At 45.0% G+C, this 72089-nt stretch overlaps 2 protein-coding genes across 2 annotated transcripts; both read left to right on the top strand.

The window, feature by feature from the left end:
* The first annotated feature begins 24491 nt into the window (after positions 1-24491).
* LOC125537562 (YLP motif-containing protein 1-like) lies at positions 24492-29400 on the top strand. The gene is made up of 5 exons (XM_048700880.1): positions 24492-24752; positions 24975-25628; positions 25997-26615; positions 26768-28109; positions 28958-29400. Exons 2-5 carry the CDS (start codon positions 25010-25012, stop codon positions 28985-28987), a joined length of 2610 nt encoding a protein of 869 aa, XP_048556837.1. The 5' UTR covers positions 24492-24752; positions 24975-25009; the 3' UTR covers positions 28988-29400.
* Positions 29401-30770: 1370 nt separating this feature from the next.
* Positions 30771-36567, top strand: LOC125537564 (glutamyl-tRNA(Gln) amidotransferase subunit B, chloroplastic/mitochondrial). The gene is made up of 9 exons (XM_048700881.1): positions 30771-30925; positions 31575-32249; positions 32943-33152; positions 34345-34485; positions 34575-34778; positions 34875-35072; positions 35524-35592; positions 35845-35961; positions 36059-36567. The coding sequence occupies exons 2-9, from the start codon at positions 31626-31628 to the stop codon at positions 36134-36136; spliced, it is 1641 nt and encodes a 546-aa protein (XP_048556838.1). The 5' UTR covers positions 30771-30925; positions 31575-31625; the 3' UTR covers positions 36137-36567.
* Positions 36568-72089: the final 35522 nt, after the last annotated feature.

The following is a 72089-nucleotide window of genomic DNA, read 5'->3' on the forward strand; positions in this document are numbered from 1 at the left end:
AGTTGCAAACACTCCGGTAGGGAAGAGTAACAAGGAAGAACAAATTCGGAAAGCACTCCAGTTGAAAAGAGATATGAAACTTGATAAGATGAGAGAACTTAAGCAGAGGGCACAATACTCCGGTTAAAAGGTTAAGCATGAAAAGATCACGATCTTCATAATTCGAGATGATGACTGAAAATAGCAACATCACAATGCCTCCGGAAGAAAAGAGAGAATGAAATGGAATGAACGGAGGAGAAAAACAATATTTTTTATCCCGAATGAGCTTGAAAGCATCTTAGGAGAAGGGTCGAACGGAGTTGTTGAAAAAAATACAACAATGAAAAGAGTAAGCTTGCTGTGGGCTTATGGAAAACATCCCAAAACTGAGTTGAAATTCTGCTACTGACGGAAACGATAGATTGGATTGATATCAACAAGGAGACGAGAAGCTTATATCACCGGGAGGATAGATGAAGAACTTGGATCATTTATAAGCACCATTAATAGCAACAATCCTTAGGGAAGGTTTTAGGTGAAAAATAACCCAAGAAAACTCCAATGACGAGATTGATGGATTTAAAATAACCCATTCCTGATAACTTGTGAGTCATGAAACACGAAGGAAAATTATCAAGAGTGACATAACACCACCTCAAAAAGATAAAATAGGAAGAACTGCACTTAGAAATGGAAGATGAAGAATGTTTGAGCTCATCTGAAAAGAATCTTGATGAACGCTTCGAGAAGGAATTAGCTCTTTTATGAACCATCATGTAGATCCTCCATGAAGAACTTTGGTAAGAAAAGAATGATCAAACGAAATGAAGGATGAAAAGAATAAAGTTGAAACCTTGCAATGATTAGATGGATCTTTGCGACAATATAATTGAGAGAGCTTGGAACTCCGGAAACAAAAGGTGACCAACTTAGCACCGACAAATTGATAGCATGAATGAACTCCGGAAGAAAGGATTAACATATGGATGAAACAAGAATAAGAATTACATTATGCGTATCCTTCACCAATTAAATTGATGACAAGCAACGGATTTGGCATACAACTTATTCCCGTAGAAAAGATTAAGAGAGAAATAAATCAAACTTGAGAAGGTCTTCAACGAACCACCGGTAGGATTTGGAACAATGAATAAATTGATATGATAACCAAGGAAGAGAACTCTTGAACGAACCACCGTTAGAATTGAAAATGAACGAAGAAAACGAACACATCAGCAGGAGGAATTGGAAAATGAGCGAAGATACTTGAGAGAATTTAGATACAAGAGAACGAAGAGATCATGAACTGATTAGAGGATATTTGATTGATGCACCGGTAAGATTTGGAGAACAAAAGTTGAAAGCTGAGAATGAATAAAGCTGAATTGGTGGCCTTCGGAGAATCAAACTGAAAAGAATCTTGAATTTCTCCGGATAGGTGGAAAGAATTCTCAAAATCGAAAATAATTATGAGAGGATGGCATCAAGCTAGCACCATGAATCTTGAAGAGAATGGAGCAAGATATGAAGGGAAAACTCTTCTTCGGTCTTCGCATGTTGAGAATGACAAAGAGAAAGAACACCATGAATTGTTGAGATACTCCGGGAAGAAAATTTGAAAAGTTGAACCAACGATGAAAGAATTTGAAAGATCTTGGAGAAAGACATATGACTGATGACAATTCATACTTACGTCATACTTTGAAAGGAATTCGAAAATAACTCCGGAAAAATTAGAAGAGTCAGGTAAGATCTTGGGAAAAGACCTATGGGTTAGGGCCCACTCAAAAAAACACCTTTGGAATGATTTTGAAGAGAGATCGCACTGGTTGAATTAAATGGATTGAATGAGATAACAACCTCGAAATAACTTGAATGGATCGAGAATGTAACCGTGAGTCTTCTGAGATATCTTCACCACTCCGGAACAATTGAATAACGAGAGGTGAATGATTAAGAATTGCACCGGCATGAGAAAGCATTTGAAACGAGGAAAAGATATGATCGACAAAGCTTGAATTGAATCCACCGGAGAAGAAAGAGAACGAAGAATGATGAACTTGAAGCTCCGTTAGTATCTTCCTGAGAATCACCGGATAAGAATATTGACGGAAAAGAATGGAGAGACTTCACATCAATAAGATGGATACTTGATTAAGAAATCTGAGCCCTTAAAGAAAAAGGGTGGGTGGGTGGGAAAAACAAAGGCAATTTGGGGGCGGATAAAACTAACAACTTGGGAAAACCGAGAGGTGATCTTACGGATGTTGAAATGATCGGATCCACTTGAAGAGAAAACACACTGGTTGAAAAGGATTGACATGACAGACTCGATGATCAAGAAGGATTGGTATTCACATAGGAACATGAGAAAACCGCTTAGGAAAGGTATGGAATCAACATTTGACTTCAAAGCAACTCGAATACCACAACTGAAAAAAACAAAGGATTGGCTTAGAAAATAAGCCGGAACAAACATATGATAGAGATTTTGTCCAAAGTTTTCGTGGTGGGGCCTACACGGGCTCGATCTTACAGCACCATCATGTACAAGGCAGTGCACATGACATACGAAGCGTCCCCGAGTCGGCATAGCCAAGGACTCTTTAAGACACAATGAGACCACTGTAAAACCAACCGTGAATAGGCGGACCACTAGACGTCGAACCCCAATTTCATATCATACATCTGTCGGAAAGATATCCTAGGAGCTACTTGAATTCCCACTTATAAACTCCTGAAATTTTCCGGTTATGCAATTAGGTGTTGGGGATACAGGGGAAGCATAATATCTCACCCAAAATTAGCAAATCCTACATCCAGCTGTATCGATCCTTCAACACATAACCAAGAAACCTTCGGAAATCATTTACCTCAACCTTCGAAAAGCGTCCGTTATACGAGTTATGGCAATACTCCCGAACTCCCGCCCCAGTACTGGGTGGCGTCGAGGTTATCTCACCAACAACTGCATAAAAGAGATTTTCGATGTTGGCGAAACTAAACTCATGTATTCCAGAACTACAACGATAAAATTGTGACGACCACACCTCGGAGCTCAACTCCCCGGGACACTGCCACAACCCCTAAATTTCAGGAGGCACCAAGAACAATGTTCTCATCACAAAACCATCAGAACGATTCCAAGATACCCGTGTGATCCTAAATTTTTTTAGTGAAATTTGAGAAGAGAAGAGTCAAAAATTTACGTCAGGATGCCTCACCAGAGCGATGAAGGGACTGAGGAGTAAAAGAATCCTACTCTCCGATATATATAATCCTAAATGACTCAAAACATTTTGCTAGACTCAACAACGCCAGCGATTCGATCAAGCAGGGGGCTCCTAAAGTCGGGGAAGGCTCTGATACCAACTTGTCACGCCCTCGATGCGGCTATATCTCCCACGTGTCGAAGCACGACTTAGAGGCATAACCGCATTGAAAGCAATGTCGCAAGTGAGGTAATCTTCACACAACCCATGTAATACATAAGGGAAAGAGATACATAGTTGGCTTATAATCGCCACTTCACACAATTACATGAAATAAAGCATTACATCATCCAGATACAATCAAGGTCCGACTACGGAACCAAAATAAAATAAGACTACCCCAAATGCTACACAGATCCCCGATCGTCCCGACTGGGCTCCACTACTGATCAACTAAAACAAAACAACACAAAGGACAAGATCTTCATCGAGCTCCTCCTTGAGCTTGGTTGCGTCATCTGCACGGTTCAACGACACCTGCAAACTGGTTTTGGAAGTATCTTTGAGCCACGGGGACTCAGCAATCTCACACCCTCGTGATCAAGACTATTTAAGCTTATAGGTAGGGTAAAAGGTGTGAGGTGGAGCTGCAGCAAGCGACTAGCATATATGGTGGCTAACATACGCAAAAGAGAGCGAGAAGAGAAGGCAAAGCACGGTCGAACAACTATGATCAAGAAGTGATCCTAGAACAACCTACGTCAAGCATTACTCCAACACCGTGTTCAATTCCCGGACTCCGCTGAGAAGAGACCATCACGGTAACACATGCGGTTGGTGCATTTTAATTAAGGTCAACTTCAGGTTTTCTACAACCGGACATTAACAAATTCCCATCTGCCCATAACCGCGGGCAACGGCTTTCAAAAGTTCAAATCCCTGCAGGGGTGTCCCAACTTAGCCCATCACAAGCTCTCACGGTCAACGAAGGATATTCCTTCTCCCAAGACACCGATCAGACTCGGAATCCCGGTTACAAGACATTCTCGACAATGGTAAAACAAGACCAGCAAAGCACCCGATGTGCCGACAAATCCCGATAGGAGCTGCACATATCTCGTTCTCAGGGCACACCGGATGAGACTAGCTACGAGTAAAACCACCCTCAAGTTTCCCCGAGGTGGCGCTGCAAGCAGCTCAGTTCGGACCAACACTCAGAGGAGCACTGGCCCGGGGGGGTTAAAATAAAGATGACCGTTGAGCTGGCCGACCCAAGGGAAAGAAAAGGCTAGGTGGAAAATGGTAAAACCAATGTTGGGCCTTGCTGGAGGAGTTTTATTCAAGGCGAACTATCAAGGGGTTCCCATTATAACCCAACTGTGTAAGGAACGCAAAATCAAGGAACATAACACCGATATGACGGAAACTAGGGCGGCAAGAGTGGAACAAAACACCAGGCATAAGGCCGAGCCTTCCACCCTTTACCAAGTATATAGATGCATTAATTAAATAAGATATATTGTGATATCCCAACAAATAAACATGTTCCAACAAGGAACAACTCCACTATTCACCTGCAACTAGCAATGCTATAAGAGGGGCTGAGCAAAGCGGTAACATAGCCAAACAACAGTTTGCTAGGACAAGGTGGGTTAGAGGCTTTGCTTAGCAATATGGGAGGCATGATAAGCAAGTGGTAGGTATCGCAGCATAGGCATAGCAAAAGAGCGAGCATCTAGCAAGCAAAAATAGAAGTGATTTCGAGGGTATGGTCATCTTGCCTGAAATCCCGCAAGGAAGAAGAGCAAGTCCATGAAGAAGACAAACGGACGTATTCGAATGGATCCTCACAAATCCGGAACAGAACCGAAGCTCACGAGATAGGCAACCCGGGAAGAAGCAAACAACATCATGAACAAACATCACATGAACATGGCATGATGCACAAACAAGTATGATGCATGTCCAGTTTAAAGAGGCATGGCATGGCAAAGTGCACAAACAACCCTACAAATTAAGTGGAGCTCAATATGCAACTCCATTGCATATTGACAAAACACCACATTCAAGTTATTTAGTTCGATCTCGTTTATGTACCCAACAATATTAAGTGTTGTTAAACATGTCAAGAGGGTGAAGCAAATGAAAACTACCTATCTAGGCAAGTTTAAAAGAGGCCGGAACAACAAAACAACAAGTCCGGAAACTCCTCATATGCATATATTAGGTTTGGTACTGTTCTGCCCTAAACCATATTTTATAGTTGTTAAACATGCAAAGTGAGGCCACCATGTTAAACTAGGAATTTTTCTACCCCATTTACATATAAAGATTATTTAAAACCGAGCTACGGTTAATTAGTTATGAATTAAATCATTTTAGCATGGCATAGGAACAAATTTAACCAAACATCATTTTAAACATTTCAAACATGCATGAAAGTTGAATATCATGAATCTAGATGCAAATCTAAGCATTTTTCAAATTTGGAGTTTTTACATATGATGCATAGATCATGAGTTATAATATGCATGAAGACTAGGGACTAAACTGTAAACTGGCAGTTTCCTAGATAAATGGAAAAATCGCTATGCAGAAAAAAAATACAAGTCCCGGACCGAATCTTAGGTGGCCCAACAGTGCAGGGGAGCTCGGGCTGCTCACATTGGGCCCAGAGGAGAAGATGGGCCGGCTGGGCTGGCAGATCTGGCTGGAGAGGCCTGGGCCTCAGCGCTGGAGAGGAGGCAGCCCAGGCGCGCGCTGGGCCTTGGCACTGGCGGGTCAATGCAAGGCAGCTGTGGCGTTCGTTTGGCCGGATCGAGCAGGCGAAGCAGAGGGGAGCGCTGACGATGCTCGCGCGGTCAACGGACATTGAACGAGGCAGCTTCCTCCTCTGCTCGAAGCAGAGGCTGGACAGGCGCTGCGCGATGGGGCTTGGGCGCAACTCCGGTGACGCGGTGCTCTCTGGCAAGGGTAGCAAGATGGCGGCGGCGACGGCGAACTGGGATGGCCGGGATCCTAGGCGGCGGGGATTTGGCGCATGGCGCTCGATCGGCAGCAGCGGATGTACTCCTGTGGGCATGTACATGTAATCAAGAGAGTTTCAGAGAGGAGAGATAGAGAGAAGAAAACGAGAAAAACGGAGGGAAGAACAGGCGCAGTTGGCTGGCCAGAGCTTTGCCAGAGGCGTGCGGGCACGGCGGCGCTAGATCTGCTGCTGCTTGCGACGGCACCCGAGGCAAGCCCCTCGAGCACGAGCAGGAGGGAGGAGTAGTGGCGCTCGATCGAGCTTTGAGGCTAGCGAGGCGTTCGTCTCCTAGAACGCGACGAGGAGGAGGCGGCGCATGTGGTCGAATGCAACAGGAAGAGGCCTAGCTCCATGGGGCTTGAGGACGCTGCTTGAGAGGTGGAGTGATGGATCGGTGGTGGTTGGCCGATGGGGATCTAGGAGGATCCCAAGGAAGAAAAGACCAGAGGAGCAGCGACGGCTAGGAGGATCCCTAGAAATTAGGGATTGGTCTGAAATTAGACTAGGGGTGGACTATATATATACATCACGGATTAGGTTAGGGGCTATCTCGACCCTACGATCGCAATCAGATGATCGGGGATAAAATAGCTAGGGAGTCCAATTAACAAAACGGAGATGTTTTGTAGATGTTTGGGGATGATCCGGATCCAACGGTGACAACTGCCCGGGTCGGGTCCGGGACAGCTTTCGGACGTGCGCGCGAGGAAGTCCGCGGGCTGACGAGAGAGCTTCAGCTAGGCCTGGCGGTAGGTAGTGGACTGTGCAGAAGGCCTCAGGCTGAGAGAAGAGAAGAGAGAGGCCCGGCGACTGTTTTCGGAGACCGAAAACGTCCGATGATAGACCGACTATAATGTCGCTATAGTTATCCGTTGGGGCATCAAACGAACTCCGAACGCGATGAAACTTGGCAGGCGGCCTACCTACAACATAATAAGACCACGCGCCAACTTTCAACCCAATCCGAGAACATTTTCCGGCCACTTCTAAAATACTATTTCGGACATGTCGCGGGCGCGTGCAAGTGTGTCTAGGCTCAGAACGGACAATGGACGGAACGAGGAGACCGGGACGGATGCAAGTTTTCGAAAACATGCAGATGCAATGCGGATGATGACATGGCAAAATGCAACACGCAAGAAAATGACAAGGAAACAACAGTGAATAACTGGAAGACACCTGGCGCATCGGTCTCGGGGCGTCATAGAAACGATGCGGAATAGTTTCGCAACTCACGCCACCTGGAACACCACAGCGTAATGGTGTGTCCGAACATCGTAACCGCACTTTATTAGATATGGTGTGATCTATGATGTCTCTTACTGATTTACCGCTATAATTTTGGGGTTATGCTTTAGATACAGCTGCATTCACGTTAAATAGGGCACCACCGAAATTGTAAATGCATCTAGTGCCCGTAGTGATTTTGGTGTATTGAAGACTTATAGGTTAAGGGATTAATGCGTTCATGAGTTTACACAGGTCTATAAGTCTATGAGGAGTTTGATATTTACAGAGAAAGTCGACCCCTAAAAATGAATGTCTTCAACTAAAGACTTTGGATTTTTGAAGACTTTCTGAAGACTTTGAAGTGAAGAAATTGGTGTGACCGTCAAGACTTGATATTCATACGAGGAACATGAAGCGTGAATACTTTTGTTTTCGTGGTTTCATTTTCTCTTTCTTGAGTCATAGGAAACACCGTACTGTTAAAGGGGGTCGAGGTAAAACTAAGGAAAAGTTTTCAAGTGATGCTCATCTCAAAATCCTACACCTACCATTCCATTCGAGTGAAGCCATTGGAAATCTCATACAGTTCAGTCAATTTCTTCAATGACAGAGACGAAGTTCTTCTGGTCTCTGAGGAATTTGTTCTGACTGAGAAGTTAGGAATTCGCTAGTGCGGATTTCCTACAAGTGAGGAACATGATAGCCCTGAGGAATTTGATAGCCAAATTTCCGACCATTGTTGTGCTACGCACCAGCTGTCCCAAAATATCTACCCACCTAATGGTCATATCATTGAAGGGCATTGATGTCTTGTCATGTCGGGCTGCTCCCTAGGCTATAAATAGCTACCCCTATAACCAATAGCTGGTTGGCTGCTCCGCGAGAAACTGACACTTGTCATTGAGAGCATTCCATCCTCCGAGGACTTTGAACGAAAATCATCAAGTGAGGAAAAACCCCAAACCCCAAACCAAACACCTACAAACCCAAAGTGATTGAGCATCACTGAAGAGATTGTTCCTGTGTGGAACCGATGCTTGTTACCTTTGAGGATTGTGCATCCTCCAGACGATTAGGCGTCATGATCTAGAGCATCCAAGAGGAAATTGTGGATCAGCGGGTGACCAAGTTTGTGAAGGTTTGGAAGTCACTTGAAGACTTACCACGAGTGATTGGACGAGGTATGTGTGACATTAGTTCAAGGAGAATACGGTGAGGACTGTGTGTCCTCAGGTTTAAATACCTAGCCGCTCTAACAAGACGTACAACTGTCACAGCAGTTCGAACTGGTCTACCAAATCATCGTCTTCACCAAGCTTACTGGTTCTATTTCCTCAACCCCTTCATTTCCTCATTACTGTGTTATGTGCTTGTTCATATCTGTTTGAAGGCTTTGACTGAAGACTTCCTCAATTTCCTCAGTTCAATTTCTTCAGTCTGTTTGTCTTCATCCTGTTTTATCCTGTGCTTACAATGTCTGTACTATGTGCTAATTTCCTTTCATCATGATATCCATGTTTATGTTATGTCATGTATGCATCTGAGTACTTATTACGCTGCAAGTAGTTCTTCGCTCAGGAATTTCCTCACCCTGAAATTCCTCAGCGAAGAAGTTATAAAAATCGCCTATTCACCCCCCCCCCTCTAGTCGACTTAACGCACTTTCAGAAATCTGTCGAGACGACACCTTATGAACTGTGGTTTGGCAAGAAACCCAAGTTGTCGTTTCTTAAAGTTTGGGGTTGCGATGCTTATGTGAGAAAGCTTCAACCTAATAAGCTCAAACCCAAATCGGAGAAATGTGTCTTCATAGGATACCCAAAGGAGACTGTTGGGTACACCTTCTATCACAGATCCGAAGGCAAGATATTCGTTGCTAAGAATGGATCCTTTCTAGAGAAGGAGTTTCTCTCGAAAGAATTGAGTGGGAGGAAAGTAGAACTTGATGAGGTAACTGTACATGCGCCCTTATTGGAAAGTAGTTCATCACAGAAATCAGTCCCAGTGACTCCTACACCAGTAAGTGAGGAAGCTAATGATGAATGATCATGAAACTTCAGATCAAGTTACTACCGAACCTCATAGGTCAACCAGAGTACATTCCGCACCAGAGTGGTACGGTAATCCTATTCTGGAAGTCATGTTACTAGACCATGACGAACCTACAAACTATGAGGAAGCGATGATGAGCCCAGATTCCGTGAAATGGCTTAAGGCCATGAAATCTGAGATGGGATCCATGTATGAGAACAAAGTATGGACTTTGATTGACTTGCCCGATGATCGATGAGCCATTCAGAATAAATGGATCTTCAAGAGGAAGACGAACACTGATAGTAGTGTTACTATCTACAAAGCTCGAATTGTCGCAAAAGGTTTTTGACAAGTTCAAGGTGTTGACTACGATGAGATTTTCTCACTCGTATCGATGCTTAAAAGTCTGTCCGAATCATGTTAGCACTTGTCGCATTTTATGAAATCTGGCAAATGGATACTACATTACTTAATGGATTTATTAAAGAAGAGTTGTATATGATGCAACCAGAAGGTTTTGTCAATCCTAAAGGTGCTAACAAATTGTGCAAGATCCAACGATCCATCTATGGACTGGTGCAAGCATCTCGGAGTTGGAATATACGCTTTGATGAGTTGATCAAAGCATATAGTTTTATACAGACTTTTGGAGAAGCCTGTATTTACAAGAAAGTGAGTGGGAGCTCTGTAGCATTTCTTATATTATATGTGGATGACATATTGTTTATCAGAAATGATACTGAATTTCTGGATAGCATAAAAGGATACTTGAATAAGAATTTTCAATGAAAGACCTCGGTGAAGCTGCTTACATATTAGGCATCAAGATCTATAGAGATAGATCAAGACGCTTGATAAATTTTTTCAATGAGTACATACCTTGACAAGTTTTCGAAGTATTTCAAAATGTAACAGTCAAAGAAGGAGTTCTTGCCTGTGTTGCAAGGTGTGAAGTTGAGTAAAGACTCAAAACCCGACCACGGCAGAAAATAAAAAGAGAATGAAAAGTCATTCCCTATGCCTCAGTCCTAGGTTCTATAAAGTATGCTATGCTGTGTACCAGACCTATTGTATACCTTAGCATGATTTTGGCAAGGGAGTACAATAGTGATCTAGGAGTAGATCACTGGACAACGTTCAAAATTATCCTTAGAGGACTAAGGAAATATTTCTCGGTTATGGAGGTGATAAAAGACTTCATTGTAAAGAGTTACGTTGATGCAAGATTTTGACACCGATCTAGATAACTCTAAGTCTCGATCTAGATACATATTGAAAGTGGGAGAAATTAGCTAGAGTAGCTCCGTGCAGAGTATTGTAGACATAGAAATTTGCAAAAATACATACGGATCTGAATGTTGCAGACCCGTAGACTAAACTTCTCTCGCAGGCAAAACATGATCACTCTTTGGGTGTTAATCACATAGCAATGTGAACTAGATTATTGACTCTAGTAGACCCTTTGGGTATTAGTCGCATGAAGATGTGAACTAATCACATAAAGATGTGAACTATTGGTGTGAAATCACATGACGATGTGAACTAGATTATTGACTCTAGTGCAAGTGGGAGACTGAAGGAAATATGCCCTAGAGACAATAATAAAGTTGTTATTTATATTTCTTTATATCATGATAAATGTTTATTATTCATGCTAGAATTGTATTAACCAGAAACTTAGTACATGTGTGAATACATAGACAAACAAAGTGTCCCTAGTATGCCTCTACTTGACTAGCTCGTTAATCAAAGATGGTTAAGTTTCCTAGCCATAGACATGCGTTGTCATTTGATGAACGGGATCACATCATTAGGAGAATGATGTGATGGACAAGACCCATCAGTTAGCTTAGCATGTTGATCGTTCAGTTTTATTGCTATTGCTTTCTTCATGACTTATACGTGTTCCTCTAACTATGAGATTATGCAACTCCTGAATACCGGAGGAACACCTTGTGTGCTATCAAACGTCACAATGTAACTAGGTGATTATAAAGATGCTCTACAGGTGTCTCCTATGGTGTTGTTGAGTTGGCATAGATCGAGATTAGGATTTGTCACTCCATGTATCGGAGAGGTATCTCTCGGTCCTCTCGGTAATGCACATCACTATGAGCCTTGCAAGCAATGTGACTAATGAGTTAGTCACAGGATGTTGCATTACGGAACAAGTAAAGAGACTTTCCGGTAACGAGATTGAACTAGGTATGATGATACCGACGATCGAATCTCGGGCAAGTAACATACCGATGACAAAGGGAACAATGTATGTTGTTATGCGGTTTGACCGATAAAGATCTTCATAGAATATGTAGGAACCAATATGAGCATCCAGGTTCCGCTATTGGTTATTGACCAGAGATGTGTCTCGGTCATGTCTACATAGTTCTCGAACCCGTAGGGTCCGCACGCTTAACGTTCGATGACGATTTGTATTATGAGTTATGTGATTTGATGTACTGAAGGTTGTTTGGAGTCCCGGATGAGATCACATACACAAGGAGGAGTCTCGAAATGGTCGAGACATAAATATTGATATATTGGACCATGTTATTCGGACACTGGAAGTGTTCCGGATAGTTTCGGATAAAACCGAGTGCCGGAAGGGTTATCGGAACCCCCCGGGGAAGTAATGGGCCTTAGTGGGCCTTAGGGGAGAGAGAGGGCAGCAGCTAGGAGGTGGAGCCCCCCCCCCCCAAGGGGAGTCCGAATAGGACTAAGGGAGGGGGCGCGGCCCCTCTTTCCCTCTCCCTCTCCTTCCTTCTTCTCCTACTTGGACTAGGAAAAGGGGGAGCCGATTCCTACTTGGAGTAGGACTCCCCCCTTGGGCGCCCCCCCCTAGGGCCGGCCGGCCTCATCCTCCCCTCCTTTATATACGGGGGAGGGGGGCACCCCATAGACACACAAGTTGATCTTTAGCCGTGTGCAGTGCCCCCCCTCCATAGTTTTACACCTCGGTAATATTATCGTAGTGCTTAGGTGAAGCCCCGCGTCGGTAACTTCATCATCACCATCACCACGCCGTCGTGCAGATCGCGGAGGTGCCATACGTTCGGTACTTGGATCGGTTGGATCGCGAAGACGTTTGACTACATCAGCAGCGTTACTAAACGCTTCCGCTTTAGGTCTACAAGGGTACGTAGACACACTCTCCCCTCTCGTTGCTATGCATCTCCTAGATAGATCGTGCGTGATCGTAGGTAAATTTTTTGAAATACTGTGTTCCCCCAACAGTCTTGGGTTTCTTCACGGGGGTGGCAACTGTCTTGCTGTTCTTCTTGAAGTTCCCTTGCCTTTCTTGAAACTAGTGGTCTTTCTAACCATCAACACTTGATGCTCCTTCTTGATTTATACCTCTGCGGCCTTAAGCATCATGAAGAGCTCAGGAATCGTTTTCTCCATCCCTTACATATTATAGTTCATCACAAAGCCCTTATAGCTTAGTGGCAGTGACTGGAGAACTCTATCAATGACCGTGTCATCTGGAAGATTAACTCCCAACTGAGTCAAGCGGTTGTGAAACACATACATTCTAAGTATATGCTCACTAACAGAACTGTTCTCCTCCATCTTGTAGCTAAAGAACTTGTCGGAGATGTCATACCTCTCAACCCGGGCATGAGCTTGAAATACCAATTTCAACTCCTGGAACATCTCATATGCTCCGTGGTGCTCAAAACATCTTTGGAGCCCCGGTTCTAAGCCGTAAAGCATGGCACACTGAACTATCAAGTAGTCATCAAAATGTGTGTGCCAGATGTTCACAACATCCACAGACAACACTGGAGGGGGTGCTGCACCTAGCGGTGCATCAAGGACATAAGCCTTCTATGCAGCAATGAGGATAATCCTAAAGTTACGGACCCAGTCCGCATAGTTGCTTCCATCGTCTTTCAACTTAGTTTTCTTTAGGAACGCATTAAAATTCATGGGGACTACAATGCGGGCCATTGATCTACAACACAAATTTTGCAAAGACAATTAAGACTAAGTTCATGATAATTAGTTCAGTTAATCAAATTACTAATGAACTCCCACTTAAATCAACATCCCTCAAGTTGTCTAAGTAATACATGATCCAAATCAACTAACCCATGTCCGATCATCACATGAGATGGGGTAGTCATCAATGGTGAACATTGATACGTCTCCAACGCATCCATAATTTTTTATGGTTCCATGCTATTATATTATCTGTTTTTGGATGTTTTATATGCATTAATATGCTATTTTATATTATTTTTGGGACTAACTTATTAACCCAGAGCCCAGTGCCAGTTTCTGTTTTTCCTTGTTTTTGAGTTTCGCATAAAAGGAAGATCAAATGGAATCCAAACGGAATATAACTTTACGATGATTTTTCTTGGACCAGAAGACACACGTAGGACTTGAGAACCAAGTCAGATGAGTCCCGAGGCGGCGGCAAGGATGCAGGGCGCCCCCTGCCTTGTGGGTCCCTCGGAGCTCCTCTAACCCTATTCTTCGGTCTATAAATTCCCAAATATTCCAAAACCCTCAGAAGCATCCATGAAAATACTTTTCCGCTGCTGCAACCTTCTGTTCCCGTGAGATCCCATCCTGGAGCCTTTTCCGGCGATTTGTCGGAGGGGGATTCGATCACGAAGGGCATCTACATCAACCCTATTGCCCTTCTGATGAAGCGTGAGTAGTTTACCTCAGACCTACGGGTACATAGCTAGTAGCTAGATGGCCTCTTCTCTCTCTATGTTCTTCAATACCATGTTCTCCTCGATGTTCTTGGAGTTCTATCCGATGTAATCTTCTTTTGAGGTGTGTTTTTCGAGATCCAGTGAATTGTGGATTTATGATCATATTATCTATGAATATTATTTGAATCTCCTCTGAATTATTATATGCATAATTTGATATCTTTGTATTTCTCTTTGAATTATCGGTTTGGTTTGGCCAACAAGATTTGTATTTCTTGCAATGGGAGAGGTGCTTAGTTTTGGGTTCAATCTTGCGTGATTTCACCCAGTGACAAAGTAAGGGTCGTGAGACACGTATTCTATTATTGCCACCAAGGATAAAAATATGGGGTTTTAATCATATTGCTTGAGTTTATCCCTCTACATCATGTCATCTTACTTAGGCATTACTCCGTTCTTTATGAACTTAATACTCTAGATGCATGCTGGATAGCGGTTGATGTGTGGAGTAATAGTAGTAGATGCAGGCAGGAGTCGGTCTACTTGACACAGACGTGGTGCCTACATGCATAATCATTGCCTTGGATATCATCATAACTTTGCGCTTTTCTATGAATTGCTCAACAGTAATTTGTTCACCCACCGTAATATTTGCCTTCAAGAGAGAAGCCTCTAGTGAAACCTATGGCCCCCGGGTCTATTTTCCATCATATATTTTCATATCTATAAACCAAAAAACCCAAAAATACCTCGCTGTAATTTATTTACTTTTATTTAGTTTTACGTTTTAGTAATATTTTATACCTATCTCTATCAGATCTCACCTTTGCAATTGACCATGAAGGGACTGACAACCCCTTTATTGCGTTGGGTGCAAGTGTTTGATTGTTTGTGCAGGTGCATAGATTGGAGACTTGCTTGTACCTCCTACTGGATTGATACCTTGGTTCTCTAACTGAGGGAAATACTTATCTCTACTTTACTGCATCACCCTTTTCTCTTCAAGGGAAAAACCAACACAAGCTCAAGAAGTAGCAAACATCTCCATGTTGATCATATCTACTATATGACTCATGTTTGACCTTTTCGATCTCCTGTGTTCCGAGGCATGTCTGTACATGCTAGGCTCGTCAAGTTTAACCCAAGTATTATGCATGTGTAAAACTGGCTTACACCCGTTGTATGCAAACTTAGAGTCTATCACACCCGATCATCACGAGGTGCTTAGAAACAACAAACTTTTGCAATGGTGCATACTTAGGGAGAACACAATTTCTTAAAATTAAGTGAAGGGATCATCTTATAATGCTACTGTCGTCCTAAGAAAACTAAGATGCATAAAAAGATAAACATCACATGCAATTAATATGTGACATGATATGGCCATTATCATCTCGTGCCTTTGATCTCCATACCCAAAGCACCGGCATGATCTCCATCGTCATTGGCATTGAAACCATGATCTCCATCATCGTGTCATCACTTGGCTGTCTCACCAACTATTGCTTCTACAACTATTGCTAATGCATAGCAATAAAGTAAAGCAATTACATGGCGATTAATAAATTAAAGACAACCCTATGGCTCCTGCCGGTTGCCGAACTCATCGACATGCAAGTCCTGAACCTATTACAAAACATGATCATATCATACATCAATATATATCACATCATGTTTTTGGCCATACCACATCACAACATGCCCTGCAAAAACAAGTTAGATGTCCTCTACTTTGTTGTTGCAAATTTTACGTGGCTGCTATGGGCAACTGTTCTTACTTACACAAAGCCACAACAGTGATAATCAAGTTTCCTTTTAACCTTATACAAGGACTGCCTTCGTCAAATTATATTCAACTAAAGTAGGAGAGACAAACACCCGCTAGCCACCTTATGCAAAACAAGTTGCATGTCAGTCGGTGGAACCGGTCTCATGTGTGAGGACATGTAAAGTTGGCCCAAGCCGCTTCATCCCACAATACCGCCGAATCCAAATAAGACAAGAGAGGTAAGCAATTTGAGCATCAACGACCACAACTGTTTGGGTTCTACTCGTGCATATACATCTACGCATAGACCTAGCTCATGATGCCACTGTTTGGGAATGAAGCATGAAAATCAAAAAAAATCCTACGAACACCCAGGATCTATTTAGGAGAAGAATAGCAATGAGAGGGGAGAGTGTGTATACGTACCCTCGTAGACGGTTAAGTGGAAGCATATATCAACGGTTGACGTAGTCGTATTCGTCACGATCCAACCACAATCCAAACAGATAAAGTCCCGACCGAACGACACCTCCGCGTTCAGCATACGTACGGCTCGATGACGTATCCTCCTTCTTGATCCAGCAAGCGAGGGAGGAGAAGTATATGAGATCACCGGCAGCACGACAACGTGACGGTGATGGTGGTGGAGTGATTCCGGCAGGGCTACGCCGAGCGCTACCAAAACAATGAAGACGGAGGAGTTACGAAGTAACAGGGGAGAGAGGAGGCCAAGGGCTTGTATGTCCTCCTGGGGGCGACCCTCCCCTCTATATATATATAGGTGGAGGGCGCGGTGGCCAGCCCTCCAAGCCCTTGGGGCGCACCAAGGGGGAGGAGTTGGACTCCTAGTCCAATTTCCTCCTTTTCCATACACAGGTGGACTTTCCACCTCTCCCAAGCCACATGGGCCTTGAGGGACTTATGCGCCTGGCCCAATAAGGCCATGGCACCTCCCCTCAGCCCATGCTGGCCCTTGGGACATGGTGTAACCCTTGGTGGACTTCCGAACTCCTCCTAAAGTTTTCGGAACCTTCTGGAGGCTTCCCAGTACAATACTGAAAAAACTGAAACTTTTTTCAGAACCCTGAAAGCAACTTTCCATATATAAATCTTTACCTTCAGACCATTCCGGAGCTCCTTGTGACGTCGGGATCTCATCTGGGACCCCGAACAACATTCAGTCACCAACATACATATCCCAATATTACTCTAGCATCACTGAACATTAAGCGTGCGGACCCTACGGGTTCGAGAATCATGTAGACATGACCGGGACACCTCTCCGGTCAATAACCAATAGCAGAACCTGGATGCCCATATTGGTTCCTACATATTACACGAAGATCTTTTATCGTTTGAACCATGATGTCAAGGATTTCGTTAATCTCGTAAGCAATTCCCTTTGTCCGGCAATATGTTACTTGCCCGAGATTCGATCGTCGGTATCTCCATACCTAGTTCAATCTCATTACTGACAAGTCTATTTACTCGTTGCGTAATACAATATCACATGACTAACTCATTAGCCACATTTCTTGCAAGCTCTTTATGATGTTGTATTACCGAGAGAGCCTAGAGATATCTCTCTGTCACACGGAGTGACAAATCCCAGTCTTGATCCATGCCAACCCAACAGACACCTTCGGAGATACCTGTAGAGCATCTTTATGATCACCCAGTTACGAAGTGACATTTGATAGAACACAAGGAATGGTATCCAGGAGTTGTATGATCTCATGGTCTTAGGAATAGATACTTGACATGACGAAAGCTACAATAATTGCTTGCAAGCTCTTTACGATGTTGTATTACCGAGAGAGCCCAGAGATATCTCTCTGTCACACGGAGTGACAAATCCCAGTCTCGATCCATGCCAACCCAACAAACACCTTCGGAGATACCTGTAGAGCATCTTTATAATCACCTAGTTACGAAGTGACATTTGATAGCACACAAGGAATGGTATCCAGGAGTTGTATGATCTCATGGTCTTAGGAATAGATACTTGACATGAAGAAAGCTACAATAATGAACTCAAGTGATACGTTCGAATGTTAATCTTACGGTTGGGTCTTGTCCATCACATCATTATCCTAATGATGTGTGATCCTGTTATCAAATGACAACTCATGTCTATGGTTAGGAAACCTTAACCATCTTTGATCAACGAGCTAGTCTAGTAGCGGCTCACTAGGGACATAGTATTTGTTTATGTATTCACACATGTATTTAAGTTTTCGGTCAATACAATTCTATAATAAACCTTTATCATGAACAAAGAAATATGATAATAACCAATTTATTATTGCCTCTAGGGCATATTTCCAACACAAACACACAAGATCCACAAGGTAAATGGACAATAAAAGGGAACAAGAGACAAGGTGGAGTTTATCCCGAATCTAAGACGAGATGAGGTCTTGATGATTCACTTGGGGAATTCTTCTCCCTAAGGAGGCCTTGATGATTCACTTGTGAATCCTTCTCCCTTGGGAGGCCTTGGCAACCATAGATGGTTCATCTCCCATAGGAGGAATCCCACAAGGGGAGATACATGAGATAAGCTCTAATGTGTGGTTCTAATCTTAGCTATCCCTAAAAAGGAGGTGGGAGAGAGGTATTTATAGGCTACTCCACGAAGGGGTAAGTGAGGGGGCAAAGTGGGGAAGTTACATGGCCACTAGGCCTATTATGCACGCGGGCAGCCGGGTGATCCGAAAGGAGGCTCGGACGATTCGCAAGATGCCCGGATGATCTGGCTCTAGGGCTAGCTTTCGGTTGTCTTCGGCTGCCATAGCCGGATGATCTAGGAGGGTGTGCAGATGATCTGATCAATGCTCGGGTGTCCGGACGTCCGGCTTGGGTCTAATAGCCACTCCGTCTTCTTCTCCTTTCTTCCACCATCTCTTCCACACTTCCCTCGCGGGATGGTGTAGGCGTACACATGCGCTCACACTCCTCCTCGTCGGTGGTGAAGCTCCGGTAATACATATATGCATACACACGAGAGGGGTGTCAAGTAGTATACCATCCTCGAAGGGGTCAAGTGAACATGTGCTGAGAAGATGATTCACCTTTATGTATGTAAAGTAGGTGTTACACGTGTGACTTGCCAAACAGACTCTTGACATGGTGATGTCCTCAGGATGCTCCGCGTCACGTAGTCTCTCTCTCTCTCTCTCTCAGACACACATACACGTGCGTTTTTATGGTATATTTTCAGCGTGGGTACTGCAAAGATGCTTTTGGATTTGAAACACTAGTGGAGCCATAATACAAATTTATAGTGCAAACACAATTACACAAAGGTAAATGCTCGACATTGGCTGACCTATTGCAGCGTCTGATCGATCTCCAACGCACGCACAACATCTCTCTCGTGGGCCCTGCCCAGGACAGGCCATTGTATTTTCCTTATCACACTTCGCTCGGCTCAACATATGTTCTTCTTATTTGCAATTTTCTCCCCAAATCAGTACATGCACATGACTCATTTCTGTCACAGCCCCAGTTTAATGCTTGTAATTAGTGGCATCGCATCCATGCATCTTATTTAAATTCCTGAAACTTGAATTGAGGATTGTTGAAGAATCAAAACTTTAATAAAAAGAAGGGCAAAGAACCCTGGAAATCTCATTCTTTGTTTCCAAGATGTCCTTTTTGCAATGTTTGAGAATTTTGGCAAGAACTATATATCAAACCAAAATTTAGGAACATTTTTAAGGAATTATTTTTAGGACTCTGAATTTAAATCAATAAGTATTTGACTTTTGGATTATATTCAATTTATATAGAATATATTTCAAAAGGCCGTGAAATTATTTATGTGCCTTTGGAATAGTCCATAATGGCAACATACAAATATTCAGAAGGTTTTGCCCTGCTTTGATTTACTTGTGAATTTGAATCAGTGGCAAAATGATTAAATAAAAGGAAAACAACACAGATAATAAAACAGAGCAGTTTTTACCTGGCCTCACCTGTGAAGCCCACCAGAGAGGCCAGCTCACCTACGCGGCCCGCTACTGTACCGGCCCAGCCCACCTCCACCTCCCTTGTCGTCTTCCTCCCCAGGCCAGTAGGCAGGGCATGTGACCGCCGTGCGCGCACACGCGCGCGCCACCTCCACCCTGCTCGCCTGCCCCCTCTTCGCCCTAGACGCCTCCCGCGATGCCACGCACTTCCCCTCGACCCCCTTCATCTCTCCCCTCTCTCCCAGGACCCCTTTCCCCTCCTCTGCTCTCTTCCCGATGGAGCTCGTCGACGCCGCTCGCCGTTGCCGTGGCCACCGAGCCCCCCTCGCCTAGCTAGTATGCCTAGAAGCTCCTCCACTTCACGCTACGCCTCTCCACAGAATGAAGCCAGCCGGAGCGCCCCGTAACGCCGCCATCACCGTCATCCCCTTCTTCGGCCGCCGAAGATCTGCCTCGTTGTTCCGGCGTCCTCCGGCCTCCTACGACCCCTCTGAGACGCGTGTTGCAACCTCTGTGAGCTCCACTGTCGTTTGCCCGTCCTCCCCATGCCTCTCGATCACCGTAGCCGCCGTTTCGACCGAAGCCGAAGCTCACCGCCGCCCAGCCATGTTGCCGCCGTGGCCACCGTCACCTAGAGCCGCAACCGAGCGCGCCACCGTGCTCAGCACGTTCCCAGGAGTCGACCGCGACCACTCGCGGCTCCTCCGTTCCTTGCAACGTCGATTCGCTCGACTCCCGAACGCCGGCCGCCGCGCTTGTCGCCGCTGCCATCGCTTCGCTCCACCTCCAGCCGCCTCGATGCCACCACCTGACGCCCTCATCGCGCTGCACCCGTAGAGCCCAGCCGCGCATGCTCTCATCACCGGAATCGCCCGGACAAGGAGCGCCACCGCGTCCTGCTTAGCACCGGTGACTAATCGCCAGTTAGGTGACATGGCGGGCTCATTAGCACTAATCCCCGCCAGCTGGACCAGCCCTAGACACTGACAACGGGCCCCAAATGGGGTCAAACTGCAAGTCAACGCGGGATTAACCCTAGTCTCACTGACCGATGGGTCCCGCTGGTCAGTTTTGACCCTGGCTGGCCCGTTGACTCGCTGACGCAGTGCTGCCATCATGCTGACGCAATTAATCTTTTCCCGGGTTTAAATAATTCAGGAAATAGCAAAACTTCTAAAAATCATAGGATTTAAACCGTAACTCCAAATGAAATAATTTATACATGAAAAATTATCAGAAAAATCCAAAGAATCTGAATATGGTATTTTCATGCATGTTTGAACAAGTTAACCTCACTGAATAGGACAATTCATGATTATGGAATAAATGGTAATTGGTTTTGGAGTTGGAATTTGCTATAGGTTTGAATTCCACTTCAATGAATATGACTAACTGTTGCACTAGGTCAATTTAGTACCTTAATATGACATGTCATTCATATGTATGTGCATTGCATTGATTGTGGTTCCTTTTGTGTTTGTCGGTGGTTGTTCCCCCTGAGTAGACGTGGTTCCGATGATGAGAACGATGACACCGATGAAGTGTGTTCCTCTTCAGAAGTGTCAGGCATGCAAAACCCCCTTGTTCATTCCGATACAATCCCACTCTCTCGCTCCTGCTCTCTTTTACTGCATTAGGACAACAACGTTTCAACTGTTACATGTTGCGGTAGCTGAACCCCTTTCCTCTGCATGACATGTCATTGTCATAGTAAATAGATGAAACCCACTAGCATGAGTAGGAGTTGTTTGAGCCCTGATGTGCCTACTCATTCATGTTTGTTTGTCATGCCTGCTACTGCTTAGAGTTGAGTCAGGTCTGATTCATCAGGGATGAACTGGAATGTGGTGAACATGTCCTACTGTTGAGAGCTAGGTGTGTGAACACGATTTGGTAAAGGTAGCGGTGAGAGGCCATGTAGGAGTACATGGTGGGTTGTCTCATTGCATCCGTCCTTAGGAACTGAGTTCCGTGTTTGTGATCCATGAACAACTACTACCACGCATTGGAATGCTTAAGTGCCCCTCTCGACTTATTTAATCAACCTGATCTCTGTCCAGGAGTTGCAACTAGTTTCTGGTGTTTGTAGGTAGTGTTAGTAGTCTACCAAGTGGCACCCGGTACAGGTGGGCTTGGGACAAACTAGGCACAGTGGCCCGGTGTACCAAGTGGCACCCGGATGGTGGGCTTGGGAACCCTGTACACATCGTTTGGGGCCGTGAGCGACACCCCGGCCGGATCTCCTTGCAGATGGAACCCGAATAGGCGATAAACCTGGACTAGAGACTTGTTGGTTAGTCAGGTCGTGGCCGACTCCCTCGCCAGGCTTCCGCTTGAAGGTTGCCGAGATACACGACGTGTACATGGTGGTAAGTGGCGAGAGCGTGTGTGAAGAAGTACACCCCTGCAGGGTTATCATTATCTATTCGAATAGCCGGATTCCTCGGATATGGAAACTTGGACCCCTTGCATAGTTCATAGACAAGTGAAAGTGGATACTCTAAAATGCGCAAGATAAGCGTGAGTGATATGGATGGCGTTCTCGTAGGGAGACGGGAGCGGATCCATAGTGGTGTATTGATATGGTGAATATGTGGACTCGTGTGCGCCACCTCAAAAGAGTTACTTGCAGTCATAGTACAGGATAGCCACTGAGTCAAAGTTGGCTTGCTGCAGTTAAACCCCACCACCCCTTTGTTGATACCGATGCATATGTAGATAGTTCTGATGTAAGTCTTGCTGGGTACATTTGTACTCACGTTTGCTTATTTTATGTTTTGCAGAGAGACTTGAGTCTCGCTAGTAGTTCCGCATGGACTTCGACGTTTAGCTTGTTACCTCAGCTACGATCTTGTACCCTTAGGAGGGTCTTGTAGATAGTCAGGCTTCTCAGCCTTCTTCATTTGTAGTTGTCTGTACTCAGACAAGTTAAGCTTCCGCATGTGCTTGTTGCTTGTATGCTCTGTATGTTGGGTCATGAGACCCATGTTTGTAATATCTGACTCTTCGGAGTCTTATGAATAAATACTTTGAGTCGTAGAGTTTTGTTGTGATGTCATGCTGTATTTACACATATCGAGCATATTGTGTGTATGATTGAAATGCTTGGTATGTGTGGGATCTGACAGCCTAGTTGTTTATCCTTAGTAGCCTCTCCTATGGGGAAATGTAGTCTTGTGTTTCCATGAGCCATAGTAGTCTGCTACAGCCCGGTTCACCGGAGTCCTGCTAGCCCAGCACTACTGCTCCGGAACACTTGACTGGCCGGCATGTGATTCACTTCGTTCCTGTGTCTGTCCCTTCGGGGAAATGTCACGCGATGACATCCGGAGTCCTGCCTAGCCTGCTACAGCCCGGTTCACCGGAGTCCTGTTAGTCCAGTGCTACAGCCCGGATTCGCACGCTGCTGACCGACATGCTCGATGTTGATTCATGTATGCATGTCCCCGTAAGTTAGTGCCACTCTGGGTTCACGACTAGTCATGTCGGCCCGGGTTCTCTGTCATATGGATGCTAGCGACACTATCATATACGTGAGCCAAAAGGCGCAAACGGTCCCGGGCCATGGTAAGGCGACACCCATGGGAATACCGTGCGTGAGGCCGCAAAGTGATATGAGGTGTTACCAGCTAGATCGATATGACTTGGAATCGGGGTCCTGACAGTTTCGCTCCACCTTTGCCAAACCTGATCTTCCCTGCGCTGCTCCAGCTAGCGACGTCCATAGCCACACCCATCCCCTATTTTTCTCCAAAGCCGTTGCAATGGGTGGTCGAGTGAGCTGGTCGGCGGCTCTACTGTGAGCAACAACACATGCAACTTTGACACTACAGGGGGGAGGCTGCCAGCGTTGCGGTTCAACTATCTCTCACCACATGCTCTACTCGCGAGTTGGGCTGCACGGTGCTGCAAGGGTCGCATGCTTATGCTGCGAGCCGAGCCACCTGAGGAGACAATGACCAGTGCGTGAAGACATCGGTGGTGCGACCTGTGGTGCACCGAACTTCACCCGTTTGTCAGCATAGCTACAACCGGCTACGTCGGAGTTGCAGTCAGCAAGGGGCAGAGCTGCAATAGGCCAAGATAAAGCTGCAACCGACAACGACACTGCTACAATCATCGACGACGATACTGTGAGTGACGGGGGACGAGCGGCGGTGATGCGACGGTGCCGCTTCATGTCGCGGAGGACGCTCGTGCGACGACTGCCGAGTCGAGCTGCTGCAACCGGCGACGGACGATGCTAAAATGAGCCACCTACCGTGACAATAGTGCAAGGGCGGCGACCACGAGCTGTAACGAGCGGCGAGGATGACGACCTGCGATCGATGGCGAGGGCGGCAAGCAACGGCGGACGGCGAGGGTGGTGGCGGGGAAGGACAACCGGCAAGAGACAGAAAACACGTTGTATGTTTGCGAAGGATGGCTACGCGTGCGAGTGGATTCGGGTAGAAAGTGATTGTATTGCCGGGACATCATGATCGAACGGACAGGAGGCGACCGATCCTGGGTTAGAATCGGTTGACCTACGCCGTTTATCGGCCTTACGCAAAAAGCCTTTTGAACCTTGAACAGAGCACGAACTTGCTGAGAACCACACCCGTACGATCGCGAAGCCGACCCGACCGACCTGAGCCCATCCACCCAACCCAGCCCGAGCCGGTTCGTTCTCCCCAATCCATCCGCTCCCACTCCCAACCTCGCCGGTCGCATCCGAACCCCGCCGCGCGCCGCCGGCCCCGCCCGTTCGTCCGAGGTCAGAAGCCAACCGCCGGCGACTGCCGCCCGCCGCAAACCCTCGACGCCCCCCCGGAGATTTCGCTTCGATTCCAACTCGAACCCAGCTCGTGAGAGGTAATTTTCGAGCCCCCCTCCGCGCATTCATCGACTCCCGGTTCGTGGTGCGGTTGCTACGGTCGTTTCGATCCTTGCATGATTCGATCTAGGGTTTGTGGTTCGCGGAATGGGGGTGCTTCATGTGGGTTAATCGCGTTGTTGGCTGTTTGATTGTTCCCCATCTCCTGTTCGATTAGTTCGTTTTGTGGAGTAATAACCAGCAGCTCTACTATTTTGCAGGAGGTTTCTTCAAGGGTTTGGACTCCGAGCCGGGGATGTACGGACAGGGAGGGGGCTTTAATCCACACTTCCGTCATGCCGCACCACCGCCGCTTCCGCCGCTGTCGCAGCAACCGCTGCCGCCGCCGCCGCCGCCTCGACCACAAGCTGGGGTAACGGCTGGCTTCCCCCAGCAGTCGTTACCACCGCCACCGCCGTTGGCGCAGTACCCGCAGCCCCCAGCAATGCGTCCACCGCCTGGGCAGTACCAGCATGGCATGCTGCCACATCAGAATCAGGCCTATCCTTATGCCCATCTCGGTCAGATGCACCACATGCCAATGCTCCCACATCAGAGGGGTTTTGGGCATATGCAAATGCCTGGGCCGCCGCAAGCCATGTATCAGCCCCCTCCGCAGTATCCCATGCCAGTGCCTCTCCCTCCACCACCACCGCGGCCACCAAGCATTGCTCCAGATAACCTCCCACCTCCACCCCCGCCACCATCTTCTCCCCCTCTAATGCCTCCGTCACCACCAGCTGCTCCAGCAACTGCAGAGTCATGTGCAGAGACAGAAGGAAAGGAAGGTGCCCCAGATGGTGGTCATGAAGGCAAAAGTGAGAAAGAAGCAACTGAATTAATTGTGTCTGATGACTCGGATATGGATATGGGTGGTGAGTGGATCCTCCCCACTCTCCACATTGTGTATCGTAGCATTCCTTTTTTGCGGGGTTGTATCGTAACATTCAGCTTGGCACATCTTATGGCGCAAGTTGTTAATTACTCTGTGGGTTTATTTGGTATCCTGCCCATTTTACCTGATAGTGGTCCAGTATGTTCTCTTCTTTTTCTGTACAGTTCTATGACCATCAACCTTGTCCATCTGCATAGCAATCTATATGATGGCTAACTATCAATATATCTATGTCCTTCTCTACCAATGTACCACTACTCAGACTTCTGGATTGATATGACACTCCATTCAGCTTCATTCTTGAGCTAGTTTATTTCTGTAAATTTACTTTCTGAAGTTAAATTTCAGGAGATGAGGACTCACCATCAAGGGTTCATCTGAGCGTTGTCAATTCTTCGCCTGCTGCTGCTGAATGCTCTGGAGATAATAATACTGTTAATGTGCCAAAGGCTGTTAATGACATGTCCAACCTTGGCAGTGATTTGGCACCTGGCAGCAGTGGGAAGACTAAAACTGGAAATGTGTCTGTCGAAGCTGGGAGCCAGTTGCAGTTAATACAACAAGACTATGCCTCAGATGATAGCGAGGATGAGGAGGAGCATACTCGTGCTTCCAGCAACCCTGTGCTGCCTGAAGATAATGAGCCGAATCAATCAAGTGATACAAACACTGAAATTGGTCATCAGCAGGTTACTAATGCAGAGGAAAATGTGAATGCAGCTCCTTGCCTTCAGCAGAATTATGAGCCTAGAATGCATCAGCATAAGGATGAGAGAAGCCCAATAAATCACAACTCAGATGAGCCGGGGCAGCCAGTCACAGAAAGTTTAAGTGGCAGTGAGTCTGCTGGAAGGCAACATAGTGAAAGGCATGGGAGGATCCAGACAAAACGAATCCGTAGCCAGTCACCTATAGCAAGGAGGAGCTGTAGCCCTTCCGGAGAGAACAAGCACAGTCCATCCCAAAGGTACCGGACCTTGCACCACTCACTAAAAAATGCATCCGCTTATCTCTATAAATTGGAAGCCTTTTTTTTGCCTCTAATTTGTTTTACATGCCATCTAGTTTATTAGTAGGGCCCCTTCTGGATTTCTAAGAACGCGTTTTTTCTTCTTTCAGTTCATCACATGAAAGGCAAAGCAGGTCACCACTTGCTAAGCGGGCTAATCTTCATCAGAGCAAATCACCACACCATGTGAGTTTGCTACCAGGACAACCACTAGTTGCAAGTTCAGAACCCCAGATGCAGTTTCAGCCAAATGCTATGGCACCATCAAATGATTTCCTGCAGAATCAGATAAGAACCTATACTGCACCAGATCTTCCTCATCCTAGGCCATTGGATTTCCATCCTCATGCTCCCCAGCCAGTTCTTCCTTCTCAACAGCAGCCTGCTGCCTTCCACAATGATGAGTTTAAGAGCCCTTTTTCCCTTGACAATGCACCAGTTCTTCTTCCAGATGGACGGCCAGAGTTTTCTGCTGGTGTAGGCCTGTCTTATTCAAGTCATCAATCTTCATATAACCAGCAACAGCCTCCTCCTGGCAGTTTGGCTTCGGGAGCTAACATAGCTTACCCATCTTTCCAGATATTTCCATCAAATCTGCCTGGAAGTAGTGACTTGGGTCCTGTACCTATATCTGACATTGTTCTGCCTAAATCGTCTATCAAGCCACACTACAACCCATTTGCATCTACCTTTGAAACAGATCCGACTCTTGATATTAGTCCTATTCAAAGTCCAAATGCTGTTGAGTCTGCTTCAGCAAAAGCAGTAGAGCTCATGAATACAACTAGTCCTTTTGGTCAGTCTGTTCCTGGATCTGGAACTCGTTTCAATGAAAGTTCTGCAGAAGTTGTGCCCAGTCGGCAGAAACAACCTTGTCCTGGCTTTACTCCTATGGGTCCCTATGATCCACTTCTGGATAGTATTGAACCCTCAAGCAATTCAATCAACAAGATGGATCTTGGTCAAGAGGCGAATCTGAGTGCCACTGGTAGTCGCAATGCATCAAAACTTGTGAACATAGAAGTGGAGAGTAAAAATATGCACGGACTCGGGCTTGTTGCTGAATCAGAAGTTGTAGAACTTGGAGAGGTGGCAGCAGATACTGAAACAGGTGTGGTGGAGAATGTAAGTCCTGAGCCCTTAGGTGCTAAAGACTGGAGCTCAGATATTCCTGGTGATATCGACAATGACCAGTCATTGGATGTAAGTAAGAAGAGTAAGGACTCCAGATCAATGAAGCTTTTTAAGGTTGCTATTGCAGATTTCGTTAAAGAAGTTCTTAAGCCATCATGGAGGCAGGGAAACATGAGCAGAGAGGCTTTCAAAATGATTGTTAAGAAAACAGTTGATAAGGTCTCTAGTTCGGTTCCTGGCAATCATATACCGAAAACACCAGCCAAGATTAGACAGTATGTCCAGTCTTCCCAAAGGAAAGTGACCAAACTAGTAATGGTATGTCTACACTGCTACCAGCATACTGGTTATGTACTGAATCTGCCAATACTCGTTCTGGCAATATGTTTACTTTACAGTTTCCAGTATTTACCATGCTGTACTATATGGTCATCTTACATGGTTGTTTAAATATCTAAACACCCGAAAATATGCTATGCCACTTATAGTGTGAAACGCAACATATGTTCTTGTCTTCATGCTATTCAGTTCTTAAACTATGATTTTGTAAATGGAGATGGCGAGAATTCTTTGGTAATTGGGTATGAATTTAGCATCATGTAATTCTAGTTTACACTGTTATGTTTGGGAGGTTGGGATTCATCTTAAGTTTTGAATGCTTAAATTAGATAAATAACAACCTGGAGGCAAGCAAGTTTTATTTATTGAACCGTTTACATTGAATTGTTGGAATGTTTTGACAAGAAGGAACAGTTGGAAGGCTATAGTTTTTCAACAGTTCGCTGATGCTTTGTCTAATTGGCTAGGATGAATAAAGGCATTCTTGTGCACTTTTTGTTCTTCTAGCGTTCTTATTTTGGTTGCTGGTTTCAGTTTTAGGTTTTGGTTATTTTAGTTTCCAGATTGTGTAGGCTTCTTATGGCAATGAAGCCTTGCAGTCTGTTACAATAGTAAATTTGTTTTATCTATTAATATGTTTCAGCAGGGAACTCCCTTACCGTTTTCCGAGAAAAAAATGAACAAATTGGAAGAACAGCTATGCATGGGTGCACATAATTCTAAGTTTTACATATATATATATATTGTGTTTCACATGCTCTTTACTTGTGTTCAGCATAATTATGTTTGGATATGTATGTACCAATCGATTTATTTCATTTCTTCAGGGTTATGTTGACAAGTATGTGAAGTTATAGCTGCATCCTTAAATTGGACTGGGCCAATCAGAAGAGACTTCCTTTGCAGTTGTAAAACTTGTGAAGAGTACTGATTCAGGTGGCAAGCCGTGTATTGTCTCTAATGGAACATCTATTTGCATGAGAAAGTCCTTTAGCAAGAAGGTATTCTTGTAAGTACTGAGGGAACGGCTGTATTAGAATCACGTGTTTAAACATCAGTTCCATATTCGGTTAAGTTGCTGCCTAGTCCTGTTCTGTTGGTTGTAAAGCACTTTGTTGATATTTCTTTCCCTTTCCACCCAACACAGGGTAAGTGATAGGCCTGATAGCAGGATGATGTATTTTTCCTTGAGCTGGTTTCTTTAGAACATTCATTTTTGTATTTTTGTAGTAATACTTAAGTGTGGACCAAGCCGCCATGCTTACCTTCATCAGATGATCTTACATGCTCTTGCTGCTGATAGTCTAGATTTAGTTGTGAAGATCAAGTACAAAAGTAACTGGTGGAAAGATTAAGCTTAAGTCCGAGCAATCAGAAGTGTTTCGTTTTGGGGGTCATGTTATTTCCTCGGGAGCTCAAGCCATGGTCTGGTCGAATTCACTTGGAGAAAATTAGCTAGCAAAGCTTTTGTAGTATCAAGCCTTTATTTAGATAGATATAGGGAAATAACTTATTTGCATTTATTGGTCTGCCTGGGGTGTCCCTCCCTGAAGTTATCTATTTGTTGGATTGAGCCATGCTTTCAAATATAAGAAGAGGATAATGGAGCATTTATTGGTCTGCCTGGGGTGTCCCTCCCTGAAGTTAATCTAAGAAGAGGATAATGGACTATATCTGATTGAAGCTTGGGAGATCTGATGATTCCCTAATCGTTTAATTGTCCATCCCGATGTATTCATTTTTTTTGGCTGGCCTCCCTGAAGTTAATCTATTTGTTGGATTGATCTTGTTGTATGGACTCCCCACCTGAATATATTTCAAAACGGTTTAGAGTTTACAGTGGTCACGCATTGCGTGAAGAGAGGAAATCACGCCACAGACCGGCGTGTTCCATCAGTGTCTCCGTCTTGAGATGGTGAGCCCATACACCAAGATCAAGGACAGCTTCAACAGTGCTGTCAGCATCAATCTCTAGATTTTGGAAAACTTTCTTGTTCCTGGCATCCCATATTTTCCAAAGGATGAGCAGCAGCATGAAGAGATGAACTGACGATGGCAACATAGCATGGATCGACGTGCTGAAGAACTCGGCGGTAGGGTTGAACCGAGGGCGAATCCTGGTGGTACTCCAAACCCTGCGAGTCGCTGGGCAGGTGAAGAACAGATGGTTGCGGTCCTCCACCGCATGGTCGCATCGCAGGTAGGTCTCGTAGCTGAGAGAAGGTACAATATTTTTTTCGAAACAGAGAAAAGGTACAATATTGTTCCCTAACCGTTTCAAAAGTCTGTAGAGCATAATACTGTGCAGAAAAAAGTTTTAAATGTGAACATCAATGTGAATAAGTTGATATTGAAGAGTTCAGTTTGAGCTCCGGACGTCTCCAGTTTGCCATGTATACTTGCACTGTCGTGTCAAGCATATTTCAAGTCTTTGCCAGTTTTTTATTATTTTGAGCTAAAAAAAGAAGAAGTCTTTGCCAGTTAGAGGCTTAGAGCCTAGAGCGAGGCAGACAGGGATTAATGGCCTCAGCTTCTCTCTCACTGGGCTGAATTTGGCTGGGCTGGGCCTACAGGGAGAGAGAAATGAATGGGACTCTGTTTTCCTTTCTCGGGGCCCAGCTCGCCCCCTGGTGGTGATTGATGATTAGTCTGGAAAGGAAAATCATCCTAAACAAGCCCTCTCCACTGCCTCTCCTTTCTCCCTTCCTCTGGCGCGCCCTGCTCTGCACCTCCCCGCCGTTGATCTCTGTCTACCGGCGGGCCTCCCCGCTGTCGCAGCTGTCGCAGCTGCCGTGGTACAGCTCCCCTCCCCGCTCCCCCTTCCACTTCCCCTTCCCTAGCAATGGACTCACTCGTATGCCAACTTTGTAATATCTCATCGGTTACTGGCGTAGTTTTCTAAGTATTCAACAAACTCCGTAATAGATCATCTCGTGAGTACTTCCTCTGTTCCTAAATATAAGTCTTTTTAGAGATTTCAATAATGACTACATACGGATGTATATAGACATATTTTAGAGTGTAGATTCACTCATTCTGCTCTGTATGTAGTCCATATTGAAATATTTGAAAAGACTTTTATTTAGGAACGGAGGGAGTACTACTCAGCAAATATTGCGACGATACTGCATTCGTACTAGGTTGAGTATGTCTGACTTCATGGTGGTTTTGTGTTTGGTAAAAGGTTCATAGATTAATTTCAGAGTTACCAGCAATCAAGTCTGGTACTAGAAAACAGTAGGATTGATTTTTCCGATTCATCTGGAGAGCAAGCATGGCTTGATTCATCTTTGGTGAGAATCGCCATGAGAGGATTGGACCGATTTATCATATGTGTAGCCACCTAAACTCAGTGAAGACAATGCCTGCTAAATTGTGAATTGGTTTGTCATGTTATCCTGAAATCTGTCTGTATTCAAGGTTTTTGTTCTCTTCCTGTTGCAGGCTGTTTGTTGCCCATCCAGTAGATTGTGAACGAGAGGCACATTGGCCACAATGGCTCTAACGCTCCTACGAGGGATCAGAACACAAACCTTATCTGGAGCAAATGCAGGGCTGTTCTGTACCACTCGACGTCCTCCGCTAGCCCACTTCACAGCTAGGGTGGAGAGTGTGCAGACTAGCGAGCCCAAATCAGTGCGCAAATCAATTCAACAGGCTACCAAGGAGGCAGTGGAGCAGAAGACACACGGTTTTGAAGCGGTGATCGGCATTGAGACCCATGTTCAGCTCTCAACCATCACAAAGGCATTTTGCTCCTGCCCATACGACTATGGCTCCCAGCCAAACAGCACCGTTTGCCCCACCTGCATGGGCCACCCCGGGACATTGCCGGTTCTGAATGCAAAGGTTGTTGAATGTGCTGTCAAGCTAGGCCTCGCTCTCAACTGTGAGATTTCCATGACATCCAAGTTTGATCGGAAGCAGTACTTCTACCCAGATCTGCCCAAGGGATACCAGATTTCGCAGTTTGACATTCCGATTGCTGAAAAGGGTTACCTTGATTTGGATATTCCAATGGAGTTTGGTGGTGGTCACAGGCGATTTGGGGTCACGCGGGTTCATATGGAAGAAGATGCTGGCAAGCTGCTTCACTCTGAATCCGGGAGTTTTTCTCAGGTTTTCCTTGTATTTCCTAACTAAGTACCTGTTTTCTGTTATATTTTATTCTCATTCTATTATGTGATGCTCTGTGATATGGCCCTGGAATCATGGAAAAGTTGACATTCACCACAGTGCAACAGTACATTTCTAAACCGATGCATTCATAAATGCTAAAGATGAGGAGTCGTGGAATTTACTTAAGAGACAAACTCTCCGACACATTGGACTGTAACTAAGAAGATCAAGTAATACAGGGAATTGTGTTTCTTGTACATTTGATGCTAGAGGGGGCATATAATAAGAGGAAACTGTACTTTCTGTCATACAGAAGGTAAGTACCAATCTCATATCAAACATAAATTCAAATCCTACACATCATGGGGCAAGAGCAGCTTAATTGCACTTGATGTCAAATCACTGTTTAGATCTTTGCCTTTCATAGAAGCAAAGAGGCCTTCTCAAATCTGATACAAGAACATGTGGTTTGGGCAATCTGTAACAAGGTGTCATTACATGTGTGGTTATGTGGAAGCATCGCTAGACAATGTGCTTGTGCACTAGCTCCTCCAATCTTTGACAGAAAATCATAGATAGAGAGAAGAAGTAATAAATAGAGCAAATTCAGCATCAAACAATTATGTACTGGCTCATTGTACTGGTAGCTACAACTTTAAAGTCATTGAAGTGGTTGCTATTCTGGTTGGCTAGGTTGACCTAAATAGAGCCGGCGTCCCTTTGCTAGAGATTGTCTCAGAGCCAGATATGAGGACAGGCATAGAGGCTGCTGAGTATGGTGCTGAGATACAAAGGGTTGTTAGATACCTGGGAGTGGGCAATGGCAACATGCAGGAAGGTTCCCTCCGCTGTGATGTGAATGTATCTGTCCGGCCTATTGGACAATCAGAATTCGGTACAAAGGTAACCATCAAAACTTTAGACTTCCTCAACTGTTTTTATCCTGTATTAATATATTCCATGCCGACAACATTTGCATCAGTGTTATGATCTGATGATTCGTTGATACACTTATGTCCGGAGCACATGCTAGGCCATTAAAGCCTAGATTTCTTGCAAAGTTATCAGTTTAAACAATAAAATCCCTTTATGATTTTCTCAGATATTTTCAGTACATCATATATAAAACTGACATTGCATGTTATATACTCCCTCCGTTCCTAAATATAAGTCTTTGTAGAGATTTCATTATGGACCACATACGGATGAATGTGGATGCATTTTGGAGTGTAGATTCACTCATTTTGCTTCGTATGTAGTCCATAGTGGAATCTCTACAAAGACTTGTATTTAGGAACGGAGGGAGTAGGTAGAATCAGAAGTTATTTGGTTAGCCATTTGGTGAATGCATGAAATATCTCAATTTTTTAGAGGTTCACTTCTTTGTATAGGAAAAGAAAATCATGTATGCTTGTAAAAATTGTAGATATTTTCCCTTATTATCCTGAGTTATTTTTCTTTGCCTTCAAAACGTCCTGTCTTGTCATTGGTTGAATTCATTCTAGATGAAAATCCTTCATGCATGCTGCAATGACTGTCTGTTCAATCAAGCGCGCTTGTATTGTGCAACGCTGGCTGAATCCATTCTTGATGAGTCTGAAATATGGAAACAGGCAGGGGCTGTTGTCTATGGGAGCTGCGTCTGCATGCATGGCCACTTGATGGCAGCCATGTCTGCTCAACCTGCCAAAGCTGCAGTTGCTGAGGCTTTGCTGAGTCCCCTGTTTTCTTGCATTTCTCTTCTTTTATTAGTTAGTTTTTGGCTCCTATTTCTTATATTTTTCTGGTCTTTGTTTTCGTGCCTTGGACATGTTGTGTTTCCCACTATTTTGGTGGTCTTCTAGTTACAACATTACAGCGTTCAGATGTGTGTTCGAGATAAATAAATCTTGTCTTAAAAGAAGTGGCCAGAGAGTCATGAACTACACCAAACTATGCTGCTAATTCCGTTGGCACAGATCAGGAAATCTTAGCAACCATGGACATTACAACAGGACCATTATTATTTTAAAAGGCGATAACTTCTGAGTTTTTGTAGCTATTGTAAGATGACAATGTGGCGTCACATGCTTCTTTCAATTCTAATTTCTGACAGGTTGAAATAAAGAATATGAACTCATTTTCTGAAATAAGTAGGGCAATAGATTATGAGATAGCCCGACAGATTCTTCTTCACAAAGAAAGCCAGGCTGACAAAATTGTACAGGAAACCCGTCTATGGGATGAATCTTCTCAGGTTGTTGCCTCACCTTGCTGGTTGACTTCTGTTTTCACCTATTGGTCTTTTTCTACCATCTTTAAATTCGTTTCATTGTCTGCACTCAGAAAACTTTTACAATGCGGAAAAAGGAGGGACTTGCCGACTACAGATATTTTCCTGAGCCTGATCTTCCTGAAGTTGTTCTGACTAGTGATTACATTGATGAAATTTGTAATTCAATGCCGGAGCTTCCAGAGGCAAAGCGTAGGCGTTATGAGAACATGGGGCTCAGCATGCAAGATGTTATTTTCCTTGCTAACGACGATATTGTAATTATCTTCTGTATTACTCTCATTTTTACTTTGTCATGCATGTTATGTTACTGAAGTGTATTTCAAAGTGTGATATGTGTATGTTCCTCCCAGGTTGCTCATTTCTTTGATTCTACACTTGAGCATGGTGCTGATGCAAAGCTGGCTGCTAATTGGATCATGGGTGACATTACGGCTTATCTGAAGAATGAAAAGCTCTCTATTGATGAAATTAAACTAACACCTCTTGAGCTTTCTGAACTGATTGCATTCATAAAGAATGGTACTATCAGTGGGAAGATTGGCAAGGAGGTAACTATTCTTAAGTATTGTTGTTTGTGTGTCACGCCTTTTGGACTTTGATTTGGTTGAAGCACTTCTGGGTTGTTTGCAGTCTCTTCCATTTGATGGTGCTGCACTGATTATGATGGCCAAAACTTGAATTTTGACAGTTTCTTTTGCACTATGTCAGTCTGAAGATTTGCATAGTTTTCAGTTACAAAAAGAAATAAGATTTGCATAGTTGGGTGGCTATGATAAAGATAAGTTTCAAAATACGAAAGGAAACACTATCTGTTTCCGCTGCTGCCTCTGGGGAATTTTTTGCAGATTGCACAAGAATGAACTTTAGTACTTCAGTTATTCTGAAATATTTTGCATGCCTTCATGACACTTTCTGTTATAAAAACTTGCAGTCTTGTTAGGTTTTAGTACCATTAGTCATAGTTAGTTTATAATACCATTTCCGATTCCGCCCTTGCAGATTCTTGTTGAGCTCATTACCAAAGGCGGAACTGTTAAGTCAGTGATAGAGGAGAAAGATTTGGTTCAGGTAATGTGGTCATACTAGAACCATTTCGAATCACAGTAGTTTGAATGTCGTCAGATATTATGATCACTGCGGCCCTGCTGTGCTGAGGAATAATCAAGTAGTAACAAACATCGTGAAGCTAATGAGAAAAAAAAAATCGATGCACCCTTCTGATTTACTATATTACTTCTACTGTAGCAGATGAGATTTCAGTGCCTTTAATTTTTGCCTGGGTTTTTTCTGAGTGAAAAACTGTACTACTGGATATGACAGATAGCAGATCCAGCAGCAATTGAGGCCATGGTAGATAAAGTACTCGCCGAGAATCCAAAGCAACTTGAGCAGTATCGGGCTGGGAAAACCAAGTTGCAGGGATTTTTCGCTGGCCAGGTTTATGATATTTTTGAATCTGGAGCTGTGTTCCCTCACTATATTCTTTTGCCCCTGCAGTCCCGATAGCTGATCATATTATTTAAATTGATTCCAGGTGATGAAAGCATCGAAAGGTAAAGCAAGTCCTGTTTTATTGAACAAAATCCTCGGGGAGAAGTTGAAGGGCAATTAAAATTGCCGAGGGGTGTTTCGGCACACAGAGAATATCTTGCCCTTGATGAGTGAAACCATCAGATTTTGTAAAGACAGCGGAACTGCATTCTTTTGTAAAGACACTTACTTGGAGTTTTTTTTTTTGAGTTGTTGATTGTTTTTGAGATAGCTAACGGCTTATTCCAAGCGGTGACACTTACTTGGAGTTTGGAGTGTTGATTACATTTCGCTCTCTTTTCACTACAGAGCGGATTTTGGAAAAGCAATCCAGTTCACATGATACAATGAAGGATATGCATGGTATGTGTTTGAGCTGATAATAGACTGGAGTGGCGTGTTGTACAGATGAATCAGTTGCATATGCTTACATGTTTCTACTCGCATCTTTTTTGCATTTGATCTTACGCAGCTGTAAACTCATTTTTAATTTGGATACATCAGTTACGATCCTGAATGTGGCTTTACTTTTTGAACTACTACTAAGTTAAGCCCTTGAGTTTGTTCCAGCATTAGCATATCATTTTGAACTACTATTAAGTTGCTCAATTTTCGGTAATACGCATATGAGCCTGGGCTCATCTCACATTGATGAACAGTAAATCTAAAAAAAAAGTAAAAAGAATCATCGAAGATGCTCAGGTGCTCGAGGAGCGTGCAAATGTTTGTGGTGTTTGGACATTCTAGGACCTTAGACCAAAAAAAATCGGATCCAAATAGTGCTCTTTTTTGAAGTTTCTTTTGAAGCCATTTTTTGTTTTTTTGTCACAACCTCCTCAAATGTCCAAACACACACGAAGTTTTGCACTCACATCACTCGTTCGGGCATCTTGGATGCCAAAAAGTTTCATATTCTTTTGAATTTGTTTGGTATTTTATTTGATTTTACTGTTCATGACCAGGCACCGAATCCACACTCCTTAATTTTGAACTACTACTTTTTTACTATTAAGTTGCTAATTTGCCACCCATTGCAATATGCTACTCTTTTCATGGATAGCATTATACTTTCGGTAAGTGATTCTTTTGTTGGTCATTGAGACCATGGGAAAGTAATATGGCAACTAATCGCATGTGCAACTCATATTCTCACACCTCATGTTTTCTGAGTTTCCAAAAATTGTGAAATAATTTAGGGATGCTATACAATGTGCATCTGCGAAGATATATTCACAAGAACATTGCTGTGAAAGGTAGTACAAACTATGCAATGTGGTCTTCTCTTCTCCGGAAGCAGTAGAGGTAGGTTGGTGGCAATCAAAGAAACAAGATGAGTTAATGGCGTCCGATCTGGGTCCATAGGAGAGAGAGCTGCTAGGAGGCGAGTGCACTCCCGCCGTCCGCCGATCCGGCGCCGGCGGCCACAGAACACGCCGTGCTCCACGTGGATACAGCGTCCACCTTCCTGTCGTGCGCTGCTCCTAGCCACAGCAGCCACTTCCCGCTGAGTACTCCGCCGCGCCGCCATTAGGGTTTAGCTCACGAACTGCCATAGCTTTGTCCCTTCGCCGGCTAACCTCGTTTCTCCGCTGTAAGTTCTTCTGGTGTAAGTCTGAGCTGCAACCCCTCTCTGGTTTGATGCTTGCCTTCCCCTCTCCCTCCTTGATGCATGCCTTGCTCGCTTCTAGTTTGTCCTAGCTTTGCTGGCTGCTGGCTTTCGCTCGCTTCTTGTGGGGCTCCATGGTTGGTCTCTGCTTCGAGGATGCCATGCTGGCCAAGTATGGCTGCGGGACTGTCGAGGCGGTGGCGGGTCGCAGCCGCCCCGCCGGTGTGCTGGCCGCCGTTCTCAACGAAGGTGTTTCTTTCTCCCCTGCGTTCTTTGCCTCGCTCCTGGTCAGCTGGTTCGGAGGCCACGCCAACGGCTACTGGGTTAGCCGTTGTCCGCGTGTTTTTTTTCTTTTCCATGTTGCGCATGAGTGCATTGCCAAAGAGATAGTGCTCCGTGATTGCTGGAGGTCCGACATCATTTCTGTTAAGATGTCGCTTTCCAGCTCGGCCCCTTCTGCTCGTCCGCTTGCCATGCATGCATCTGAGCTCGCGCCCTGTTCATGCCATGATGCTTGGCTCGCCAACTCTTTGCTGCCGTCCCTGCTTGGGCCCCGCCCTGGCTTCGCGCCTAGGCATCAGGGTAGTGATCGCTTGATTGCGTCCTGTTCGCATGCCTAGGTTTTCGGGGGAGGCAACGCTTGTCTTCCCGCTGAGCCTGCGGCTGCATGCAGCAGCACGCCCGAGTGTAATCAATTGATTACCTGCAACATCTCCTTAACTCCACTGGCGCCGCCGCCTTGTTAGCCAATCCGCAGAAGATCGCACTCTTGATCATGCCAGATCGCTTGGCAACGTTCCGGCTGACCGAGACGGCGTCCAGCAGGCTCATCTGACCTTGGGCAGCCCCACGCCCTATAGAGACGCTTTGCTCTCTAATCCTGCCAAGGATGCTTCCGCTCCTGCCTCGCGTGCGGCGCCTAATCTGCTTTTTAGATACGGGAAGCCCCGGGACATGCACCGTCGTTGTTTCCGATGTCTCTCGTGCTGTCACCGCAGGCGGGATTGCCGGGATCCGGCTGTTTGCTGGCTCTCCCGCGCCATCGGTCACCTCAGCTTCCAGTGCCCCTTGCGTTCCTTGCGCTCTGCCTCGTCCTCGCCTACAACCTTATATACCACACCCCAGGCCGTCTCCTGCATAGACACTACTGCCTCCGCCCCCTCGCTTGACCTGCTTCCTCTCCACCTAGCTCCCAGCTCCCGCACCGCCATGGAGCCCGTTGTGCTCGATCGCCCCACCTCGCTCGATGTCCACTAACCCATGGTCTCCGACCAAAACTCCCTAGTCTGTTTGGTCAACATCTCCCCTCCTAGAGATGCGTTCCTGCCATGGCTCCGATGTGTTTTCCGGCAGCTGCTTGGCACCTCGGCGGTCCGTTTCGCTGGCTTTGCTGTGGGCACCGCCTTTGTGGTGTTCCAGCGGGAGTCTGAGCAGGCCCGCGCCATGCGCGCCAGCCCGCTGGAGGTTGGAAACCGCTTGGTTCACATCCTGCCGCATAATGCGGGCGACAACGCCTTCTCCTTCTCCTTCCGCCATGTGGTGAACCTTTCTCTGGAGAAGTTGCCCCTCGAGCTCTGGAACAGGCGGGGTGTCGCGGCCAACGTAGCCGGCTTTGCCAGCCTCTTCAGGGTTGAGCATGCCTGTCTGCATGGCAGCGAGTTTTCAAGCATCTTCGTGCTGGTCAAGGTGGAGGCCCTCCAGCACATCCCTCACCACCTGTTGTTCCACCGCATTGATGGCGCCGGCATCTACGCCGACGTCGTTATCAATGAGGTCTGGGATGTCGCTCGTTCGCTTGGTGCCCCTTCTGCTCCGTGATAACCCACAAGTATAGCGGATCGCAACAGTTTTCAGGGTAGAGTATTCAACCCAAATTTATTGATTCGACACAAGGGGAGCCAAAGAATACTCTCAAGTATTAACAGCTGAGTTGTCAAGTCAACCACACCTGGAAACTTAATATCTGCAGCAAAGTATTTAGTAGCAAAGTAATATGATAGTAGTGATAACGGTAGCAAAAGGTAACAGTAGTAAAAGTATTATTTTTGGAATTTTGTAGTGATGATAGCAATACCAACGGAAAAGTAAATAAGCGGAGAACAATATATGGAAAGCTCGTAGGCAATGGATCAGTGATGGAGAATTATGCCGGATGCGGTTCATCATGTAACAGTCATAACCTAGGGTGACACAGAACTAGCTCCAATTCATTGATATAATGTAGACATGTATTCCGAATATAGTCATACATGCTTATGGAAAAGAACTTGCATGACATCTTTTGTCCTACCCTCCCGTGGCAGCGGGGTCCTTACGGAAACTAAGGGATATTAAGGCCTCCTTTTAATAAAGAACCGGAACAAAGCATTAACACATAGTGAATACATGAACTCCTCAAACTACGGTCATCATCGGTAAGTATCCCGATTATTGTCACTTCGGGTTAACGGATCATAACACATAATAGGCGACTATAGACTTTTAAGATAGGATCAAGAACACTCATATATTGATGAAAACATAATAGGTTCAGATCTGAAATCATGGCTGCTACCTCTTTTAGCACTGCGTTGGTTGGTTTTCCCCGAAGAGGAAGGGATGATGCAGCAAAGTAGCGTAAGTATTTCCCTCAGTTTTTGAGAACCAAGGTATCAATCCAGTAGGAGGCTACGCGCAAGTCCCTCGTACCTGCACAAAACAAATAAATCCTCGCAACCAACGCAAATAGGGGTTGTCAATCCCTATAGGGCCACTTACGAGAGTGAGATCTGATAGATATGATAAGATAATATTTTTGGTATTTTTATGATAAAGATGCAAAGTAAAATAAAGCAAAGTAAATAGCAAAGTAAATAACTAAGTAGTAGGAGATTGATATGATAAAGATAGACCCCGGTGCCATAGGTTTCACTAGTGGCTTCTCTCGAGAGCATAAGTATTCTACGGTGGGTGAACAAATTACTGTTGAGCAATTGACAGAATTGAGCATAGTTATGAGAATATCTAGGTATGATCATGTATATAGGCATCACGTCCGAGACAAGTAGACCGACTCCTGCCTGCATCTACTACTATTACTCCACTCATCGACCGCTATCCAATATGCATCTAGAGTATTAAGTTAAATCAGAGTAACGCCTTAAGCAAGATGACATGATGTAGAGGGATAGACTCATGCAATATGAAGAAAACCCCATCTTGTTATCCTCGATGGCAACAATACAATACGTGCCTTGCTGCCCTTACTGTCACCGGGAAAGGACACCGCAAGATTGAACCCAAAGCTAAGCACTTCTCCCATTGCAAGAAAGATCAATCTAGTAGGCCAAACCAAACTGATAATTCAAAGAGACTTGCAAAGATAACCAATCATACATAAAAGAATTCAGAGAAGATTCAAATATTATTCATAGATAGACTTGATCATGAACCCACAATTCATCGGTCTCAATAAACACACCGCAAAAATAAGATTACATCGAATAGATCTCCACAAGAGAGGGGGAGAACATTGTATTGATACCCAAAAAGAGAGAAGAAGCCATCTAGCTACTAACTATGGACCCGTAGGTCTGAAGTAAACTACTCATAATTCATCGGAGAGGCTATGGTGTTTGATGTAGAAGCCCTCCGTGATCAATGCCCCCTCCGACGGAGCTCCGGAACAGGCCCCAAGATGGGATCTCGTGGATACAGAAAGTTACGGCGGTGGAATTAGGGTTTTGGCTCCTGTTCTGATCGTTTGGGGGTACGTGGATATATATAGGAGGAAGAAGTACGTCGGTGGAGCAACAGGGGCCCCACGAGGGTGGAGGGCGCGCCTGGGGAGGGGGGGGGTAGGCGCGCCCCCTACCTCGTGGGCTCCTGTTAGCTGGCTTGACGTAGGGTCAAAATCTCCCGAGTTGTATTCGGTGAGAGAATCACATTCCCGAAGGTTTCATTCTGTTTGGACTCCGTTTGATATTCCTTTTCTTCGAAACCCTAAAACAGGCAAAAAAACAACAATTCTGGGCCGGGCCTCCGGTTAATAGGTTAGTCCCAAAAATAATATAAAAGTGGATAATAAAGCCCAATAATGTCCAAAACAGTAGATAATATAGCATGGAGCAATCAAAAATTATAGATACGTTGGAGACGTATCAAGCATCCCCAAGCTTAATTCTTGCTCGTCCTCGAGTAGGTAAATGATAAAAACAGATTTTTTGATGCGGAGTGCTACTTGGAATAATTTTAATGTAATTCTTCTTAATTGTGGTATGAATATTCAGATCCGAAAGATTCAAGACAAAAGTTCATATTAACATAAAAATGATAATACTTCAAGCATACTAACTAAGCAATTATGTCTTTTCAAAATAACATGGCCAAAGAAAGTTCATCCCTACAAAATCATATGGTTTAGTCATGTTTCATTTTCGTCACACAAGAATGCTATCATCATGCACAACCCCGATGACAAGCCAAGCAATTGTTTCATACTTTAGTAATCTCTAACCTATAAACTTGCACGCAATATATGAGCACGAGCCATGGACATAGCACTATAGGTGGAATAGAATATAATGAGGGGGGTTATGTGGAGAAGACAAAAAAGGAGAAAGTCTCACATCAACGGGGCTAATCAATGGGCTATGGAAATGCCCACCGATTGATGTTAATGCAAGAAGTAGGGATTGCCATGCAACGGATGCACTAGAGCTATAAATGTATGAAAGCTCACGAAAAGAAACTAGTGGGTGTGCATCCAACTTGCTTGCTCACAAGACCTAGGGCACTTGAGGAGGCCCATTGTTGGAATATACAAGCCAAGCTCTATAATGAAAAATTCCCACTAGTATATGAAAGTGATAACATGAGAGACTCTCTACTATGAAGATCATGGTGCTACTTTGTAGCACAAGTGTGGCAAAGGATAGTAACATTGTCCCTTCTCTCTTTTTCTCTCATTTTTTTCTTTTTTTGGCCTTTTCTCTTTTTTATGGCCTTTCTCTTTTTTTATGGCCTTTCCTCTTTTTTTATTCCTCACTTGGGACAATGCTCTAGAAAATGATGATCATCACACTTCTATTTATTTACAACTCAATGATTACAACTCAATACTAGAACAAAGATGACTCTATATGAATGCCTCCAGCGGTGTACCGGGATATGCAATGAACCAAGAGTGACATGTATGAAAGAATTATGAACGGTGGCTTTGCCACAAATACTATGTCAACTACATGATCATGTTAAGCAGTATGACAATGATGAATGTGTCATGATGAACGGAATGATGGAAAGTTGCATGGCAATCTCGGAATGGCTATGGAAATGCCATAATAGGTAGGTATGGTGGATGTTTTGAGGAAGATATAAGGAGGTTTATGTGTGAAAGAGCGTATCATATCACGGGGTTTGGTGCACCGGTGAAGTTTGCACCAACTCTCAATGTGAGAAAGGGCAATGCACGGTACCGAAGAGGCTAGCAAGGATGGAAGTGTGAGAGTGCATATAATCCATGGACTCAACATTAGTCATAAAGAACTCACATACTTATTGCAAAAATCTACAAGTCATCAAAAACCTCGGTACTACGCGCATGCTCCTAGGGGGATAGATTGGTAGGAAAAGACCATCGCTCGTCCCCGACCGCCACTCATAAGGAAGACAATCAGATAACACCTCATGTTTCAAATTTGTTGCATAACATTTACCATACGTGCATGCTACGGGACTTGCAAACTTCAACACAAGTATTTCTCAATTTCACAACTACTCAACTAGCACGACTTTGATATTATTACCTCCATGTCTCAAAACAATCATCAAGCATCAAACTTCTCTTTAGTATTCAACACACTCATAAGAAAGTTTTATTATTAATCTTGCATACCAAGCATAGTAGGATTTTAAGCAAATTACCATGATATTAAGACTCTCAAAATAATCTAAGTTAAGCATGAGAGATCAATAGTTTCTATAAAACAAATCCACCACCGTGCTCTAAAAGATATAAGTGAAGCACTAGAGCAAAATTATATAACTCAAAAGATATAAGCGAAGCACATAGAGTATTCTAACAAATTCCAAATCATGTATGGATCTCTCAAAAGGTGTGTACAGCAAGGATGATTGTGGTAAACTAACAATCAAAGACTCAAATCATACAAGACGCTCCAAGTAAAACACATATCATGTGGTAAATAAAAATATAGCTCCAAGTAAAGTTACCGATAGAAGTAGACGAAAGAGGGGATGCCTTCCGGGGCATCCCCAAGCTTTGTATTTTAGGTGTCCTTAGATTATATTGGGGGTGACATGGGCATCCCCAATATTAGGCTCTTGACACTCCTTGTTCCATAATCCATCAAATCTTTACCCAAAACTTGAAAACTTCACAACACAAAACTTAAAGTAGAAAACTCGTGAGCTCCGTTAGCGAAAGAAAACAAAAGACCACTTCAAGGTACTGTAATTAACTCATTATTTATTTATATGGGTGTTATACCTACTGTATTCCAACTTCTCTATGGTTCATAAACTATTTTACTAGCCATAGATTCATCAAAATAAGCAAACAACACATGCAAAACAGAATCTGTCAAAAACAGAACAGTCTGTAGTAATCTATAGCTAGCGCAAGATCTGGAACCCCAAAAATTATAAAATAAATTGCTGGACGTGAGTAATTTATCTATTAATCATCTTCAAAAATAATTAACTAAATAGCACTCTCCAAATAAAAATGGCAGCAGTTCTCGTGAGCGCTAAAGTTTCTATTTTTTACAGCAAGTTCAACAAGACTTTCCCCAAGTCTTCCCAACGGTTCTACTTGGCACAAACACTAATTAAACACAAAAACACAACCAAAACAGAGGCTAAATAATTTATTTATTACATAACAGGAAGGATAAATATTGTGTTGACTCCCAACAAGCGCTTTTCTTTAAATCCTTAAAGGTAGGCATTGATAATTTTAATGATGCTCACATGAAAGACAAGAATTGAAGCACAAAGAGAGCATCATAAAGCATGTGACAAACACATATAAGTCTAACATAATTCCTATGCATAGGCATCTTATAGGCAAACAAATTACCAAGGCAAGCAAAAACTAGCATATGCAAGGAAGCGGAAAGAAACAATAGCAATCTCAACATAACGAGAAGTAATTTAGTAACATGAAAATTTCTACCATCATATTTTCCTCTCTCATAATAATTGCATGAGGGATCATAAGCAAATTCAACAAAATAGCTATCGCACAAAATATTTTCAACACGATCCATATGCATGCAAAGTTTGCACTCTTCCAAAATAGTGGGATTAACATTAACTAAAGACATGACCTTTCCAAACCCACTTTTATCAGAACTTTCATAAGATTGAACATTCTCCAAATATGTGGGATCTAAAGTTGACACTCTTCCAAACACACTTTCAATAATATTGCAAACACTATTATCAATCTCATATTCATCATGGGCTTAAATAAATTTTCAATATCATAAGAAGAATCACCCCAATCATGATCATTACAACAAGTAGTAGACATAGCAAAACTAGCATCCCCAAGCTTAGGGTTTTGCATATTATTAGCACAATTGACATCAAGAGAATTTATATTAAAATAATTGCTATCATGCTTTTTATTCAAAGATCTATCGTGAATCGCTTCATAAAGTAATTCATCACACTTTTCAGATTCACGAATTTCAAGAAAAACTTCATAAAGATAATCTAGTGCACAAAACTCACTAGCAATTGGTTCATCATAATTGGATCTCTTAAAAAGATTAGCAAGTGGATGAGTGTAACACCCCGGATGTATCTTTCCCAATTTGTACTCCAACTCTTGCCGTTTCCGGCGTTAAGTTATTTTATTTTCTCGGGTTCGGGTTTTTGTCTCCGTGTGTTGTTATCTTTGTCATGCATCGCATATCATGTCATCATGTGCATTGCATCTGCATACGTGTTCGTCTCATGCATTCGAGCATTTTCCCCGTTGTCCGTTTTGCATTCCGGCGCTTCGTTCTCCTCCGGTGGTCATTTCTAGCTTTCTTTCGTGTGTGGGGATTAAACATTTCCGGATTGGACCGAGACTTGCCAAGCAGCCTTGGTTTACTACCGGTAGACCGCCTGTCAAGTTTCGTATCATTTGGACTTCGTTTGATACTCCAACGGTTAACCAAGGGACCGAAAAGGCCTCGTGTGTGTTGCAGCCCAACACCCTTCTAATTTGGCCCAAAACCCACCTAAACCTGCTCCATCATCTAGAGCGTTCGATTACGATCGCGTGGCCAAAAACCGCACCTCATTTGGACTCTCCTAGCTCCCTCTACCTATAAATATAGCCTCCTCCCCGAAATTTTCGGATCAAGTCGACCCTAACCCTAGCTCCCCGCTCCTCTCCGCGCGCCGGACGTGTCCGCCGGCGCCGGACAACGTCCGCTGCCGCCCGCGCCCTCTCAGCGATCGCCACGTGGCGCGCCGCCGCCTCCCACCACGCCGGCCCGCGGGGCCCGGCCGCGGCCCTCCCGACCCGAGTCCCCGCGCCGCTTCGCCCGCCTCCCCGCCGCCCGAGCGCCCCCCGCGTTGCGCCACCTCCGCCTCGTCGCCGGGACCCCGCCACCTCGCCGGCGCTGCGTCCCGCCGCCCGCCGCCATCAACGCCGGCCCACTCCGGCGCCGCAAGCCGCCGCCCCGCCACTCGCCATCTCGGCGCCGTCTGCCGCCTCCCGGAGCCAGATCCGGCCGCTCCCCGGCCTCCCTCGCCGCGTTCGGACCTCGCCGTCGCCGGAGAAGACGGATCCGGCCTCAACCCGTCGGAGTTGACTTTTTCCGCGAGGTGGTTTTTTCTTCTAAGTCCCAAAATCCCAGATCCATGTGCTCCTGTTCATCGTGTCGTATCTCCACATCCGTAACTCCGTTTTTGGCTTATAGCATATCAAAATGTTCGTCTCAGAGAGTACATCATTTCATTCCATTGCATCCTTTTTAATTGAGTTCATCTTGATGTGCCCGAAATGCTGTTAGAAGAGGTCTACTTGAGATAATTGTCAGATCTGCTGCTCCATTTGATATTTGTCATTTTTACATGTTTATTGTGTGCATGATATGCCCATGAGCTCTACATATGTTTTGTTAAGGGTTTTTTCATCTTTCCAGAGGTGAAACCCATGTATTTTTGTAATGTGTGTGGTGACTAGTGCAAGCTTGCGAAGTGAGGCACTTGGAAGTGCAGATTTCAGGGACTTAGCATCCACTAAGTCCTTGATCTGTTTATTTCATATGGCCATATGTTCATGTTGTTTCCGAGTGATCCGTGCCTCTTTTGAGGATGATCAGTAAGGATGTTTTGTTAATCTTGTAGTGCTCTATCTATCCATGTATTTGTTTGCAATTATGGAGCACCCTAGCTTGAGTCAATCGAGCTCTACTTTTGCTACTTTGTGAATCTGGGCAGATTGTCAACTTGTTTGCAAGTTTGCCGATGATGTTGTAGTTGATCCGTGCATGCTATGCTATTGTTATTGCCAGGTCTAGCTTGCATTTTGTGTGTTCTTGATAGATGTATGCTTAGCTTTACATGTCTTGCTCCGTAGTGAGTGCATCGAGCTCGTAAACATGCCTACTTGATATGTTTTCAGCATGCTCAGTCATTTCATTAAGTTCTGTGATCTGATTATATTTTTTCCATGTTCACATGCTGCAATTGTATTTTCTAATCCCTTTTGGCTTAAGGTCAAGGGAATTTTGTTAAAGCTCTTTGAGTATCTCCATGCCATGCTTTACATTGCCATGTTCAGGTCCTGTAAGCATGTAGTTTTGTTGCTCGAAGAGAGCTACCTGATCTGAAATTCCAGACAGTGTTAAATTTCACTAAGTCTGAGATTCTGTTTGCCATTATGCATTTTTGCCATGCTTGTTGAACCTGTTAGTAGATGATTGGCCATAAGCTCAGTGCTAGACTTTTGTAAGCATCTTGAAATGCATCCCTGCCATGTATTTTGTTGTCATGTTTGGGTGCTGTAGCATGTTCAATCTCAATTGCATTTAGATGGCTACTTGCTGTAAATCGCAGACCGTGTCATATTTGTTTGCTTGCCATTTCCAAACCGTAACTCGATTCCGGTGATCTTTATATCGTTTTCAAGCGATTTCATTCTCATATTTCCAGTGGCACACTTGGATTTCAAGTTGAGGCCAGGTTCATGCATCCTTGTCATTCTTCGCATTATGCATCCCGCATCGCATCCCGCATAGCATACCATCCTTGCATCATATTGTTTGATCCTTGCACGTGGTTGATTGTATCCTTGTTGCTTGTTTGTCTTGTTTGGGGTAGAGCCGGGGAGAACGAGTTCGCTAACGAGAGCCCGTTGAGTTTGCTTTCGAGGATCCAGTCAACTCTGACAACTTTGCAGGCAGATGATCATACCTCGAAATCACTACTATCTTTGCTTTGCTAGATGCTCGCTCTTTTGCTATGCCAATGCTACGATGCCTACCACTTGCTTTCAAGCCTCGCAAATTTCCATGTCAAACCTCTAACCCACCATGTCCTAGCAAACCGTTGATTGGCTATGTTACCGCTTTGCTCAGCCCCTCTTATAGCATTGCTAGTTGCAGGTGAAGATTGGAGGCCGTTCCTTGTTGGAACATTTATTTACTTGTTGGGATATCATTATATTATCTTGTTATCTTAATGCATCTATATACTTGGTAAATGGTGGAAGGCTCGGCCTCTCGCCTAGTGTTTTGTTCCACTCTTGCCGCCCTAGTTTCCGTCATATCGGTGTTATGTTCCCAGATTTTGCATTCCTTACGCGGTTGGGTTATAATGGGAACCCCTTGATAGTTCGCCTTGATTAAAGCTTTTCCAGCAATGCCCAACCTTGGTTTTACCATTTGACACCTAGCCTCTTTTCCCTTGGGTTTCCGGAGCCCGAGGGTCATCTTATTTAGCCCCCCCGGGCCAGTGCTCCTCTGAGTGTTGGTCCAACCGAGCGATGTCCGGGGCTACCAGGGGCAACTCTGGGCTGGCCTACCCGACGTCTGGCTCATCCGAGTGTGCCCCTGAGAACGAGATATGTGGAGCTCCTATCGGGATTTGTCGGCACATTCGGGCGGTGTTGCTGGTCTTGTTTTAACCTGTCGAAGTGTCTTGAAGAACCGAGATACCGAGTCTGATCGGAACGTCTTGGGAGGAGGTCTATTCCTTCGTTGACCGTGAGAGCTTGTCATGGGCTAAGTTGGGACTCCCCTGCAGGGATTTGAACTTTCGAAAGCCGTGCCCGCGGTTATGGGCAGATGGGAATTTGTTAATGTCCGGTTGTAGATAACTTGAACCTTAACTTAATTAAAATGAATCAACTGAGTGTGTTACCGAGATGGCCTCTTCTCGGTGGAGTCCGGGAAGTGGACACGGTGTTGGAGTAATGTTTGTGCAGGTTGATCTCTAGTTTCTCGCTCGCGCTTTGCCCCCTCTTTTCGCTCTCTTTTGCGAACAGGTTAGCCACCATATATGCTAGTCGCTTGCTGCAGCTCCACTTATATTTACCTTGCCTTACCTATAAGCTTAAATAGTCTTGATCGCGAGGGTGCGAGATTGCTGAGTCCCTGTGGCTCACAGTTTACTATTACACCAGATGCAGGGCCTGACGATTCCGCTCCAGGTGACGCGCTTGAGCTCAAGTGGGAGTTCGACGAGGACTCTCAATGTTATTATGTTTCTTTTCCTGATGATCAGTAGTGGTGCCCAGTTGGGGGTGATCGGGACCGTGTCGCATGTTGGGTTATCTTTTATTTTGGCGCCGTAGTTGGGCCATGAGTGTTTGGATGATGTAATGTTATTTATGTACCTTGATTGACGTGGCGAGTGTAAGCCAACTATGTTATCTCCCCTTTATTATTATATTACATGGGATGTGTAAAGAGTACCTTACTTGCGACATATGCCTTCAATGCGATTATGTCTCTAAGTCGTGCCTCGACACGTGGGAGCTATAGTCGCATCGAGGGTGTTATAAGTTGGTATCAGAGCCTTCCCCGACCTTAGGAGCCCCATTGCTTGATCGTTTTTAGCGGCCGAGTTGTGTCTAGAAAAATGTTTTGAGTCATTTAGGAATTATATATCGTAGAGTTTAGGAATTCTTTTTACTTCCCAGTCTCCTCATCGCTCTGGTAAGGCATCCTGACGTAGAGTTTTGACTCTTCTCTTCTCAAATTTCACTAAATTTTTTTAGGATCACGCGGGTATCTTGGAATCGTTCCGATGGTTTTATGATGAGAACATTGTCTTGGTGCCTCCTGTCAGGGGTTTTGTGGAAGTGTCCCGGGGAGTTGAGCTCTGAGGTGTTGTCGTCATAATTTTATCGTTGCAATTCTGGAATACCTGAGTTTAGTATGCCGACATCGAAAATATCTTTTATGCAGTTCGTTGGTGAGATAACCTCGACGCCACCCAATACTGGGGCGGGAGTTCGGGAGTATCGCCATAACTTGTATAACGGATGCTTTTCGAAGGTTGAGGTAGATGGTTTCCGAAGTTTTTCTTGGTTATGTGTTGAAGGATGGATACAACTGGATGTAGGATTTGCTAGAATTGGATGAGATATTATGCTTCCCCTGTATCCCCAACACCTGATTGCATAACCGGAAAGGTTCGGGAGTTTCATAGGTGGGAATTCTCGTAGCTCTAGTTCTTCTTCCACGGATATTGGTTTGAGATTGGGATTTCTTACCGATTATTCGTTCTTGATCCGTACCTTGTTGATTTATTTCTCTACCTTAATTCTACGTGGCTTCTCAATTTATGGATATGTGACCATTTCAAGAGGAATGCATTCGTTCATTTTGTTCGGATGTGAAGACTATATGTTGCAATTTTCATTCCGTTGGATTCAGCTTCAATATTTGTCTGTCTATGTGCTAATGGTGGTCAACCTCTTTAGGATGGCTCCCCCAACACACACGACTCCGAATCCTGATCCGCCACCACCTCCACCTCCTCCGGAGGCATGGCAAGCTGTGATGGCCGCAACCAATGCAAACACACAGTTGATCATGCAAATTCTTCAAGAGCGCAATCAAGGCAACCAAGGGAACCAAGGCAACAATCAGAATCACTCTGCTACACTCAACCAGTTCCTTGCTAACGGGCCAAAGACTTTCAGCAATTGTGTTGAGGCAACCGATGCTGACGATTGGCTTGTGGACCTGTGCAAGCATTTCGAGTGCAGTAACGTCAGGCCTGAGGACTTTGTCAAGTTCGCTTCCTTCCAACTCAAAGATCAAGCTGCAGAATGGTTCCAGCAGTACAAGGACTCCAGAGGTGGACGTGTTATCACTTGGGATGAATTCCGTCAAGATTTGAGAGCTCACCATATCCCTCAGAGCGTGGTTGAAAGCAAGCGTGAGGAATTCCGCAACTTGAAGCAAGGCTCTTTATCTGTCTATGACTACAACAAGTTGTTCCAGAAGCTCGCCCGCTTTGCCAAGCAGGACGTCCCTGATGAGAAGAGCATGATATACCAGTTCAGGGGTGGTCTCAAAGAAGAAATCCAGCTAGCTCTTGTTCTCTTTGAGCCCTTGAGGTACGATGAGTTCTACAACATGGCACTGAAGCAAGAGGCTGCTCAGTTGAGGTGTGATGCTTCCAAGAAGCGAGTCAGAGATGTTACTCCTTCTTCCTCTACTCAAGTGACCAAGCAGCAGAAGTTTTAGCTTCCTCCTCCTCCGTTCCGTCAGCCGTATCAGCAGAAGAGCAAAGGTGGCAGTGGTTCTTCCCACCCACCCAACCCTGGTTTTCAAAACAAGACTTCGTCTCAAGCTCCAAGATCGAGTGCTCCGTATCATCGTCCGCTTTCAGAGGTCACGTGCAACAAGTGCCAACAGAAGGGTCACTATGCCAACAAGTGCTTCAACCAGAGGCGTCTTCCTCCTCCTCCTGTCAGATCGGCAAGTACAGCTGTGGTCAAGCATAACCCCAAGTCCGCCAAGGTCAACTTGATGAATGCAGCTCAGGCAGAGGACTCATCAGATGTCATTATGGGTAACCTTCCTGTTAATGATATTCCTGCAAAAGTTCTTTTTGACACTGGTGCATCGCATTGTTTTATCTCGAGGCCATTTGTTTCTAAGCATGAGTTGCCTTTACAAGATTTTCCTAGACAGTTATCTGTGGTTTCTCCAGGTAAATTCATGAATGCAAGTGCTATCGCCCCGGATGTTACTATCACGTTGGGCGACTACAAGTTTCTCTCTTCTCCGGTGGTTCTTGGTAACTCGGATATTGATCTTATTCTCGGGATGGATTGGCTTTCTAAGCACAAGGCTCATCTTGATTGTGCAGCCAGGCAGATTCAATTGACTCACTCGTCTGAGGATGTAATTGTCTTTGCCGCTCGTGATGATACCACCCGCCTGTTTTCTCTCAATGAGAAGGGTGAACTGGATGCTATCTCGCAAATTCCAGTCGTTTGTGAATATCAAGACGTCTTTCCAGAAGAGCTTCCAGGAATGCCTCCGCACCGGCCAGTTGAATTCGTTATTGATCTTGAGCCCGGTACGGAACCTGTGTGCAAGCGTCCTTACAAGCTCAGACCTGAAGAGTTGAAGGAGCTGAAGAAGCAACTCGATATTCAAGAAAGAATGGGTCTCATCCGGCCTAGTTCTTCTCCGTGGGGTTGTGGTGTTTTTTTTGTGAAGAAGAAGGATGGAACGGACCGACTTTGTGTTGATTACCGTCCATTGAACAAGAAGACCATCAAGAACAAATACCCACTTCCCAACATCAATGAGCTGTTCGAACAACTCAAAGGTGCCCAAGTATTCTCCAAGCATGATCTCCGTATGGGTTATCATCAGATTCGAATCCGTGAGCAAGATATTCCCAAGACGGCTTTCAGGACAAGCTATGGTTCATAGGAATACACTGTCATGTCTTTTGGCCTCGTCAACGCTCCTCCGACTTTCTCTCGCATGATGAACTTCATCTTCAACGCCTACACCAATGACTTCGTTTTGGTCTATCTCGACGACATTCTGGTTTTCTCGAAGAACAAGGAAGATCATGCCAAGCACTTGCATTTGGTACTCGATAAGCTCAGAGAACATCAGTTCTACGCCAAGTTCTCCAAGTGCGAATTTTGGCTCGATGAGGTTCTTTATCTTGGTCATATCATCTCTGCCAAGGGCATTGCCGTGAATCCTGAGAAGGTGTCTGCAATTGTGAATTGGGAACCTCCTCAGAACGTGAAGCAACTCCGTAGCTTCCTCGGTCTCGCAAGCTACTGTCGAAGATTCGTTGAAAACTTTTCTAAGATCGCGAAGCCTCTCTCTAATCTTCTCCAGAAACACGTCAAGTACGTTTGGTCTCCGGAGTGTGACATTGCTTTCAACACTTTGAAAGAGAAATTGATCACTGCTCCAGTTCTGACTCCGCCTGATGAATCCAAACCGTACGAGGTCTTTTGTGATGCCTCTCTCCAAGGTCTTGGCGCAGTGTTGATGCAAGAGAAGAAAGTTGTTGCTTATACCTCTCGCCAGTTGAAGCCTAATGAGAAGAACTACCCCACTCATGATCTCGAGTTGGCGGAAGTTGTGCATGCTCTTTTGACTTGGAGACATCTTCTATTGGGAAGAAAAGTGGACATTTTCACTCATCACAAGAGTCTCAAGTACATCTTCACTCAGCCTAATCTCAACCTCAGGCAAACTCGATGGGTCGAAATGATTCAAGAGTATAATCCGAGTATCGAGTATACTCCAGGCAAGGCCAATGTGATCGCTGACGCATTGAGAAGAAAGGCTTACTGCAACAGTCTTATTCTCAAGCCTTATCAACCCGAGCTTTGTGAAGCTTTCCGCAAACTTAACCTGCAAGTTGTTCCTCAAGGTTTCCTCGCCAACCTTCAAGTCTCTCCTACCTTAGAAGACCAGATTCGCCAAGCCCAGCTTCTTGATGCTATGGTGAAAAAGGTGAAGATTGGGATTGCCAAGAGTCAACCCAAGTACAAGTGCTACCGCCTTGATGACAAGGACACTCTCTTCTTCAAGGATCATATTGTTGTGCCCAAAGGTGACCTTCGTAAAGTGATCATGGACGAGGCTCACAATTCTCTCCTCTCCATCCACCCTGGGAGTACGAAGATGTATCAGGACCTCAAGCAGGCTTATTGGTGGACTCGAATGAAGCGCGAGATTGCTCAATTTGTGAATGAATGTGATGTCTGCAGAAGGGTGAAGGCAGAACACCAAAGGCCAGCTGGTCTCCTTCAACCTCTTACCATTCCAGAATGGAAGTTTGACCACATTGAAATGGACTTCGTGACTGGGTTTCCAAAGTCCAAGCGTGGCAATGATGCTATATTCGTTGTCATCGACAAACTCACCAAAGTGGCTCACTTTCTGCCTATCAAAGAGTCGATCACTGCAGCTCAATTGGCGGAACTCTATACCTCTCGGATTGTCTCTCTGCACGGTATTCCACAAGTGATCTCTTCAGACCGTGGCAGCATCTTTACCTCCAAGTTTTGGGATTCTTTTCAGAAGGCCATGGGCACCAACATCCGCTTCAGCACAGCTTTCCATCCTCAAACTAGCGGTCAAGTCGACCGTGTCAACCAGATTCTTGAAGATATGCTCAGGGCTTGTGTGATCTCCTTCGGCATGAAGTGGGAGGATTGTCTTCCTTATGCTGAATTCTCCTACAACAACAGTTTTCAAGCAAGTTCGGGCAAGGCCCCATTTGAAATTCTGTATGGCAGGAAGTGCAGTACCCCTCTCAACTGGTCTGAAACCGGTGAACGCCAGCTTCTCGGAAATCACTTAATCACAGAGGCAGATGAGATGTGCAAAGTCATTCGAGATAACCTCAAAGCAGCCCAATCCCGCCAGAAGAGCTACTATGTCAGTAAGCACCGTGATTTGGCTTTCGAGATCGGAGATCATGTTTACCTCCGTGTCTCTCCTATGAAAGGTACTCGTCGCTTCGGTATCAAAGGGAAGCTTTCCCCCAGATACGTGGGACCTTTCAAGATTGTCAGCAAGAGAGGCAATCTCGCCTATCAACTCGAGCTTCCTTCAAACTTTGCAAATGTTCATGATGTGTTCCATGTCTCTCAGCTCCGAAAGTGCTTCAAGACTCCTGACCGTACCGTCAACTTCGAGGACATTGAGCTCCAAGAAGATCTCTCTTATCGTGAGCACCCAGTTGCTATTCTTGAAGAGACTGAACGCAAGACTGGCAACAAGTCAATCAAATTTCTCAAAGTCAAGTGGTCACACCATTCCGACCGTGAAGCTACCTGGGAACGCGAGGATCACCTCCGTTCTGAGTACCCGGCGTTCTTTCAGTCCTAGATCTCGGGACGAGATCCTTTCGTAGTGGTGGAGTGTTGTAACACCCCGGATGTATCTTTCCCAATTTGTACTCCAACTCTTGCCGTTCCCGGCGTTAAGTTATTTTATTTTCTCGGGTTCGGGTTTTGTCTCCGTGTGTTGTTATCTTTGTCATGCATCGCATATCATGTCATCATGTGCATTGTATTTGCATACGTGTTCATCTCATGCATTCGAGCATTTTCCCCGTTGTCCGTTTTGCATTCCGGCGCTTCGTTCTCCTCCGGTGGTCATTTCTAGCTTTCTTTCGTGTGTGGAGATTAAACATTTCCGGATTGGACCGAGACTTGCCAAGCGGCCTTGGTTTACTACCGGTAGACCGCCTGTCAAGTTTCGTATCATTTGGACTTCGTTTGATACTCCAACGGTTAACCGAGGGACCGAAAAGGCCTCGTGTGTGTTGCAGCCCAACACCCTTCCAATTTGGCCCAAAACCCACCTAAACCTGCTCCATCATCTGGAGCGTTCGATCACGATCACGTGGCCAAAAACCGCACCTCATTTGGACTCTCCTAGCTCCCTCTACCTATAAATATAGCCTCCTCCCCGAAATTTTTGGATCAAGTCGACCCTAACCCTAGCTCCCCGCTCCTCTCCGCGCGCCGGACGTGTCCGCCGGCGCCGGACAACGTCCGCCGCCGCCCGCGCCCTCTCAGCGATCGCCACGTGGCGCGCCACCGCCTCCCACCGTGCCGGCACGCGGGGCCCGACCGCGGCCCTCCCGGCCTGAGTCCCCGCGCCGCTTCGCCCGCCTCCCCGCCGCCCGAGCGCCGCCCGCGCTGCGCCGCCTCCGCCTCGTCGCCGGGACCCCGCCGCCACCGTGCGCCGCCACCTCGCCGGCGCTGCGTCCCGCCGCCCGCCGCCATCAACGCCGGCCCACTCCGGCGCCGCAAGCCGCCGCCCCGCCACTCGCCGTCTCGGCGCCGTCTGCCGCCTCCAGGAGCCAGATCCGGCCGCTCCCCGGCCTCCCTCGCCGCGTTCGGACCTCGCCGTCGCCGGAGAAGACGGATCCGGCCTCGACCCGTCGGAGTTGACTTTTTCCGCGAGGTGGTTTTTTCTTCTAAGTCCCAAAAATCCCAGATCCATGTGCTCCTGTTCATCATGTCGTATCTCCACATCCGTAACTCCGTTTTTGGCTTATAGCATATCAAAATGTTCGTCTTAGAGAGTACATCATTTCATTCCATTGCATCCTTTTCATTTGAGTTCATCTTGATGCCCGAAATGCTATTAGAAGAGGGCTACTTGAGATAATTGTCAGATCTGCTGCTCCATTTAGATATTTGTCATTTTTACCATGTTTATTGTGTGCATGATATGCCCATGAGCTCTACATATGTTTTGTTAAGGGTTTTTTCATCTTTCCAGAGGTGAAACCCATGTATTTTTGTAATGTGTGTGGTGACTAGTGCAAGCTTGCGAAGTGAGGCACTTGGAAGTGCTGATTTCAGGGACTTAGCATCCACTAAGTCCTTGATCTGTTTATTTCATATGGCCATATGTTCATGTTGTTTCCGAGTGATCCGTGCCTCTTTTGAGGATGATCAGTAAGGATGTTTTGTTAATCTTGTAGTGCTCTATCTATCCATGTATTTGTTTGCAATTATGGAGCACCCTAGCTTGAGTCAATCGAGCTCTACTTTTGCTACTTTGTGAATCTGGGCAGATTGTCAACTTGTTTGCAATTTTGCCGATGATGTTGTAGTTGATCCGTGCACGCTATGCTATTGTTATTGCCAGGTCTAGCTTGCATTTTGTGTGTTCTTGATAGATGTATGCTTAGCTTTACATTTCTTGCTCCGTAGTGAGTGCATCGAGCTCGTAAACATGCCTACTTGATATCTGTTTTCAGCATGCTCCAGTTTTCACTAAGTCTGTGATCTGATTATATTTTTGCCATGTTCACATGCTTGCAATTGTATTTTCTAATCCCTTTTGGCTCAAGGTCACTAAGGGACTTTTGTTAAGCTCTTTGAGTAGCTCCATGCCATGCTTTACATTGCCATGTTCAGGTCCTGTAGCATGTAGTTTTGTTGCTCCGAAGAGAGCTACCTGATCTGAAATTCCAGACAAGTGTTAATTTCACTAAGTCTGAGATCTGTTTGCCATATGCATTTTTGCCATGCTTGTTTGAACCTGTTAGTAGATGATTTGGCCATAGCTCAGTGCTAGACTTTTGTTAAGCATCTTTAATGCATCCCTGCCATGTATTTTGTTGTCATGTTTGGGTGCTGTAGCATGTTCATCTCAATGCATTTAGATGGCTACTTGCTGTAAATCGCAGACCGGTGTCATATTTGTTTTGCTTGCCATTTCCAAACCGTAACTCCGATTCCGGTGATCTTTATATCGTTTTCAAGCGATTTCATCTCATCTTTCCAGTGGCACACTTGGATTTCCAAGTTGAGGCCAGGTTCATGCATCCCTTGTCAATTCTCGCATATGCATCCCGCATCGCATCCCGCATAGCATACCATCCTTGCATCATATTGTTTGATCCTTGCACGTGGTTGATTGTATCCTTGTTGCTTGTTTGTCTTGTTTGGGTAGAGTCGGGAGACGAGTTCTCTAACGAGGAGCCCGTTGAGTTTGCTTTCGAGGATCCAGTCAACTCTGACAACTTTGCAGGCAAGATGATCATACCCTCGAAATCACTACTATCTTTGCTTTGCTAGATGCTCGCTCTTTTGCTATGCCAATGCTACGATGCCTACCACTTGCTTTCAAGCCTCGCAAATTTCCATGTCAAACCTCTAACCCACCATGTCCTAGCAAACCCTTCTCGAATTGCCATGTCAACCTACTGTGAATGGCCTCCGGGCCTTTCGTACCTATAGCAGTTGTAGTGAAGTGTGGAGAGGGATGCAACTTTCGTATCTTGCGCTGCACATATGTTATGGTACCGCTTGCCTCTCTGCCCCTACAATGGTGATAAGTGTTCTCTTCTGTTGGCGATTTTGTGGTCACGGTCGCCCAAGATTGTGAGGCCGTTCACTAGTTGTTCTGCTGTACTGCTTTTATTTTGTGGATCTTTGATGTCTGTGCGAGTAATCTATTGTTTTGATGATTTGTTGTGGTGTTTATTCTTTTTAGCCTGTTGCTGGTCCTACAATATTCTGGTTATCGGTTGGCCGCTCGCTCTGCTCAGGTGCCTTCTTTCGGTTTGCCTCAGTTGTTTTGTTCCATCTGTCTTTGGGGTAATCGGCCTTAGATAATATCCGTATTCGTGATGTGCGTGGATTTGGTATATAGATTTCTTTTCCTCTGGGTTTTGACTGGTTTGTTCATGGGTGTGTTATGGTGACCCCTTGATTAGTGATCGCTCTCCTTGATAGATGCTTTTTCTCAGATCGTGCCTATGCTCCTCTGGTTTTGGTCCCTGTTCGCGCATGCATAGACCTCTTTCCTTGGTTTAGTGGGTGTTTCACTGGTGGTGAGGCGTCAGGGCTCCATAGCTTATTAGTCCCCCGCTGGCCTGGGTCCAGTGCTCGGTCTTGCGGGTGTTAGGTACCTAAACCCTGGATGCGCGCGCTTGGATGTCCGGTGGCTTGGTCGATGACCCTTAGTGCTTCGTCCGGCTCATTGTACACTGGCGGGGCAACTCTGGGGCTCGGCCCGCGGGACTACCTACCCGACGCGGCCTGTCGGCGCTCTCTCGCGGAGTGTCCTGAGAACTGGCACGTATGTGGCGCAGGTCGGCCCACAGGGTCTGATCCGGGGGCGCACTATAAGGTGGTATGATCGGGTTCGCGGGGCCGAGACTTGTCTGGTCGCATGGCTGGTGCGGTGTGCTCGTCTCCGCTGGGTCTTGTTGGTTAGAGCCTGTGACCGGTCTCGTAAACCTAAGGCATTTAGTGGGTCTTGGGAAGATGACCGACATGGATTACGGGAGTGTGAGGCCTGTATACCGGTTTATGTCGTGTTTGTAGGTGTTGTGAGGGTCCTGATAGTCCACTCCTCGTAACTAGTCGGACGTATTGGTGGGCGGTGGGTCTGGTGCTAGGGGTTGGTTGAACTCCCCTTGCGGGGAGTTTAGTGACTTGCTAGAAGGCCGTGCCGCTAGTGAGTGTGCAGGGGATGGGGCTTTATGTCGTTATAGTCTTCAACAGTGTCGAGTTGTACCCAATCGATAGCGCAAGCTGATGATTAGGACATGGGTTGGTCGCAGTTGTGGTATTACCGATGCGGCTGGCCGTACGGATACGGGGGGTATTGGGGTGATAGTCGAAGGGAGTTATCAGTTGAGGCAAATGCCTTCGCTTTCGCCTTTGTTTTTGCTTTCTACTCCAAAGTCGTAAGGAGGGGCGGTGGAGTCCCGGTGAGGTCCGGGGGTTCGTTGCTTGAGTTGGTTGGAGTTAGGTATTAGGGTGCGTGGGTTTTTTAGAGGATTCGTTCTATTCCGCTGCGTAGGGTTGTTGTTGTAGGGCTTTGCCGCGCTCTATCGCTTTCTAACACAGGGCGGGTAGCCTGAACTCATGTCTATGTCGCTTTTGCGTGCGGCAGGCGGTCACTATATGTGTCCTGTGGCGTAATTCCTCTTATGAACGTTGCTAATATGCGTCTCGTCCGCGATTAAGAGTGGGCTTGCTCTGGAGGTAGGTGTTGTGGCTGTGTGCGTCCTGGATGGTTTCACCGTCAAGGTTTGCACCAGGTGCTGCTCGTGGGTCCCGGCAGTATCATACCGCTGAGTGACGTCGGCGCGCTCCTGTGTGCTTAGTGAAGTGGGGTCCTGCCGCAGAAGGACTCTGCAACGTGTGGTTAGTATGTACGTTATTGCCTGCGTGTCGTGTCAACCCGGACTTGGGATCGTCCCAGGTAGTAGTGCTTGGATCTCCGGTATTCTGTGATGGTGGGGGGCGGGGACCGTGTCACTAATGTTGGTGTTCATATCTCTTAGTTCGCCGCGCTCGTCGGGCGGGCGTGGTGTGCTCGCTTGAGCAGTGAATGCAGTTATTTTGTACCTTGATTGACAGACGACAATGCTAACGTTTCACGCAATGTGTCGTGGTCCGCTTATGTGATTGTATAGCTCTGACCTTTTGGTATCTTCCTACTTGTTGTTTTATCCTGGGTGTGTGTAAAGGATTATACATCTGTATGCGACCATTACCTGTCGTGTTCGTTTCTCGCCTATGCTGACTTATGTCTCTTAGTCGGTCTGTGCGTCGATAGCGTTGTCGGGTCTCTCCCCCAGCTTAGTAGTCGGCTGGCCTTGCTGCAGACGTAGGGGCGACGGCGCTGCAACGTCTGGGTCATATTGTGAGTAATCCCATAGATCTTAGGTTCTCTCTGCTTTAGTAGAGTAAATAAGAACTTCGGCATCTAGTGTCGGTGTACTTTCCTCGACCGGTGCGAGAAAACAAGGAGATGAGGCCAATAGATAGGTGTCAGTTACTCGCGGGAAGAAGAGGTGAGGATAGAGAGTGCCAATCGGGGTTGGACGGGGCCGATAATTAACACCTAGCTTGCGGAGGTGGTGTATTGTTATGGGTGCCTAGGCTTGGGAAGAGGATAACGAGGGGCTTCAGCCCGTGGGCACCCCATATTACTATGTGCTATTGCGAGGCAGTATTTATGGGTGGAGTGTATGTGATGGGTACTGGCGGGATTGGCTGGGTGACTTTTGCGGTCCTTAGACTCTCCCTACATTGTGGGTGAACGGCGCGCTGACTCTGTCATTGTACTCTCTTTTAGCCTACGGCTGTGGTTTTGGTTCTTCGTTCGGGGTCCGAGGCCGACAAGGTAAGGGGATTAGTGATGTTTTGGCTCGCAGGTCAAGTGAGTGACGTTGATCATATTATCTTCTCGTGTTTGTGTGTGGCTTAGAACCTGGGTGGGTCTTCATAACGCTTAGTGGTTATGGTAGTAGTAGGGGATCGGGCTGGAGCTTTCGCATAGTGTCCTCTCTGGATTCTCGGTGCACAAATAGGACTAAATCCGGGTCTCGCGCAAACCACTGAACTCGTAGTTGTGGCCATTGTTATTAATCCCCTTGCTGTAGTAATAGTGGTCCATTTGTGACGGTGAGGTTATAGGAATTAGATAATCGAGTATAAGATTTTATCCTCTACTCTTTGGGGTGATTTTATTTCTGTGAATAGATGTGCAAGAGACTAGGCTACATAGATGCAATGGTATTAATATATTATATAGTAGTAGGTACGACTTGTATGTTATGTAATTAGGTGAGTGTCTCTCTTTAGACCGGAGGGTGGAGGGGCCATATTAATAGGTTACGTCACTAGTTGAGCTTCTCTCGTGAGTGAGCTTTATAAGTAGTGATTTCTCAGTTTACGCGGTTGCGATCGTGACTAAAATACATGACAGTTGGCGCAAATTGGGACAGATGGAGGCGCTTGGAGGTTATATTGGATCTTATCTTATGTGTTATGTTCTTCTGATGATTGAGGCAATTGGAGTCCTCCTAGTTACAGATAAGTTTTATAGATCTGCACTTTCTCTTGCCGTTGTCTTCTCTGACCTATAAACTTGATTATCCAGCCTTATGCTCGATTCCGTCTTATAGTTCATGTATCCGCTTCTCCTATGTGTTAGTATTTCGTGTCAACACAGCTGAAATTCTCTTGCTTTCTTTGGGTGGGTTCCTCCTGTTGTGTGTTTCTCCTCGTTCATTGGTTGCGTTAGGACGCTCTCTCCTTATGGATGATCTGTCTTCAGATGGATCTCTGGGTGATGTAGTTGTGTGGCTTGCTAGTCGGGTAGATAACTCATTGCAATAGGCTATGAAGATCTCCGCATCTTGTTATCTCTTATGTATGCTGCTTAGATGTATCTCATTTACTCGGCTGCCTTTGTTCGCCTCTCTCGTCTTTATTTGTCACCGGGATAGGCATCGCATAGGTATTGTGGCCGGCCTGCGTGAGAAGCATTTCTGTCCTACTGCAATCGTTAATTGGCAGTCATCTTGGTCTAAGCCAATAGACATTTAACTGGGATATGCGATTAGTGAGACTTGGCTCTCGCGAACTCCATAGGTTGTTCACCTCTAGTCTCGGTATCATGGAGATAGAGAGATTCGGAGTGTGAAGATTCCAAGATATTCATATTATCTTCATATTAGATCAGGATCGTCATGCATCATTGCCAGCCCACATCTAATGCTCTCTATTTGCGGTCTTTCATGGTCAGGGCGACTTGTCTAGAAATTAAGCTATCCACTGACTATAACAATCTCCTTATATTGGCCCCGATTGAGGGGTATCTGCCAGAGTACGATGTGGTAGTGGGTGAGATCAAATAGAAGTGAAGTTGAGCCTTCATCTAACGCTCATTACGGATATTATGTAGCTCAGCTATGTGCTGATGTATAATATCAATCTCATCCTCTGTATCGTAAGCGCTCAGTGCGCTAATGGTTTGAGGTTGGTCCTACTGGCTGTATTGCTACAATGATTAGGACATGTCCTCCTTGTGCTCTCCGCGCCTAGTGATTTGAACTATCTCTAGGGTCCTGGCCCTACTGGGCTGATCTCTGGTCATAAGTCATTCCTCGTGGCGGTGGATCTATCGGGTTTTGAGCTCTCTTTGTTACTATGTGTGTGTGATTTTGGGTATACCTACGATGTGAGGGATGTATACTACTTCGGTGAAGTGAATAGATACAGTATACTTGGCTGGAGCGACGCTGGTTCCTGATGACGAAATGTCTGTGGGGGGTAGGTGCGCCCAACCGCGTTAGTCGGCTTTCTGTCAGCTTAGAGTTGACATACCTGGATCTCATTTGTCTTCCTTGCGTTACGTAATTTGGATGCGGGTGCGCAGCTGGATTAAAATCCCCATTTACATATCAAATATATGCTTCCTCTTCCGCTACAGTTTACTCCCCACCAACCTAGACTCTTTAGTGGTTTGTTCCTTCAAATGGAAGCTCTCAGATGCGTTTCCGAAGGTTCAGGTTCCTTGTTGTCTATTTTTATCGGTGATTGAGCATATGCCCTTTATTTCCTATCGCTGTATATCGCGCATTAGATAGAGGGCATACCACGTCTAACAAAAATTTGTGGCCCTGAGTTTCTCCGTCATGGGGATTTCGTCCACAACAAAAATAAAAGTGGATAGGTCCGACCAATGTCATAACCTAGTGTTCGTATGAATGTGCAATCTAGTGATGGACGGTTTGAGACGGTGATTCGCAGATAGTGGCGCTCACTGAGGGACGTCGTATTTATGCCATGGGCCCTAGTGCAGCAATCTCATAGCAACATCAATCTCAGAACATAGTGGACACTTGGGATCAAACCCTAACAAAACTAACTCGATTACATGATAGATCCCATCCAACCCATCACCGTCCAGCAAGCCTACGATGGAATTACTCACGCACGGCGGTGAGCATCATGAAATTGGTGATGGAGGATGGTTGATGATGACGATGGCGACGAATTCCCCTCTCCGGAGCCCCGAACGGACTCCAGATCAGCCCTCCCGAGAGGTTTTAGGGCTTGGCGGCGGCTCCGTATCGTAAAATGCGATGATTTATTTTCTCTGATTTTTTTCTCCCCGAAACACAATATATGGAGTTGGAGTCGGAGAGGCAATAGGGGGCCCACGAGGTAGGGGGGCGCGCCCCCCACCCTCGTGGAGAGGTGGTGGGCCCCCTAGCCTTCATCTTTTGCAGGTATTTTTCTTATTTTCTGAAAAGTGGCTCCGTGAAGTTTCATGTCATTCCGAGAACGTTTGTTTCTGCACATAAATAACACCATGGCAATTCTGCTGAAAACAGCGTCAGTCCGGGTTAGTTCCATTCAAATCATGCAAGTTAGAGTCCAAAACAAGGGCAAAAGTGTTTGAAAAAGTAGATACGACGGAGACGTATTGATACGTCTCCAACGTATCTATAATTTTTGATTGCTCCATGCTACTTTATCTACTGTTTTAGGCAATATTGGGCTTTATTATCCACTTTTATATTACTTTTGGGACTAACCTATTAACCGGAGGCCCAGCCCAGATTTGCTGTTTTATGCCTATTTCAGTGTTTCGAGGAAAAGGAATATCAGACGGAGTCAAAACGGAACGAAATCAACTGGAGAAGTTATTTTTGGAAGGAAACGCACCTGATGGACTTGGACCCCACGTCAGAAGATACGGGAGGGCGCGCCCCCTGCCTCGTGGGGCCCCTGTAGCTCCACCGACGTTCTCCCTCAACCCATATATACCTACGTACCTAAAACTTCCAGAACAGAAGATAGATCGGGAGTTCCGCCGCCGCAAGCCTCCAGAACCACCAAAAACCAATCGGGACCCCTTTCCGGTACCCTGCCGGAGGGGGGATCCATCACCGGTGACCATCTTCATCATCCTGGTGCTCTCCATGACGAGGAGGGAGTAGTTTTCCCTCGGGGCTGAGGGTATGTACCAGTAGCTATGTGTTTGATCTCTCTCTCTCTCTCTCTCATGTTCTCTCTCGTGTTCCTCTATGGCACGATCTTGATGTATCCCGAGCTTTGCTATTGTAGTTGGATCTTATGATGTTTCTCCCCCTCTACTCCTTTGTGATGAATTGAGTTTCCCCTTTTTGAAGTTATCTTATCGGATTGAGTCTTTATGAGAACACTTGATGTATGTCTTGGTGATCAACTTGCGGGTTTCGTGACATTGGGAACCTATGCATAGGGGTTGGCACACGTTCTTGATTCTCCGATAGAAACTTTGGGGCACTATTTGAAGTACTTTTATGTTGGTTGGATAAATCTGAGATTGTGTGATGCATATCGTATAATCATGCCCACGAATACTTGAGGTGACAATGGAGTATCTAGGTGACATTAGGGTTTTGGTTGATTTGTATCTTAAGGTGTTATTCTAGTAAAAACTCCAGGGTTGTTTGTGACACTTATAGGAATAGCCCAACAGATTGATTTGAAAGAATAACTTTGAGGTGGTTTCGTACCCTACCATAATCTCTATGTTTGTTCTCCGCTATTAGTGGCTTCGGAGTGACTCTTTGTTGCATGTTGAGGTCTCGTTATATGATCTATCTATGTTATTATTGTTGAGAGAACTTGCACTAGTGAAAGTATGAACCCTAGGCCTTGTTTCCTATCATTGCAATACCGTTTACGCTCACTTTTACCACTCGCTACCTTGCTGTTTTTATATTTTCAGTTTACAAAAACCTATATCTACTATCTATTTTGCACTTGTATCACCATCTCTTCGCCGAACTAGTGCACCTATACAATTTACCATTATATTGGGTGTGTTGGGGACACAAGAGACTCTTTGTTATTTGGTTGCAGGGTTGCTTGAGAGAGACCATCTTCATCCTACGCCTCCTACGGATTGATAAACCTTAGGTCATCCACTTGAGGGAAATTTGCTACTGTCCTACAAACTTGTGCACTTGCAGGCCCAACAACGTCTACAAGAAGAAGGTTGAGTAGTAGACATCATGTATCAACTCCCCCAAGCTTAAACCTTTGCTTGTCCTCAAGCAATTCAGTTGATAAACTGAAAGTGATAAAGAAAAACTTTTACAAACTCTGTTTGCTCTTGTTGTTGTAAATATGTAAAGCCAACATTCAATTTTTCAGCAAAGATTATAACTAACCACATTTGCAATAACGCATAGGTCTCAAGTTTACTCATATCAATAGCATAATCAACTAGCGAGCCATAATAATAAATCTCGGATGACAACACTTTCTCAAAACAATCATAATATGATATAACAAGATGGTATCTCGCTAGCCCTTTTTGAGACCGCAAAACATAAATGCAGAGCACCTTTAAAGACCAAGGACTGACTAGACATTGTAATTCATGGTAAAAGAGATCCAGTCAAGTCATACTCAATGTAAACTAACAGTAATGAATGCAAATGAAAATGGTGCTCTCCAACTGGTGCTTTTTAATAAGAGGATGATGACTCAACATAAAAGTAAATAGATAGGCCCTTCGCAGAGGGAAGTGGGGATTTGTAGAGGTGCCAGAGCTCGGTTTTGAAACAGAGGTGAATAGTATTTTGAGCGGTATACTTTCATTGTCAACATAACAACCAAGAGATGGCGATATCTTCCATGCTACACACATTATAGGCGGTTCCCAAACAAAATGGTAAGTTTATACTCCCCCTTCCACCAACAAGCATCAATCCATGGCTTGCTCGAAACAACGAGTGCCTCCAACTAACAAGAGTCCCAGGGGGAGTTTTGTTTGCAATTATTTTGATTTAGTTTGCATAAAGCATGGGACTGGGCATCCCGTGACCAGCCATTTATCTCGTGAGTGAGGAGCGGAGTCCATTCCTCTTGAGAATAACCCGCCTAACATGGAAGATACAGACAACCCTAGTTGATACATGAGCTATTCGAACATACATAACATGATATTTATTTGAAGGTTTAGAGTTTGGCACATACAAATTTACTTGGAACGGCAGGTAGATACCGTATATAGGTAGGTATAGTGGACTCATGTGGAATAACTTTGGGGTTTAAGGAGTTTGGATGCACAAGCAGTATTCCCGCTTAGTGCAGGTGAGGGCTAGCAAAAGACTGGGAAGCGACCAACTAGAGAGCGACAATAGTCATTAACATGCATTAAAATTAATCAACACCGAATGCAAGCATGAGTAGGATATAATCCACCATGAACATAAATATCGTGAAGGCTATGTTGATTTTGTTTCAACTACATGCATGAACATGCGCCAAGTCAAGTCACTTAAATCATTCAGAGGAGGATACCACCCTATCATACCACATCATAACCATTTTAATAGCATGTTGGCACGCAAGGTAAACCATTATAACTCATAGCTAATCAAGCATGGCACAAGAAACTATGATCTCTAGTTGTCATTGCAAACATGTTTATTCATAATAGGCTAAATCAGGAACGATGAACTAATCATATTTACAAAAACAAAAGAGGTCGAGTTCATACTAGCTTTTCTCATCTCAGCCAGTCCATCATATATCATCATAATTGCCTTTCACTTGCACGACCGAACGATGTGAATAATAATAATAGTGCACGTGCATTGGACTAAGCTGGAATCTGCAGGCATTCAATAAACAGGAGAAGACAAGGCAATATGGGCTGTTTTGTCAGATCAACAATAATGCATATAAGAGCCACTTCAACAATTTAATTATGGTTTTCTCCTATCGACCCCCAAAGAAAAGAAAAGAAATAAAACTATTTACACGGGAAAGCTCCCAACAAGCAAAAGAAGAACATGAAATATTTTTGGGTTTTCTTTTTAATTACTACTACAAGCATGGAAAGTAAATTAATTAAAAGCTACAATTAATTTTTTTGTTTTTCTTAAGGTTTATTAAACACACAAGAAGAAAGCATAAAAAGGAAAATAAACTAGCATGGATGATACAATGAAAAAGTATGAGCACCGAAATTTAGCAATGAGTGTGTGAACATAAATGTAATGTCGGTGGGAAATACGTACTCCCCCAAGCTTAGGCTTTTGGCCTAAGTTGGTCTATGGCCACGGCTGGCCTGGCGGATATCCATAATAGTAGCTGGGGTCGTACTGCGATGCAGCGGCTATCGCCTGCTGAGCTGCAGCGTGGCGATGAGCGGCCTCCGCTCTCCTCTCGTACTCATCTGCCTCCTCTCTGGTAATAGTATATCTTCCTCTTGCCTGATAATCAAAGAAGGCAGGAGCAGGGAGAGTAATACGGATAGCACGACAAAGATTAGTCGATACTGGAGAGGTGATTCGTTCCTCTCGACAAACTGGTGGTGAACCATAGCATTAAAATCTAGATAAGTAGGAGGTAATTCAATATCATCTTCGCGTATAGCTATACCAAGAAAATTAGCTATGCGGGTTGCATAAATTCCACCAAAGAAATCTCCATTAAATCTATTAAGATGCAACCTACGTGCAACAATGGCTCCCAAATTATAAGATTTATCTCCCAACACAGCACTCCTAAGAATACTGAGGTCGGGGACACACATGTGACATGCTTCATCTTTATCATTAATGCATCTACCTATGAAGAGAGCAAAATAACGTATAGCAGGAAAGTGAATGCTCCCTATGGTAGCTTGTGTAATATCTCTAGATTCTCCCACAGTTATGCTAGTAAGAAAATCTCTAAATTCAGATTTGCGAGGATCCCTTATACTACCCCATTGTGGAAGTTTGCAAGCAGTGGTAAAATCCTCTTAGTCCATAGTGTAAGATTTATCATAAAGATCAAACAGGACAGTTGGAGAATTACGTGAAGTTGAAAATTCAAACCTCCTCACAAAGGTACTGGTGAGGTTGTGATACTGGCTGCACTTCTCTTCCTCGAAGCTCACAAGATCAGCGTTACGCAAATATGCGTTGAATTCTTCCTTAATTCCCGCTCGATCCATAAAGTTCTCAGAGGGCCATTCACAAGGACACACTGGAGCATCTCTTGGTGGCTCGTCATCAGCATCACGCATTGCAAGCCTGGGTCCTTGCTTCCTTGAAGAACCACCTTGGAACATTTTCCTAAGCATTTTTCTTCCTCTGAAAAATTCTGAAATTTTTAGTAACTTCAGAATAAAAGTAAACTAAACTCAATAATATTGATAGCAACTACTCCTACAAGTGCCTAGGGGCTATATCATGCATCAAAACTACTTTTGACCATATAAATTTGACATGCAAGCTCAAGAATAGGGTCACCTAAGAAGCAAAAAATTTCAATGAATAAAGCACTAAAACAAAAACTAATTGGACCAATGGAGGAGTCACATACCAAGGAACAATCTCCCCAAGCAGTTTTATGAGAGGTGCTTTGAGCAAGGAGATCGAAAATGGCAGCAAGATGAGCTAGAACTCGTGCTTGAGCTGGATATTCGTGTTTGTGGGAGGAAGATGAAGTGTGTGGGTGCATGAATAAGTGGAGGAGGGCCACCATGGGCCCACGAGGCAGGGGGCGCGCCCAGGGGGGTAGGGGGCGCCCTCCACCCTCGTGGGCAGGTGGTTGACCCCCCTGCTGTGTTCTTAGTGCCAAATATTCTCAAATATTCTGGAAAAAAATCATATTTAAATTTCAGGGCATTTGGAGAACTTTTATTTTCGAGGTATTTTTATATTACACGGATAATCAGATAACAGACAGAAAAATATTTGTTTTTATTTTATTCAATATAAATAATAGAAAGTAAAAGTGGGGTACAGAAGGTTGTGCCTTCTAGTTTCATCCATCGCATGATCATCAAAAGGAATCCACTAACAAGGTTGATCATGTCTTGTTAACGAACTCATTCCGAATAACATGGAACCGGAGAAATTTCAAATAACACTATGTTACCTCAACGGGGATATGCACATTCCCAATAGTAAGAATATCATATTTCTTCTTGACAGTAGGAAGAGAAAATTCAAAACCTCCAAATATAATCGATGGCATTTTTCCAATAGAGTTGATACTATGAACTTGAGGCTGTTTACTCGGGAAGTGTACCGTATGCTCATTACCATTAACATGAAAAATGACATTGCCTTTAGTGCAATCAATAACAGCCCCTGCAGTATTCAAAAAGGGTCTTCCAAGAATAATAGACATATTATCGTCCTCGGGAATATCAAGAATAACAAAGTCCGTTAAAATAGTAACGTTTGCAACAACAACAGGCACATCCTCACAAATACTGACAGGTATAGCAGTTGATTTATCAGCCATTTGCAAATATATTTCAGTAGGTGTCAACTTATTCAAATCAAGTCTACGATATAAAGAGAGAGGCATAACACTAACACCGGTTCCAAGATCACATAAAGCAGTTTTAACATAATTTCTTTTAATGGAGCATGGTATAGTAGGTACTCCTGGATCTCCAAGTTTCTTTGGTATTCCACCCTTAAAAGTATAATTAGCAAGCATGGTGGAAATTTCAGCTTCCGGTATTGTAACATCCCAAATTTTTAATTTGGAATGTTATACACTAGATCATCATGCATATCATATTTTCATGCATTTTGGTTGATCCTAGAAATTTCACGCAACTCAAGGACCTTCGGAGAGAGTTGGAGATTTCGTTATTTTCATATTTGAGAGTTTTCTCGAATTTGAAAAGAGGATCATTTGATTTATTTTATTTCATCTTCAATTATTTTTCCAATATCAAAAATATGAGAGAGGGAATAATATGACTTTCCCAAAAATTGAGGAAAATGAAGATTTAATAAATAGATCAATTTTTGTTTGCCGGAGTTTTGTTTGCATTTTATTTGGATAGGGAAAAATGCGTGTTTTCAAAAATTGCATTTTAGGCCCGGAGAAAAGTTCATTTTGTTCGACTCATTTTTAGGAGTCGGAGAAAATTTACTTTAGATTTTTTGGAGTTCGTTTAGTTTCTTTTTCTTTTGTTTTCTACGCGCGAAAACCAGTTAAAAAAAAAGGAGCCTCCCGCCAGGCCAGCCGGGCCTAAGGCCCAGCCAGCCGGCCGCCTCCCCAGCCCCCCTGCGCGCGTGCGCCAGCGCCAGGCCAGGCGCCAGGCCGCCGCCTCGCCTCGCCCTAGCCGAGTCCGGTTGGACTCTAGGCTAGCCCCCTTTCCTTTGTTTCGTTTTCCTTTTCCTACTCTATTTCTTGTCCCCTACCCCAAGTAATCTCTCCCCTCCCCAATATAAAACCCCAACACCCCCCCATCTAAACCCATCAAATCAAACCCCAAGCCCTCCACCGCACCCCACCCCGCGCCCTACACCGCCGCCGCGCCACCCCACACCCGCGCCGCCGCCCTTGTGCCCTAGCGCCGCCGCCGCACCTTGCCCACGCCGTCGCCGCCGGAGCCCCTCGCCGGAGATCTCGCCGGAGGTAGCCCCGCGTCTCTTTTCCTCGGATCGTTTTCTTCTAATCGTTCCGATTCTTTTCTTCTCTTCCGATTCGTTTTCTTCCCGGTTCTTTTCTAAACCGTTCCGGTTTCTAGATCGGTTTTTCGTTTCGGTTTCTTTTCCGAAAACCCTAGATCGGTTTTCGTGCTTCTTTCAGACCATTCGTCCTAATGAACGTGATCACCGGATTCTTCTAGGTTAACGAACGTCCGCTCGTTTAACCGTTCTTCTTTTTCTTCTCGTCGGATTTATTCCGCGATCGTGATCTCAGATCCGATCTTCGTTCTAGTCTTTCTTCTCGCTCGTTTATCGGAATCAGGTGATTCAAGCGCCTGGAGTTTTGTTTCGAAACCGCCGTTCCGTCTAATCAACTTAAACAAGTTTTTGCCCCGGTAAAATTTGACCTAGTTCCAACTTGCTAGAACCGAGTTGTTTTCTTCCGCCGTTTGTTTTCCGTTTCTTTGTTCGGTTCGTTCTTTGCAACCGGAGTTCTTAAGTTGAACTATCTGGTTCGTTATCTTGTTCGAGTTTTACCTGTGCATTAGATGAGTACTTATTGTATGCTTGTTGTTTGTCTGCGATAGATCACCCGGATTGCGCCGCTTGTTACTTCGATTCCCTAGGTCTCGCGGATCATCAGCAAGGCAAGTAACACTTTGATCATACCTTTTCTACAACCCATGTTTTATTGCATTAGATCAATCCTCTCACATTGCATGATTAGGATCTAATTAAATTGTGGGATGGGAAGTAGATGAGGTAGTACCTATTACCTGTATTATTATGAAACCCTTGGGAGTTACTTCTACATTTGCTTATTATGCCATGCTATGCTAGTAGACGTGGATTGGGTGAGTGATATCCATGACAGATGTGAGTTTGTTAATTTTAATGGTTTATCTAAGGTGGCAACTTAAACACACATCTGGGTGGATTGAGGCACCTGATGTCTATCAGGACTTGCCTGTTTTTTTTGGACCGCCACCCAGGCTCAAAGGGATCATAAGATCTTTCATGCTAGAAACTTCCGTGTGCAGCCACATGCTACTATGGGCTCTGGCATAGTTGACTAAGTTGTGCGAACTCTTACGGGGTGGACTAGCAGATGTAGGGGTTGTAGGTGGTACGGTCTACCCCACATGTAAGGTGCTAGTGCTTCTAAAAGACTATGTCTCGATCATCCGTCTTCTCAAACACCATGTAGTGCGAGAAAACAAACGGAGGCGATCGAGTC

The sequence above is a fragment of the Triticum urartu genome, chromosome 2 (assembly GCF_003073215.2).
Source record: "Triticum urartu cultivar G1812 chromosome 2, Tu2.1, whole genome shotgun sequence".
In the NCBI taxonomy this organism is placed as follows: domain Eukaryota; kingdom Viridiplantae; phylum Streptophyta; class Magnoliopsida; order Poales; family Poaceae; genus Triticum; species Triticum urartu.

What these genes read in the sequence shown, in the direction of transcription:
- LOC125537562 (XM_048700880.1), top strand. Translation starts at nt 25,010, where the DNA reads ATGTACGGACAGGGAGGGGGCTTTAATCCACACTTCCGTCATGCCGCA. An exon ending in CTCGGATATGGATATGGGTG is followed by an intron (nt 25,629 to 25,996) that starts GTGAGTGGATCC and finishes GTTAAATTTCAG; the next exon opens with GAGATGAGGACTCACCATCA. An exon ending in AAGCACAGTCCATCCCAAAG is followed by an intron (nt 26,616 to 26,767) that starts GTACCGGACCTT and finishes TTCTTCTTTCAG; the next exon opens with TTCATCACATGAAAGGCAAA.
- LOC125537564 (XM_048700881.1), top strand. Translation starts at nt 31,626, where the DNA reads ATGGCTCTAACGCTCCTACGAGGGATCAGAACACAAACCTTATCTGGA. An exon ending in GTGGGAAGATTGGCAAGGAG is followed by an intron (nt 35,073 to 35,523) that starts GTAACTATTCTT and finishes CCGCCCTTGCAG; the next exon opens with ATTCTTGTTGAGCTCATTAC. An exon ending in AGGAGAAAGATTTGGTTCAG is followed by an intron (nt 35,593 to 35,844) that starts GTAATGTGGTCA and finishes TGGATATGACAG; the next exon opens with ATAGCAGATCCAGCAGCAAT.